Source organism: Lycium ferocissimum, chromosome 8 (genome assembly GCF_029784015.1).
Source record: "Lycium ferocissimum isolate CSIRO_LF1 chromosome 8, AGI_CSIRO_Lferr_CH_V1, whole genome shotgun sequence".
Classification (NCBI taxonomy): domain Eukaryota; kingdom Viridiplantae; phylum Streptophyta; class Magnoliopsida; order Solanales; family Solanaceae; genus Lycium; species Lycium ferocissimum.
The window spans coordinates 34,547,161-34,613,170 of NC_081349.1; the positions used below are offsets into that span (position 1 = coordinate 34,547,161).

Consider the following 66,010-nt stretch of genomic DNA (forward strand, 5'->3'; position numbering starts at 1 on the left):
AACTTGATCGAAATTGTACTTCCTAATATGTTTTTAATATATACAAATTAGATCAATATTTATTTCTTAGAATCTCCTTGAATGAATTTTTGCCTCTACCATTGATTAAGGGGTTAGGCTAGATGGATTGAAAAAAGTATTTTTTAAAAATAATAATCCGCCATATGAATTGAAACTAAATTCTATGTAACTATAGTGTATAAGTGATGGAAAAAAAAAGCACATATCAAGAATATGTTTAAGTTACCTTTGGTGGTGGCAATACGGCAGTGGCTCTCTTTTTATGATTCCCAATAGTATATACTGGAGTAAAATCAGGTCTAAATAATCCAAAATTCCTCTCAGAACCATTACCTTTTTAATATTCTCATTAAACAAACCAAAAATATATATATATCTCAATTTTCCTATTTGGCATTAATGGTGTCCCCACCCCAGCCACATATTTTCTAATTAATCCTCTATTATAAGATGCTGCATTTTCCACACTACATTGTGGTTCAACCTCTATATCTAGCTTGTTACCAAATTTATTTTGGCTGTAAGTTTAAATCAAATTATATGTACCGATTGTATAAGAATTATATTTACCCTATCAGGTTACTTATAAATGTAAATTCAAGCAAATATCTATGCTACATATCAACTGATAACTTGATTGAATTGTACTTCGTGATATGTTATCAATGTTTACAAGTTAAATCAACATATACTTATTAGAATCTCCTTGAATGAACTTGGCTACACCACTGATTAGGGAGGTAAGTTCTATGGATTGAAAAAATATTTTTCTTAAAAAAACAATCTGCCATATGAATTGCAACTAAATTCTATGTAACTATAGCGTATAAGTGATGAAAAAAAGCATATCAAGAATATGTTAAAGTTACCTTTTGTGGCGGCAATACTGGCAGTGGCTCTCCCTTCATGATTCCAATATTAAATATTGGAGTAAAATCAGGTCTAAATAATCCAAAATTCCTCTCAGAAGTCAGAACCATTACCTTTTTTAACATTCTCGTTAAACAAACTAAAAATATATATATCAATTTTCCTATTTGGCATTAATGGTGTCCCCACATTAGCCATATATTTCCTAATTAATCCTCTATTATAAGAAGCTGCATTTTCCACACTACATTGTGGTTCAAAATTATCCTCTATAGAAGACCATCCTGTTTCAGATGCCACAATTTCCACGTCATCGTATCCAAGTTTTTTCATTGATAAATATACAGCATCTAATATCATATCGAACATATTTGTATATAATTTCTTAGTAACATTATCAAAAATTCCCTTGTTTTGTCTAAATAAAAAAAAGTCCAACCGTTTTGAGTCGTAATCAAAATATGGATATGGATTTACCATAAAAGGTGCTTTTGTTTCACGTAAAAATTGTAACAGTGGTACTAAAATACTAACATCCCATTCTGGTCTAAATTTTGCCATACTTGGAAATCGCATTTTGAAAGTATTCCTAAAGCATTAGGTGTTGATACTTTAATAGTATTAATCCCAGATTGAATTAATGCTTGATAAAGAATCTTCATAGCTGGAACTAATTTCGTGTATATTTCTGGTCCTTGTAAAAGAAGAACTTCATTTCCAACCGCGATAATATCAATTTTGGTTTGTGGAAACAATGGCTTAATATTTCTCTCCACGTAATTTTTCGCGTAGCCTATGTCCAACAATTTGAGAATTTCACCATTTGGGATAGTGACAGTGACTGAGATTCCTGTGTTGGCAAAAGCACGTATAATATCTGGATTCATATCGAAAATTTTAATTTTATCGATTATTTTTTTTTTTTTTTTTTTGTTTAAGCAATAGCAGGACACTATATACATCTGTGGGAGTACCAAAAAGTAAGTAGTTAATTCAACTATCATCAATAGTGAATTGGTTTCTTTTGCTTCTGATTCTGAAATTTGGGAACCCATCAAGTTCTAGCTGCATTGAAGCTCTAACATTGGAAGGTAGGGAAGTAGCTTCAGTGTAGCTAGAAGAGATTTTTGAGTTTTCTCCCCAATTGGCAAGCATGTCAGCAGTTGAGTTCCCTTCTCTATAAATATGAATAAAGACAAATTCACCATGGCTAGTGTCTCTCATAATCTTACTCATGATCTCTCTGATTTGCCATGGAGGTTTTAATCTCCCATTGAGTATATTAATAATTAGTAGAGAGTCAGATTCCACCACTACTCTGGGCAGTCCAAACTCTTTGCAGATGTTAACTCCTTTCCAGATTGCATTTGCTTCCGCGACATTGTTGCTGCATTGGCCATAGAATTCTGCAAATGCCTTGATCATTTTGCCTGTGTGATTTCTGATGATTCCGCCTCCTCCTGCTGATCCTGGGTTGCCTTTGCTACAACCATCCACGTTGAGTTTAACCCAGTTAGGGCTCGGTTTGTGCCAGTATACTGCTAGAGAATGAGTGATAGGCCTGAGATTCTCCGTTTTGTTGCATTTGTCCAACCAAGAGCTGGGCATATGTACGTCTGGGAATTGAGCCTTTAGAACCAGCGATATGAGCTTATTTATTTGTTGTATGATGAACCAGGTTGACATCTTCTTATCTTCAAATCTGGCCCTACACCTATTTTTCCAAATCTCCCAACAAATAGCAACTGGTAAGCACTGTAAAATACAAGTATGAACTAAATTCTTACCTTTAGCCATCCACCATTTCATGGTGGACATTCTGAGTTGCCCATGTACACGATCTATACCACAGGTGTTGCAAAAATATTCCCAGACTTGTGTAGCAATTTTGCTTTCGCTGAGCAGGTGTTGAGAAGTTTCTATTTTATGATTAGGACAGCAATTGCAAATAGAGGGAAGGTAAATTCCAAATCTCTTTACAGCATCATCAGTTGGGATCTTGTTTTGAAGAGCTCTCCACATGAAAAAGCAAATCCTAAAAGGCATTTTCTTATGCCAAATTTTGGAACTAGTCAGAGTAGTGCCTTTTCTCCTTCGAACAATATGCCAAGCAGATTTGCTATTAAATTTCCCTGATGGATCAGAAGTCCAAATCGGAATATCTTTCCTAGCAAGGTTAAACTCAATAGAAATAATAGAATTAATGATATATCACAATAGAATAGAAATCTTTTACCATAGTATTTTTGGGGGTTCTCACGGTTACCGAACCGATCTAAAGGACCGAAGTTAAATTCAGTTATCCCACCAAAATGATGTTTCTCCATTGCCAATTTTCCAGAGGATAATAGGTTCAATCATTTTATTGCTATTCATAAGCCTCTTCCAAATATGAGATTGGCCATAAGCCCATTTTTTAGCAACTGGGTGAAATCTCTTGCAGTATTTAGCTTCTAAGAAAGATCTCAATAGAGAATTTTGAGTTCTGAATTTCCACCAAAGTTTAGCGGAGAAGGAGTTGCAGATGTCCTTCAAAGATCTGAATCCTGCTCCTCCCTCACTAACCGGATAGCTCATATCATTCCAAGAACACCAATGTTTCTTTTTCCTATCACCATTCATACCCCAGAAAAAATTAGCTATAATTATTTCAATTTGATCTAGGGGACGGGTCTTAGGGGTGAACGGCGGATAGAAAGGTGTAAGGCGACCACGTATTTGATGAGACTGACCTTACCACCATAGGATAGTAGTTTGCCCTGCCATCCCTATAGTCTTCTGGCTACTTTAGCCACCATGGTGTTGAAATAGACTATTTTTTTCCTCCCAACGTAAATAGGGCAACCAAGATAGATCATAGGGAATTGACAATGGTTGAAGCCAGTAATCCCTTTTATCAAGCTGATTCTAGGATCGTCCTCTTTAAAGGTTACATAAAAACCAGATTTGTTTCTATTGATAAGTTGTCCAGAGACACCTTCATATTCCCCCAATCTACTCATTAGGAGACCCAGGGAGTGAGGATCACATGAGGAGAAAAGAATAGTATCATCTGCATAGCACAAATGAGAGATATTAGGGCCATTTTTATCCATAGAAAATGGAATAAATTTAGACTGATTTAGTGTTTCCATCATTATAGTAAATAATTCAGCTCCTATGATAAAAAGAGAAGGGGAAAGAGGGTCTCCCTGTTTGATACCCCTGGAGGAGTTGAAGAAGCCATGTCTGGTCCCATTAATATTGACAGAGTACCAGACATTTGTAATTAGTCTCCAAACACTATCAATCCACCTTTCAGCAAAGCCAAACTGTCTAAGGACCTTGCAAAGGTATTCCCATGATACCCTGTCATAGGCTTTAGTCATGTCCAATTTTAAAACCACATTACCAGCTGGAGAGGTTCTGTTTATGTTATGGACAATTTCTTGAGTAAGCATGATATTATCAGTGGTTGATCTGATGAAGCTTTGTTTGGTTAGGGGATACCAGCTTGTGCATCAAGCAGCTAAGTCTTTGGTTAACAAGCTTAGAAATGATTTTTACTGAGAAGTTACTAAGACTAATTGGTCTTAGTTCAATAAAAGTTTGGGGGTTGTCTACTTTGGGAATGAGGATGAGACGGGTGTGAGTGATTGCTTTAGGAATCTGATTACCTACAAAAAAATCAAGAATCATCAGCAGAATATCATCTTCAATAATGTTCCAACAACTATGATAAAATTTTCCAGATATTATAAAGCCTTATGACATTTGAAAAGACAACATCTTTCAGCTCATCCATAGTTGGATTAGAAGTAAGCTGTTCGTTATCATCATCATTGATCACTTTAGGAATGCAATTAAGAATGGAAAAATCTTTAACAGAATCTTCTTTAGAGAATTGATTCTTAAAAATGGATATAGCCTCATTTGTAATGTCTTCATCCCCCTCTATCCAGCTTCCATCATCCTTCCTCATCTTCTTAAGGGATAGTCTTTTTTTCCCGCCTTTTACAAATGAGTGAAAGAATTTAGAATTTATTTCACCCTCTACAAACCATTGGATGCCCGCTTTTTGCTTCCAGTAAGCTTCTTCCTTCTTGTATGCTTTGATAAGAAGAGCATTGGCATGATTCAAATCGGCCCTATTAGATTCAAAATTATCATTGAGCATTTTATCCTCCATCTCGGCCACTTTCTTCTCCATATTAATAACTTGATCAAAGATATTACCCACCGAATTTTTGGACCATTCAGAAAGTTTTTTGCAAGTATTTTTCAGCTTAAGATGAAACCTCCACATAGGGGAGCCTTGTACCTCAATATTCCATGCTTGACTCCCTGTCTCTTTAAAGTCCTGCTCTTCAGTCCACGGGTCAAGAAATCTGAAGTATTTGACATGGTTTCTCTGATTATAAATAGCCATAGTGAGAAGGGGTGAATGATCTGACCCTGTCCTTATTAGATGATCGACATTAGTAGATTCAAATAGGTTTGACCATTCCTGATTGATCAACACTCTATCGAGTCTTTGCCATACTCTCTTATCAGGTGCCCACCCATTGCACCAAGTAAAATTAGATCCTGAATAACCAGGGTCAATCAAATCACAATCCATGATGCATTGTAGAAAGGGTAAACTCTTAGACATTCTGTGTGGAGTACCACCTTGTTTTTCGGCAGGATCAGTAATACAGTTAAAATCACCGGCAATTAACCAAGGTAAATTATAATTCACAGATATATCCCTCATGCTGTCCCATAAGGCTTCTCTGAGATTAGCATCACATTTAGCATAAACAGTAGTGATAAGAACATTATTACCCATCCAGTTGATCAAGCAAGTAGCCTGTTGGTCGGTTTCTTCCACCACTCTACAATCAATCAGATCATTCCAAAGTAGCCATATTTGGCTATTACAGTTGGCATAGGCATTAGTGTAGCCCAAAAGTCTTTTGTATTTTTCAATTTGATCGGCCTTGTGGAAAGGCTCACTGATAGCTATGAAAGGAGGATGTTGAAGTCTGATAATTTGTTGAAGTCTCTCAAAAGCACCATTAGAGCTAATGCTTCTGATATTCCAGAATAATGACTTAAACATCATAACTAATTGGATAAATTCATTTCCTGTGTATTATACATAGGCATTTGATAGGTGCCCCTGCCACCTCTTCCTCTTGTGCTTTGTCTACCACCTCTGTTGTTGCTTCTGCCTCTACCTCTACCTCTGGGAGATAGGTGAATTTTGTCAATCACGTTGTTAAATTCTGTAACATCCACCTCCACCAGTGTTTGGGAGCAAAAAGATTCCACTAAGTTATTGGCATGCTCATCACTGGATGAGTTTTCATTACCATGGAGACTTTCGCTGTCAACACTGGCATATTCATCACTGAATTCAGAGCTCATCTCCAATTCATAATCTCGATCATCAGAACTTTCATCTACATCACCTTCCTCATCCTCAAAGGATGATTGCAGTGTAAATCTTGTTTTAATAGACATCACTATTGTCTTGATCTTCCTCAAGACTAGTGCCACTAATGAGCTTGAGATAATTGTTTTGGGCTTCTCCTGGATCAATTGGGTGATTGTGGTTCATGACTTGATTTTGCTTGTCATCCTGATTGTTGGTTGGTTTCCTGTTGGTGTTTTGCTGGAAGCTATTTTGACTGTCCACTGTCATGTTTTGAATATTATTTTGTTGAACTTTGATGTTTGTATTGTTCTGTTGAATATTTTCATGGGCCTTGGTATTGGGATTGGTACTCTTCTTGTTACCACTCATTTGCTCATTTTCAAGTACAACAGACTGCTTGAATTTTTCTCCTTGTGCAAGATCAACCTTGTTTCCATTCTTCTTTTTTCTATACCTCTTTTTTATCCTTTTGTTGATAACAAATTCCTCTTTTTGAATATCGTTTTGAATATTGTAGTATTTATGAGTAACTTCTTCGTCTTTCTCCTTGCCTTTCCCCAAAACCTCAGGAAGTTTCCTAGATTTAGGATTGTCCACAGGTTCCTTTATACTGATGCCCTTCCTGTTTTGAGCTTTTTGTCTTGTATCATCTGCTTTGATAGGCTCCTGTTGTTTCTGCCCTTCTTGTGTTTCCTCATTTTGTTGTATCAATTCCTTGTCCTCCCCTTTATTTTCATCATCAAGGCAAGACTTGTTGTATTGAGTATTTCCTTGATCCATCTTGAATTTAGCACTCTTTTTTCTGGAAACAGTTTGAAAATTATCCTCATTTGGTTTATCTTTCTTTAGATCCATCTCCTTCTTAAATTGTGCTTCCCTTAGAGCTTTTAACCTTTCATCCCTAGCCTTGATCCTGCATTGGTTCTCCAAATGACCTTGCATTTTACAATAAACACAATAGCTTGGGACCTTTTCATATTCAATATCAAGCCACTTCCCATCATCCGAGCCATCAAGCCTTTTAAAGCCTAACCAGATTTGATCAAGTCTAGGCTTTAAAAGATCTATCTCAACTTTAACTTTTGCAACGTTACCTCCGGACTTAGAAAAGGTGGCTTGGTCAGGTGCCACTGCATACCCAACATCCTTAACAAGTCTCGAAATAATGTTCCATTTAAACAGGTGCCAGGGAAGTTGATGAATCAGTATCCAAACAGGAACAATAGAGGTTTCTTCCTCCGGTTTGAAATCAGCAGTCCACTTGAGAATTTTCATAGGGGCATTACCAATGTCTATATATTCCTTATTAAAGATGTGATTGTAATCAACTTCATTTGCAAAATCAAGGTAAACATGTTTAGGATCGAAGTAAGCTATAGTAACATTAGCAGATAGTTGGAATTGCCTAACAAAAGCATTCCTTATTTCATCCATGGTCGGCTTTCCACGATAAAACTTACCAATGATAGTAAATCTGCAATCCTTAGCCAATTTAACGAAGTAGTCCTCAGCGCTGAAGAATACAGCTGGTTTTCCAAGATGTGTACCGTGTTTAATCTCAACCATCCCATCATTATCGCTCCAGTGCGAAGTCGAGTTTGGAAAGAGTCGCAAAGGTCGGGCTTGGATACTAATTGCTTTCCATTCTCATCCCAACCTCTGTTACCAGCATAGTTGTTTCGACCCACTTGACCCGCAGGTTGTTTAGGAAGGTTGGAATTCGCTAAATGTTTACTATTTTGGGGTTGTAAGTGTTGTGGTTCAATTTGATTAGGGCAAGTGGTTTGAGGTTTTGAGAAATTATTGGAGATTCTGGGGAAAGAAGGTGGATTAAGGGATTGATTTTGCTTGTGGGTGTTGTAGTTAGAAGAACTGGGGTTTTGGATAGTATTAGTTGATGTTGGTTTGACTTTTCCGATTGGTGGGGTTGTTTTAGTTGTGGGACCGGCCAGAGATTAGGTGGTTTCAACAAAATAAGGTACTGGGAGGGGTTTAGAGGTGGAGTGAGCCGATACAAGTTGTTTCGGTGGCTTCGTCGGCGGGGTCCGGTCCGCGGGATCTCAAGTTTGAAGACATTAACCGAGAAGGAGGAGAGAATTTTTGACTTCAGCTATCAATTATTAGAATATGGAATTGATAATCTATCTAAGAATAGTGTGAGTAAATAGAGGATCTTATGTATACATGCATGGTTTTACTTAAAGTACGAAGTTGGATTAATCAGCGAAAGAGATGGACTTATGGTAGAAGGGAAAATTTGAATTATTTTTTGTAAATTAAGTTCTATGCACTTAGAGTAAAAAGAAACTCGTTAGGAGTGCCGCCCCTAGAATTTGATCTCGTAATTGCGTGTAGTCCGAATTTAATCGTGCTCCATTAATGCGGATATCGGATACCGGGTGAAAAACCAAAAAAAGATACACAATTATGTCATTTATTAATTAGTTACAATTAAGTTTTTATAATAAAAAAATTAATCAATAACTTGCTAAACATAATACTGGGATTTAATATACGGATATCTCATAGACTTAACCAAGAAAAGTCACTTACACGCTTTAATTGTTCCTTACCCATTATGTTTTTTTGGGGTGAAAATAATATGACCTTGAAAATACAAAATCGAGCTTGGTTTGTATACTACACGCTCCGCCTAGTGTTAAATTCTCTTGGTTTAAAATAAGTGTTCAATTAGTTTTTTTCACGCTCCTTAAGAAAATACTAACTCGTAGGAGAAAATAGGTAATTTGATTAAACTACCCTTAATTAATAAGACTCTTGCTTATTTATTGGCTTGAGTAAATAGGGACAAATTTAAAAAAATAAAGTTAATTCATTCTTGTTTATGTAAATGGACACTTATTTTGAAAAGAAAAAAAAAAGGCTAAATGGACACTTATTTTGAATCGGAGGGAGTATTTTTTAATATTTTCATATTTTACATTCATCCACCCTACTTTTCTTCCTTCCCACCCTTATGTTTCTTCCCTTCCCCAACACTAGCACCCTATTTTCCTTTTCCCAAAAAATTAAGACCTTACTTTTCTAAAGAGTTGGAATTTCTCAGCACAAAAAAACTTTTAACCCTATATAGTTAACATATAATACCAATGGTATGTTTCTCTCGTTTAATTACGAGTATTAAGAAGCTCAACCTTTTACTTTTTTACAAAGCGTATAAAACACATAGAGAAGATTGTCAAGAGGGTCTCATTAAAATGTGATGAAAGTTGATTTTTTTCAGAAGAAATTAAATTGAGCTCTGGTAATAACTTTCAAGCTCCAACTAATTCAGGGTAGGAGGAATTTTAAAAGAAGTAAACTTGCCCACCTTTTTTTTTTTTTTACTCATTTTAAGATTTATTAAACTTTTTATGTAATTGACTTGTAACAACTTAAACAAGACAATAATAATATCAACAATTTCTATTATAGGCTTGTGATTTTATTTCGGGTTTGCCTTTCTAGTATAAATTGATTTTATAATAGCTAATTGAAAGATGACATCTGGATAATTTGATCATTTTTAGTATGTTTCATGCATTTCACGGGAGTATTAAATAAATTGTAGTTAAAGAAAAAATGTTTAATTCATTCATTAGTAGTAGCATTGTTTAATGTAATCGAATATAGTAAGCTGATTTACCAAAAAAAAAAAAAAAATTGAAGGGAGAACAAATGAGTAAGTTGCATTTTTCATGTACAAACCATAAATACATACTACACATCAACATAATTAGATTAGTTTGTCAAATCAAAGTACATATTTAAAAAACAAAATTTTGATGTCAAAACTAATCCTTCAAATGTTGGAGTAGCTGCAAAATCTTCCATTCTTGGCCATAAAACTCAAGATAGGTACTTGCACGTACCATAACCTACAAAATCACAAACAAAAGGCAACCATCATTAAATCTTCAATAAAAAGTTTCAACAATGTTTTAAGGTAAAAATGTTGGATGTAAATTGTATAATATGTCGTGACACGTTACTTATCTTATTTTTCAGATTAATTACTACTTTTTCTTATTATGAACAACTACATATAATTAACATTTTAGTTTTTCTGTAAATGACAGTACAAATATAACTTCTACACCATTAATTAGATAATCTCAATGATAATTATATGTAATAGCCAATAATAACAAGTGGAATCAGTAATCTAGAAAATAAGACAACTCTCATACTATAACGGGTTGCTAAACACTTTATATTGTTAGTGATTACGGCTGGCCAGAGGGCCAAGCCACTAAAGCGGGGGCTTTAGGCCTCAAAATTTTGGGGGCCTCCATTTTTTTCATCCGGTGTTCGATACCTGTATTGAATTTTTCGATTAATTCGATTTCGAGACACGCAAGACTGGTTAAAGAGGGAAGCACTCCCTAGTAAAATTTTTTTGTTCTGAAACTCGAACCCAAGAACTCTAGTTAAGGGAGGATGAGGTCTAATTTTTACCTATAATAGATTTGTAGGTTTATTTTTTTTTTTTTTAAATATTGAGCAGAAAAAATAAGACCTCCCGTTAAAGTTGGCTTTAGATCCCCCATCTTATTGAGCGGCCCCTGTTAGTGTTAACTTATATATACTTATAGTTCGAAGAATTTTTACACTATCGATATAATTTAATTTGTTATAGCAAGTTGTTTGCCTATATTATAAGTCACAATCCCGTTTAGTATGGACAACTATTTTGTGATTATCTTTTCGACGACCTTACATTGTCAATTTATATGATGTTAAACTCTAAGTAAAGACAGTATAAATTTTTTAATAAATTAAACTAAAATATGTTCAAAATACTTACTTGGATCAGCAAAGACAATGACAGCAGAGCCAGAAAAATCACAGTTGATGTCATTTCTGCCCTTAATTTGATAGTAAGAATTCATAACAAAGGCTGCATGAGACCTAACAGTGTTTGGGTTAAAACATGGGCCTCCAGCTTGAACTGGGCCACAATCCACACCTTGATTAGTACAAGCCCAATCTAAACTGGCTTGCAATTGTGCATCTGTTGCCTGTGGTTTTGGCATGCAAAATTTCTTGCCCATTGGTGCTGCAGGCTTTGGAAGGGGTTGGGCTGGAAGTTTTGGGCCTGGTTGGGTTGGTAGCATTGGGCCTGGCTTTGCGCGGTTTCTCGGGGCTCTTGGTTGTTGTGGTTGTGGCAATGCTGGCTGTGGAAGAGGCTGTATACATCAAAGACACAAAACTTATTAATAAATATGTATGGAGTTTGAGTTTTATGCATTGAAGATGTAAAAATAATATTTCTACAAGCATGTTCTTATTTATTATAAGGTATATAAGAATCTCTATCATAAACTTTAATGGATAACCTGATAAAATGATTAATTAACGTGCTACAATATCCACACTCACGGCGCATTCAATTTTTTTTTTTTTTTTTTTTTTTTTTTTTGAGAGAGAAGGTTTCACGATCATGCTTATAAACTCTAATTTAGGAAAGAATATTAAACAAACTAAAGGGTATAACTCTATTGCTACCCTGATGAAATGATAATCATCTTTGCAACAATATCCACACTCATGGCGCGTTCATTTTTTTTTTTTTTTTGGGAGAAGGGTTTCACGATCATGCTTATAAACTCTAATTGTGGAAATCATATTAAAAAAACAAAAGGATATGACTCAATTGGTGTGATGCCTTCACTTCCAACCAAGAGGTTTGAAGTTCGAGTCATTAAAACAGGAAGGTGAAAAACCATTGTTATCCTTCTAACGTGGTGTGAGTTATTTTATGTGGGTTGAAAAAAAAAAAATTGAAAAGCATGCAGACATATGAATTGCATCTAATTGACTAATTCTATGTGACTTTAGTTTTAATGATTAGAAAGGTGGCAAAGCACTCTTGCTATCACGATCTACTGAGATTATGCCTTTCATCTCTCTAATTCGTCAAAGAAAAGTGATAGAGAAAAATATATATCAAGAATATGTTAAGTTACCTTTGGTTGCACTGGCATTGGCAGCAATGGTTGTCCTTTCATGATTCCAATATTATAAACTGGAGTAAAATCAGGCCTAAATAATCCAAAATTTCTCTCAGCATTAGAACCTGTTTTACTATTCTCATTAAACAAATCAAAAATATATGTCTCAATTTTCCTATGTGGCATCAATGGTGTTCCTGCCCCAGTAACATATTTCCTTAATAATCCACCATTATATGAAGCTGCATTTTCTACAGTACATTGTGGTTCAAAACTTTCCCCTAATGAAGGCCACCCTGTTTCAGCAGCAATTATTTCTACGTCATCATAACCAAGTCTCTTCATTGACATATATACAGCATCCAACAACATGTCAAACATGTTTGTGTACATTCTCTTACTAAACTTGTCAAAAACACCTGGATTTTGTCTGAACAAAAGGAAATCAACTTGCTGTGGGTTGTAACCAAAATATGGATATGGGTTCACCATAAAAGGTCCTTTTGTTTCACGTAAAAATTGTAACATTGGTTGTAAAATACCAACATCCCAACCTGGTCTAAATCTAGCCATACTTGGTGGATTTGAGCTTAGTAAAATTCCTAAAGAATGTGGTGTTGACACTTTAATTGTGTTAATACCAGATTGAGTTAGTGCTTGATAAAATGTCCTCATTGCTGGGACTAATTTATTTTGAACTTCTGGTGTTTCCCAATGAAGAATTTCATTTCCTATAGCAATAACATCAATTTTGGTTTGTGGATAAAATGGCTTGATATTTGCTTCCACGTAACTCTTAGCGTAACCAATGTCCAATAATTTGGGAATTTCGCCATTTGGGACAGTGACAGTAACTGAGATTCCTGTATTGGCAAAGGCACGTAGGATGTCTGGATTCACATCGAAAATTTTGATTTTGTCGATTAAGGTTTTGTCTTTGAGGAATTGAGCAACTTGGGATGGTGGGGGTAGGTTGTTGCCAAGGGTGCCATAGTTAACACCTATGGAGGAAACAAAAGTAAAACATTGAATAAAGATAGCTGAAATAAACAAGAAGGTAAATAATGGAGATGTTATTTTCTTATTAGACACCTCCATTTTATTTTTTTTAATTTTTTTGTGTTATTGACTAAGGAAGATGAGAAGTAAGATTATTTATAGGAGTGAATAGATCGAGGGTCAGATTTATTTGTATGGTTTTGCTTAAAGTACGATGTTGAACTAATGGATAGAAGAGAAAAGAGTTCTTGTTAGTAAGTGTGAGGCACATAAATATTTGTATGGCAACAAAGGTTAAAGGGCAACATAATTTGCGCAAAACTATTGAAAAATGTCCAAAAAATGTGGCTATGGAGTATAAGGATAAACACACAATGTCCAGTTTCTGTACTGTAAGAAAAGTCTCTTTTTTTTATTTGGTCTACTTTATAACTATTTTTTGGACTGGGGATTAGCCATGAATAAATGTAGGGGTGAAGATTAAGTGAAATACTTTTGATGAAATTAAAACCTTAAAGTTAAGTATACTCTATACAGTAAGAAAGTCGAGGAAAGGAATAGGGAGACGTGATCCGTTTTCTATTTTTACATGATAATACAACTACTATTATTATGCCTCAATCCCAAACAAGTTAAGGTTGACTATATGAATACTCATTGATTTATTTAAACTCACCTTATGTCATTTCATATACTTGTGTAAATCAACACTAGCCCATAAATCACCAAAACTCTTCTGTCATAATTTAGAGGCGTGTATACAAATTTTGTTTGGTATACATGAATTTGATTTGTATTCATGTATATGCAAATTAAAATTTTCAAAAATTAACAAACACCATATTTTTCGGTATGTATACAACATAGATACACCAAAAATATTAACAAAAAGTGGTATACAACATATGTACACCAAAAAAACGAAGACACTCAAAATATTGAATACAAAAAATAAAATTGATTGTATTCATTTGTATACTGCGTTAATTCACTTTTCATTTGTATACAAAAAGATCTTTTTTCGAAAAAATATTATATACGATGTATGTTCGACTAAAAAAAAAACATGAAAAAATGTAGGATTGCAAAAAAAATAGACAGCAAACAAATGAGCAGTTCAATTCAAACCAAAGATTTTTTTCTCCGGTTCGTTCTTTTGGTTGGTTATTCGGTTATTCGACTGGCATGAAGAGTTAGGGTATGCTTGGTATGAAAGAATATGTTGGCGGCGGAACAATGGGGGAGAGAGAGAGAGAGAGATATTGGGTCTCGGATAGTGTGATGGGTAAGTGTGTGTATATATATATATTTATTTTCATTAATAGACAAATGTTTGATAAGTAATTAAGTTAAACTATAGCTATTAAATCTCCATACACTATGTGTTTGCCTATTTAGTTGTCCCTTTATTTAAACTCGACTTATGTCAAAAATTGTGTATAAGCCAAAGCTATTTGCTATTGCTTAGTTTGATTCAGACATGATTTCCAGTTTTCATATATGCAAATGAGCAGTTCAATTCAACAACAACAGTATAAAAGTCTTAAATCCATCTTAATCATTTAACAGTTGGGATTCGATTAAAAAAAAATAACTGCAGAAGGCAACATACAACAAATGAGCAGTTCAATTGTGTAAAGATTTTTTTCCCCAGTTCGTTCTTTTGGTTGGTTATTTGACTGGCCTAAAGAGTTAGGGTATGCTTGGTATGAATGAATATGTTTTCACGGAAAATATTTCTCAGAAAGTAAGTGATTTTCTTATTTATTTTTTAGTGCTTGATACGTAAGCAAAAGAGCATTTCTCCATACACTGTTTGCCTTTTGCTCAGCCGACCAGCAAAAATTTTATAAGCCAAAGCTTTGCTATTGTTTAGTAGATTCAGACATGTTTTTTCCCTATTTGCATCCAACCAACAGAAAAGTCTTAAATCCATAATCATTTAACAGTTGGGATTCAAAAATAATTGCAGAAGGCAACATACAGCTACTTAATTGTGTAGGGATCTAGTGCTCAGTTGGTTAGCTGAACTTTTACCTTGTTGGTGAGGGATCGAATCCCCATGTCGTAATTCCCTTCCCCATTTCCCCTTCCCCTACCCCCTATGTAATTGGGAAAAAAAAAAAACAGCAATTTAATTATGCTAAGAAACCAGTCAGAAGTTGCAATTATGCATCACAGATCCCTGTGCACCCTTCTGATAACTGAATATCAAGACACAGAATCAGAATTAAATTTTACAGAAGGGAGATTTTTCAGTCATTCATCGCTGATAAAAAAGAGGATAAAAAGAACCAGTTACAAGTATGATACAAATACAAGACGGACTTGCATGATAATAGTACTTCCCTTGTTGGCAGGACGCTCAATTCATGTCTCTTTGGAGGGGTCAAGATGCGGCAATGAAGACAGAATAGTTTCATCGACCTTTCAGTACACGCTGGATGTCAAAAAAGGAAATATCGTTAAAACTGAATACGTAGTAAAGGATATGTTGTTACTAGCAAAATGATAAAACTCAATCACTGAGTATTACAAGTGTGAACGGCCTCATAAGGGAGAACATAGTTAAGTGGTATCAGTTATCCAATTCTCAATCATGATGAAAAGTACACAGACGAATATATGCGTACACATGCTTATTAGAGAAAGGTAGAAAAAGTCTTGAGAACTTACTTTATTCCTCGGATCCACTGCTTGACGCTGTCTGTTTGGAACACTACCAGATTCTGGTATTGCTTCTGAAGTATTTAACTTATGAAATGTCAGCAAAGCTTTGGTAACAAATGGACGTACTATATTTGCCTCCATTGCTGAGAGATTTTTAAGCTGTGAAGTTTCATGTTAATATATTAGATTTTACAAAGGTTTACAAGTTCTTCCTCAAGATAGAAAAAGCAATTGCACTAAAGAAAATCCTGTAAACACACCCCCGGCCCAAAGAAATTACTGTATGTCTGTCCCTCTCCACTCAATCACCAAATGTTGTCTCAAATGAAAAGGTTCACTTCGTTATCTTATGAAAGCTAGGACAAACAATACAGGTGTTTCTTTGCTCTAAGCATGGAGTTTGTTAGATCAACTTTAAAATCAATAGTCAGGCTTCTATTTCCTTTGGCCATTCTCGTTTTGGCCCAAGGTTGTCACAGGACAAGAACTGAGCTTTTTTTGTTCTTTTTTTAAAACAGCGGTGTGCGGGCCAGTTTGCATGCACCTCAACTAATTCCATCAGATACCTGCTTCTACCATTAATAGGTACCAGGTAATTATGTCCACCAAGGCTTAGACAAATGGGAAGAAATCACCTAACGTTTTTGTCTCTGCCGGAATTTGAACCTGAGACCTCATGGTTCTCCTCCCACTTCATTGACCACTAAGCCAACCCTTGGGTGCAAGAACTGAGCATTTTCTGAGAGGAAATATTTGTTCCTTTCCTCTAAATGCTACATAGCCCTAGATATGCAGGGGATAACAATTTTATAATACATAAACCAGGCTTAGTTCCTTCTTTGTACAATGTACTACATGTATTAGATCAAACAGAATTGATTTTCTCAATAAGTACACCTGATCATCCACTGAATTTTGAGCATCAGCTGAATTATTGAGTAAATCCTTTAGAATGGATGGCAATTGTGCGTCCATATTTAAAGAGATGCGAACTAATGTAACTAAAGCAGTATAACACCTCCCTTTCTTCTTTAACACACCCCCACAGACTCCCCTTATCACTGTTACTTTGGTTTTCATTTTTATAACATGACTAAGATATTGATCATCAAAATGACACATGCATCCGAATGGGGAAAAAAACATTTTTAAAAGAGGTGAATAAGTATACCCTCAACGCATATGTGACCTCCTTAGAAATTATCTCCAAACCAGTTCCAATTTTGTGAAACCGCACATCCTTAATATCTTCAATAAGAGACCTCACCTATTGAACATGTTTAATTCAGAGTTCTGGCTGAATTACTAAACATTTAACGCCAGTAGAATTGAGTAAATAACTGAGCTCACCATATAGATGTCAGGAATGTCCTCGCGGGCACTAAATCATTGAATATTCTCATCAGTAGGCCAACATGATAAAAGTTGAAAAAAAATAAGAAACTACTTACTGATCAAAAAGAAGCCTCGAGATTTCAACATAATGAAATGGTAATAGTTGGAACTTTTCAGTGTCTCTTTCAGCTTCCAGAACTTGGGTTAACTTTTCTAGTCAACAAAGCAGAGATTAGTAAGAAAACCAACAAGTACAATCTGCATGTATATATGACAGAGCAGCAAATATGAAATTTATATTGGATTGAGATGATTAGCAGAGGGCAGCCTTATTGTTTCTAGGCATTCTATTTCATAATAACAGTGAGTACTCAATTTGGCCCAGAAACTTTTCAATTGTTACGTTATTCTAATGTTAATGCTGCTTTTTTAAAACTGGTCTCCCAGCAACAGTCAATTTTGTGGATAAGTAGCGATTTTCTATATAAAGAGCAGATTTTTGCAAAGACATACTCGAGTATGGACAAATATTTATAGACACTACAATATAAAGGAGTTTTCTTAAATCTTCAAAATCCACCTTCCATTTCTATGTCTTGTGGCTTATGACGTGAAAAAAGAAAGAGAACTAAGATGAATTGCAGAGCATGATGATGAGATTGGACAGAATAAACATGAGAACAATGAAGTCAATAAGCAATTACGATACAAGGTGGATGTATATGTCTTATTCTCCAATACTAATGGCCACTTTTTTAATCAAGCACCAACTAAGTTCAAGCAATTTCTTGCTTATGTCCATGCTTGTGCTCAAAGTCCGGTATTAATAGGAACACTTCATATAACTGTTCTGGAGTTTTCAGATATAGGAGTAGTTTTCAGTTGAATATTCCAGCAAATTGCAGAAATGACAAACAAAGGTGAAATAGACCAAAATATCACTTTTCTAACATCAGATATTGTAAGGACTAGGGGGTAACATAGTTCCAGAGAGCTTATTCTTATATTTCGGAAAGAACTAAAGAATCGCCAAATAAATAAAGAAAGATTAATCAAAGTTACCTTTGCTCAAAAAAACAAAAAAAAAAAAAAAAAGAAATTGGAGACTACAAGTTATTCTTGGTTGAAGAGTGGCATCCTCAAACAATAGCAATAGTTGAAGAGTGGCATCCTCAAACAATAGCAATACTACAATCTTCTTTACAAACTCAATTAAAAAAAAAAAAATCAAACCACAAAAAGGTATGTATTAGACTTGAGAATTGCTGATGCTGGACAAGTACATGTTCTGCTTCAAATAAAGAGCTAATTTCTGGAAATGTAAGCAAACTGGAATCAGCCCAATGTCGAACTAGCAGCAAATATACAACAACTAGTAATATCCCTCACTAGTTAGGGTCGGCTATGTGAATCCTCTTTATCATTCCGCTCTATTTTGGCCCACCATCTATTCCAATACTGAACTTTGTCTTAGGGGTTCTCTAGATTTCACACTTATCCTTATACAGACATACAAATCGAGCAAGCAACAACTCTGAGAAATTTCAGCACCAAATTCTAAATTAGTAAAATAGAACCCTTAACAGTTTCTCCACAATAAACTAGTACTTTTTTTTTTTTTTGAGATCAAAACTTAAATATACTATTATTTGGGAGCATAGATTAGCAAAGCTACACAACAAAAAGCTTACCGACGGACATCCATTCAGGAGGTCTGATAGTGCATTTCCCTCTTTTCTTCAAAGCCACTGCTAACCAGAGAGGCACCTGTGCAGCTATTTGTGGACGGAAAGGTCCAAAATCTCCCTGCCAATTAGTATATTTAAACCAATATTCAAAATCAGCATAGATACCAGAGAGAATATATGAATGAATTTAGTTATTAAAGGAGTAGAATAATACAGATATAAGATTGAGAGGTTCCATTCTCATGTTTGGCACGATTTCAACCATTTCATCTTCCGCTAGAAACTCCAACTGCATAATTGAAAAACAATAAGTTAAATATCACCGATCCGAGATCATTTAAGAATGTGAAACAACACAACGGATGTGTTCAATATAGAGGATTTCCAATTTTCCCATGTTTAGTTGGTCAAAAATTTTGGAAAACATTTTCACTATGAAAAACAAGTTCATTAAAAATGAGGAAAATAACTTTTCTAATGGTAATAAGGAAAACAAGTTTCATAAATGTCATATCACAATAATTGTCTCGTCCCCACCCTCTAGCACACCCTACCTCCACCCCCCCCCCCCCGCCCTAATATCCCGCATCCACACCACCCCCACATTCCTACCCTCCACCCCACCCTTATAGTCTTTGCCTAGATTATATAAAATGTTTTTAGGATAATATTTTCTGCTTACTTACCAAACACCAGAAAAACAAGCAAAGAAAAAAAGAACCCATTTTTTTTTGTTTCCCATCCGCTGTCCGGTACCCGCATTAGGGCCAACTAATCTGAATTCCCGACACTTAAGGCACATTTAAGGAGAAAGCTCTTCCTAACAGGATTTTTTCCATACCCAAAACTATAACCCGAGAACTCTAGTTAACCGTGGAAGTACCCTATCCCTCCCACCACAACCCTTGTTCTAAAAATTAAAAAAAAAAAAATCCAAGAAAACATTTTCCGTGGAAACCAAACACACCCAAAATCAAATGAAAATTTCCAAGTTAATTTTCACTTGAAAGAAAGGTAGATCTACAAATTCAAACCAATGCATGAATTTAGCGTGTGTGTGTGTATGTATATATACATAATATACAAAATTCAAGTAAAACAAAATACATCAACTGCTTATATGTTGAATCTAGGCATATGAACATCACTTAAAAACATAAAAATCGAAATGACAAATTCAAGAACACGATTTGCACTAAAAGTGAAATTTATTTTCACAGTGGGTAAATTTAAAAGAAGATTAAGAATTAAACAAACCTCAGCTGCTGAAAATGCGATAGCATTATCAGATTGGCTCGTCATAGTTGTTACTTTTTGTAAAATTTTGGGGATTTGAATAGTGAAGTTGAAATTTTGATAAGCCCTAGTTTATTAATGGCGGGAAATGTGATAATGGTGGTAAAATAAAGGGTAAAGTGTCAAAAATACCCCTGAACTATTTCAAAAGGTCTAAATACATCCTTTCATTCGCCTATTTTGCTAAAAATACTCCTACGCTCTTATTTATACTGTATCAGTTCGTTTGGTTGGGGAACAAGTTATCTCACGGTTAATTATCCAGGGATTAATTATCTTGAGATTGTTATCTCATAAATTTATAAAAATAACATTATAGAATTAGTTATACTGCGATTTTATCTCAACTAAATATGGAATAAACTCATCTCACATTTAATTTTGGGATTAATTATCTCTTATCCCTCGTACGAAACAAGTATCTATTTGAGTTTGAATTTTGTTCTATCGTTGCATATTTGATTTACTATATTTGAAATTCATTCATTTTTTGTACTTGTTTAGTTGATTTTTTAACATAAAATAAAATATTTTAGCTAAAATTATCAATTTTAGATGAATCTATAGCTTTTACACTAATCGGCCCCTATAAAAAGTAAAATTTTATTTAAAGGTGTTAGATACATGTAAATTTTGAATGATAAGGTAAAGAATATTAATGCACATCAATACTCAGAAGTATGTACCTTTACAACTTACAATTTTTAACATGTCATGATATATTTATATCAAGAACGTGTACCAAGTTATTTTTTACTTTAAAATAAATTTAAACTATTCAAAATGTATGAAACTGATTTTGACGTTCTACTTAGTGGTAAAAAGTTAAAAATGACTAGGTTGTGAGAATTCGAAAACATATTATATTAACTTGGAACATTTCTTAAAACACTACATAAGTATTTATGGATGGTGGAGATGCATGCAAGATGTTCTAACACCGCCGTCACAAACAAACTCAAATAAAAACATAAAAAAATTATATTGTATAAATTCAAACCTCTTAATAAACAAATTCATTAATAAATTATAAAAACAAAGATAAAAAAATTATATTGTATAAATTCAAACCTCTTAATCAATTTTGGCTTCAAGCCATTCATTAATAAGCCATAAATTGGTCTAACCTAACTTAATGCTTTTGGGCTTAAAGGCACGGGAGATTTGACCAAGTAAATTACAATTTAACCCTTCTTTTCCTTCATCTCCGCATATTTCGTAGACCATTTCTTAATTGATTTCAAGTGGGTGCCTAATCCGATGAGAACATTTAATTTAAGGCCATGCCATTCCAGATAAAAAAAAAAAGTCCACTTAGTCATTTGCACACTCCTTAAGAAAATACTAACTCCTAGACAAAAATAGATAATTTGACTAAACTACTCCTAATTAAATAGGCATTGAGATTTGATCATATAACACTTAATAGGGGCAAATATGGAAAAATAATGTTAATTAATTTGCTAGTGGACTTTTTTTTATCCAAGAAAAAAACTACTTTTTTTGATCGGAGGGACTATCATATTAAATAGGCATTGAGATTTGATCTTTAAAATATAACACTCAATCAAATAATGTACATCTCAATCAAATAATGTATCTACTGTGCTTCATCAAGTGTAGGAAAAACAGGTTAATTCTTTATAGGAGCAAATATGGAAAAACATTTTAATTCTTTCTTGATTTGCTAAAAATGCAAATCGCTTCTTTTTTTAATTCAAGAAAAAAAAAGCTAATTGGACTACTTTTTTGATTCGGCAAGGGAATAGCCAAAAATATAGGGAAAAATAGTTCGAGGAAGAGTTTTTTCTCTAGTTAAATATGATCGAAAAAAAGCAGTATAAATTCCGATTGTAAATTTTCATCTAAAAATCTCATTTTAAGAAGATGGCTTCGACTTTCCAATAGACCAGTTTAGATACCAAAAAGGATGTAAAATAAATTAAAGTAATAAATAAATCAGCAAAAAGAGAGTGTGTTTAAGCAAAAAGATAGGAAACTAAAGATGCTTTCATTCCAATTTTCCATGCTTAAATTAGGATTTATCCATCCAAACACCTTTATTATTCCATATAGGTTTTATTTTACGGTATATAGGTTTTTTCTTTGACAATGAATACCGTAAATAATATACGAATATAGTTACGGTGAAGGATATTTATTTATTTATTTTTAATCTTTTTTTTGGTGTTAAAGATGATATATAATAACATAACAAAAAATCTACAAGAGAGCGAGTTATGGCTGAGCCACAATATTATAACAAAAAGTAAATTATTCGAACTCCTAGTGCTAGAAGTAGACAACGCAGTGGAGGTGGAAACTGCTCTTGTTGATATCATGCAGATGAACAAATCCCTAGTGTCGATAAAAATGGCAATTGCGTCTAGAGAGAAGCTAAGAAGAAAAAGAGTGAGAAAATGAAGAGACACAGTAAAATTTAGCTTTCTTTATAGTGTTACTATGTTGTCAAAGTAACAAAGCAAATGGTTAAACTACTATGATAGCAGGGTCTAGGACCAATTGAAAGAGAATGAAAGAAAACAAATTTTACATAGTTATTTATATTTTCTTGATAGATTGTATTTGAGTTTGTTACTACTATTGAAAAGTGAACGGACCGTAATAAATGAAAAAGATTGTTGAACGAAACAAACGACCTACATTAAGCTGGAGTGTCTTGAAATTTTTTAACAGTTAAGAGATATATTGAATGTCCATCATGTTTATTGAGTAGTTAAAGATATATTAAATTCTAGAATGGGTCCGAATAAACTCGCGTTTATAGAAAGTTTTTGGATCAAAAATCCCCAAGCACATTTAATGTGTCTTTTAAAAGAAAAAATTTAACCTAATAATTGATTCAAATTAGGAAGTATTGTAATTACCATTTGGTCTATTTATTTGACGGAAAAATAATTACGGTGTAATTACAAGAGTTTTCTGCACAAGTGTAATTACACAATTGGTTTAATTTAAAAATAAAATTTAATTATAAAAAATTTAAAATTAATATTTAAAAAATATGTGCCTTTATAAATGATATTAAATTAGTTATCTAATAATACATTCCTTCTTGTAAATATGTTAATTAGTAATCATACATTTGTAACTAATATTGTAAAAAATAATTGATTTATAATTTCAAATTAATAATATTTAAATTTTAATTGATTATAAAACTTAAAAGCATACCTTTTTTGCGAGAACATGGATTGGATCTTTGATAAAAAGAATATATAAATATAACATAACACTAAAAATGTTTGACAAGAGATTCTATCAAGTTAAATGAAAAATAAATGACGCAAATGAAATAACAAAAAAAAGTAAAGCAAATATTTTTAAAATCGAAAATATAACCTAAATTCAAAATCCAAAAGATTTTTTTTTTAACATAATACTCTTTTGTCAAATTCCAACATTACATAAGATGAACAACGTAACATAAGTAAATACTCCTATAAGAGAAAGGGAAAATATAAGTCTATAACCTCATTCACAACGAAATTATACTTTAATAACGTCACTTATTATATGCCAAGTTTGTTAATGACTCATTCTTTCTAATATTAAGAGATGTAATTTCAAAAATTAGAATATTAAACATGCTAAATGAATAAAATAAAAAACTAAAGGGTCTAGGACCAACCACAAGTGAGAGAGAATGAAAGAAAAACAAATATAAATTCTATAAAAGGAAAAATATATTTTTAAAAATACAAATAATTAAAAAGTAAAAATAAAAAAGAAATTAAATAATAGAAATAAAAAAAATTGAAAAGAAAAGAAATTAAAATAAAATTAAAAAGAAATTAAATATTAGAAATAAAAAATAAATTAAAAAAGATAAATTAAAATAAAATTAAAAATGTTTATTGAGTGTAATTACAAGATATAATAAATTCTAGTAATTACACCCTCCCAATAAACTCCTACCTATAGAAACTCGGTCAAAAAAACAAATAATTACAATACCCTTTAATATATAGGAAATGACTCGTAAATACCCTTCATCCACCTATTGATCTAAAAATACGCTAACCTATTTTTTCGGCTCAAAAATACCCCTCAAACTAACACCTTAAATTTTGATGACTTTTTTTCAATTTAAAAAAGCCACGTGGCTTATTATGAGTGGCCGGATATATTATTTTAATTTAAAAAGTATACCCACCCACTTTAAATCCGAACCTGCTGACCCGACCCATTACTACAAGGATATCTGATAAATACTAATATATAATCATTAATTATGTGCCTTCTTGTAGTAGGCAGGTTAGCTTTGAAAAATACAGCAATAATAATGAACACCTTCTCAAAATTTTAAAGGACACTTATTTGGATTAAGTTGGCGTTTGGACATAAAAATTACTATGAAATTTGAAAAAAGTAGTATTGGTTTTCAAGTTGAAATGATATTTGGATATTGGGTTTTTATTTGGATGAATATAAATTGGAGTTGTTTTTAAATTGCGACAAAACATATAGCTGGTACTAATCTTTCCATTTTTTCAAGTCGATCCGATCCATTCGTTCGAGTACATTGAATGTACATAAATGGCTATAACAGAGTTTCTTTTATTCATATTAACAACTATATATTCTAGGGGGAATGTTTTTATGCGATGCTAACGGTTTAATAGCTTTGTAGCCGCATAATGTTTTGTGAGTGATTTGGATGAAAATTATGAAAATAACTTCCAAAAAATAAAGTTGAATTTCAATAAATTTTTTAACAATTCTACGTCAAAACAGTTTTCAAGAATAAAATTCCGGGAAAAAGTGAAAACTATCCATGACCAAACTGGCAATAAACTTGTCAGCATATTTTAAGAAAATAACATTGTACATTAATAATTTTGAGACAAGCAAAATATATATGTACCGACCAACTTATATGCTGTGTCCACAGTACACTACATGATTAACAAATTCCTCATAAAACCAATTTCAATTTCTCAATTACCATTAAATTCAACTTAATTCCAATTCTTTTTATTGGGTTTTCAAGAAAATCTGCTCAGTAATTTTTATGCCAAATTGAAGCTATACTGGGAAATTTTTGATCAAGTCGAGAGGTTTCTTTTTTTGTTTCTGCTTGTTTTTTGTGTTTTCAAGATTTTAGTTGTAATTTAAGTGAGAATTACTGTTGATCTGTTCAATTTGAATCATTAATAATTTGATTGGTGTTTGGATTTATAATTAATGGTTAATTCTGTTTAATCTGAGGAAAGATAAGGAAATTGATAATTATTGATTAATTTGTGCTCAGTAAATTGAGGAAAGATAGAAAAATGAATAATTTTTGCTTCATTGTTCATATGAGTTCATTAAATTGAAGAGAGAAATGAATAATTTTTGCTTCATTGTGTTACATATGTGTTCAGTAAATTGAAGAAAGACAGGGAAATTGATAATTTTTGTTTCATATGTGTTCAGTAAATTGAGGAAAGACAGGGAAATGAATAATTTTTGCTTCATTGTGTTTGATCTCTCTTGCATAGTTAAAATGTAGCTTCCATATGCTCCATTTTTTTTCATGTTCTAGTCTTGTTAGAGATTTATATGCCAATAAAAAAATCTGCTGTGTAATGTTTTTGCCTGTTAAAGCTATACTGGGAAATTTTCGATCAAGTCGATGAAAAAAGAGGTTTCTTTTTTGTTTCTGCTTGTTTTCAAGATTTTAGTTGTAATTTATGTGAGAATTACTGTTGATCTGTCCAATTTGAGTTTTAAATAATTTGATTGGTGTTGGGGTTGTGTAATTTTAGTTTATTCGGAAAGATAGGGAAAATGGATTTTCAATTCTGTTTAATTTGAGGAAATACAGAGAAATTGATAGTTATTGCTTTATTGGGATTAATTTGTGTTAAGTAAATTGAGGAAAGATAGATAAATGAATAATTTTGCTTCATCGTGTTTCATCTTCTTGCATAGTTAAATGTGGCTTCCATATGCTTATGCTCCATTTTTTTTTATGTTCTAGTCTTGTTAGAGATTTTCTTGTTACTATCTGCTATCTCTGGTACTTCGATTATCGTATTAGTTTGCTGCATTTACTGTTACTTTTTTGCATAGTGCTTATCTATACTATTTTACCATGGCTTCTTTACTTTCTTCAATCCTTGTCTAACCTTTTTGTCATGCCTTATCTTGAGCCTTATCTTGAGCCGAGGGTCTTTTGGAAACAGCCTCCCTACCTCCCAATGTAGGAGTAAGGTCTTCGTACACTCTACCCTCTCCAGACCCCACCTGTGGGATTACACTGGGTATGTTGTTGTTGTAGTGTTGTTAGAGATTTATATGCCAGTAGAAAATATAGAGAACTTTCTCGGGGTCAGCTTGTGAGCACCTCAATTATTCCACAGGGTACCTACCAGTAGTGGGACCAGGATTTTCATTGAGGGGATTTAAAATATAAGGAAGTAAACACACAAAGAAGCCAAGGAAATTCTACATATACATAAATAAATATTTACCTTGTTTATATAGTGCAATTTTTCGCGATTTGAACCCCTTGCGCATCCAGCTCGGCCCAAATTTTAATAGTTTGATTGGTGTTGGGATTATGTCATCTGGTTTTTTGAGTGCTCAGTGAGCTGAGGAAAGATAGGGAAATGGATACTTGTTGCTCGTGTTTAATTCGTGCTCAGTAAATTGAAGAAAGACAGGGAAATTGATAATTTTTGCTTCATTGTGTTTCATATGTGTTCAGTAAATTGAAGAAAGACAGGGAAATGAATAATTTTTGTTTCATTGTGTTCCATATGTGTTCAGTTAATTGAAGAAAGACAGGGGAATTGATAATTATTGATTCATTGTGTTTCATCTGTGGTCAGTAAATTGAGGAAAGACAGGGAAATGAATAACTTTTTTTTCATTGTGTTCCATATGTGTTCAGTTAATTGAAGAAAGACAGGGGAATTGATAATTATTGATTCATTGTGTTTCATCTGTGGTCAGTAAATTGAGGAAAGACAGGGAAATGAATAATTTTTGCTTCATTGTGTTTGATGACTTTGATCTCTCTTGCATAGTTAAAATGTAGCTTCCATATGCTCCACTTTTTCATGTTATAGTCTGGTTAGAGATTTATATGTTAGTAGAAAATGTATAGAACGTTTCTTTTTATGAGGGTGGTCTTTGTGTTAGCTTGTGAGCACCTCGACTATTCCATTGGGTACCTGGAACCTCCCACTAGCACAGTTACCAGGTAACTATGCCCTCCATAGCTTAGGCATGTGTGAAGAAATCACTTGGAAAATGTAGAGAACTTCTAAGTATTATAGAACCTAAATTTTTAAATATTGGATTTGGACGAGGTTAAATGGAGCGACATGGATAATGAGGATTCATATAGTCGAGTCTAATTAGTTCGGGATTGAGGTGCCCTACGTTGTATTACGAGGCTATTGCCCAATTTAGCTAGTCTTATTTATTGTAGGAAATTGGTCCTTGAGCAACCCAAGTTCTGGCCAGTGATCCATCCAGAATCTGCCATTTCCAACACTTGATCTTGTAAATAATTGGAAATCCCTCCAATAATTACAAATATGCTTCCAGATCACTAAAGCCTACAGGAACCTGAGAGGAATTGTGAGTAATGTGCCTTGGAGGAACTTAACATGTCATAATGTGGCTGAACCCAAACATGCATTTATACTCTGGGTTGCATTGCATGGAAAACTTAGCACAAAGGATAGACTACTCCAATGGGGTTTGACAATGGATGAGAAATGTGTTTTCTGCCAGGTGGTGCCAGAGACTGCTGAACTTATCCTTTGAATGCAATGTTACAAGAAGAGTCTGGCAAAGGTTTCTGGGATGGATGAAATGGCATAGAACTGTGACTACATGGAAGGAGGAATGGGAATGGGTTGCAAAACAGTCCAAGGGTAAAATTGCAGAGAAATGCTTACTGAAGGCTGGCCTTGCAGCTGTGGTATATGCCCTTTGGATAGAAAGAAATGCAAGGGTGTTTCAACATAAGGGTAGGGGCATAGAGGAGCTGCTGCATGGTTTGAAAACTAGCCTATGTATTAGAGTCAGGGATAATAGAAGGTTGTTTGACTATATTTGTAGTTTCTAGTAGCTGTTAGGACTACTGTAACTTGTAAGGAGATAGAGGGATTGTTGGTTTTTCTTGAGAGGGGTTAGATCTGGTGGGATTCCCCTGGTTTTGTAATGTTCCACAGGTGATAAATAAAAAGTTTGTTAATTGCCAAAAAAAATATGCTTCCAGAGAGTGACTTTTTTGTTTTATACAAACCCTAATCAGATTTTAAGGATCGCACACTATCCTAACAGATGAGGTAAATGCAAAAGCTAAGCTTGGATACTTAGTCATACAAATATGAAATCCAAGGTCTCAAGAAATACAAAAGTAATTCTACTTCTATATATAGACAAAGCAGTCCACCCTCAGGGGGGATCCCAAATTATCTCCTTCTTCTTCTTTTTAATAGTACTAAAGTTAGCTATGCTCCATATATCCATGGTCATGAGCCCTTTAACCTCTGAAGGAAGATCAGCAAAAACTTCATATAGCTTGTTGCGAGGGTCTGCGAAACTCAAGAGTAGCCAGCTTATCAACTACTTTATTTGTCTCTCTATAGCAGTATTGTGAAATGCAGCCTGTAGTCACCATACGTTCTTTAAAGACATCCACTTCTTTTTGTATTCTCCAAGGTGTAAAGTTGTGACAATTCACACAGTTAACCAGCAATTTAGAATCACTTTCTGCTAGGATAAGGTCATGACCATTATTGATGCACCAGTTGACACCAAAAAGAAGTGCAACTGCTTCTGCCCAGTTGCTGGTGCCAGATCCCAGGCTCAAGGAATAAGCAAAAATTAGAAAGCGTTCATAGTCTCTAATCACCCCTCCTCCTCCACATTCACCATCTTTGCGACTGCCATCAGAATTGATTTTCACAAAGCTGATGGAGGGTTTGAGCCATCTCACCATAATGAACTTCTTGGTATTGATATTACTCTTCATCAGTAAAGCAACAGCATCCCAATTAGGCTTCAAATTAACTTTCACAAACCAGTTGCTCACTATCTAGCCAAAGTGGTAGATATATGGTTAATAGACTTCCTGATGTTGTGAGTCTATTTTCCATATTTGGCTCCACACCTGGCCTTCCATAGTTCCCACACAGTAACAACAGGTAACACTTCATTAGGAGATCAAGAATGGGATTCTTGGCCTTCCATGTCCACCAATTCTTAAGTAAAAGCCTCTGAGGAATATTACAGAATGGTATCCCAACTGGGCCACAAAGAATTTCCCAAATGTCCTTAGCAAAATTCCCACAGCATAGGAGATGATCAATGTCTTCTACCCGTGGGTTCCTGCAGCAACAACATCTTGATGGTATTGCTATTCGCATTTAGCAAGCCTGCTATCTGATGGAATTATGTCTCTTAGGGCCCTCAAAAAGGATGAAATTCATTTTAATGGGCACTTCATTATGCCAATTAATAGAATCAGGCCAGTTCCTTGGTCTCCTATGTCTTAGCAAATGCCAAGGAGATGAGACAGTAAACTTGCCATTCTGCTCTGGAGTCCATATGGGCTTATCCTCTATTTCAGGGTTAAGCCTAATCTGCATGCTATATATATGCTCTGGTACCGCACCCAAGGGTGTGGCATAGTGGACAATGAACTGGGTTGAGCACCATGAGGTCTTAGGTTCAATTCCCAGCAGAGACAAAACAGAGTTGTCAAAGGCGCGCTTAAGCCCCGAAGGGAGGCTCAAAACATGTTGAGTGCTTCGCCTCGCTTTATTTGCTCTTCAATGTCATCAACAAGGCTCTAAGACATACTTTTCCTTGACAATAAGCCTCTCTTGAAGAGGTGACACTAGATAATTGATATTTCACTTTATCATAATGTTTTTACAATTTCTTTGTCCATATATTTGTTGTTCATGCTTATTATTAGTAGTCTTGGACTAGACATATATATATATTTGTATTTTTTCACCATTGCGCCTTTTTTCATTAAAGCCCACGATTTATTTGCACTTTGCGCTTAAAGCCCCAGCTGACCTTAGAGCTTTTTTGCGCTTTTCGCTTTTAATAACACTGAGACAAAACACTAGGTGATTTCTTCCCATCTGTTCTAGCCTTGGTGGACAGAATTACCTGGTACCTGTTGCTGGTGGGAGGTGACAGGTATCCTTGGATTTAGTCGAGGTGCGCGCAAGCTGGCCGGGACACCACGGTTATCCAAAAAAAAAAAAAAAAAATATATATATATATATGTATGTATATATATATATATATGCTCTAGTACATGATTAGGAATATGAACATCCCAACCACCCCAAAGCCACTGCCCATTGCTAAAAATATCAGACAATTTCAAATCCCTTGGTCTTCTATCTTCACGAAGAAACTGCCACAAGGCCCCAAGGCCTGTCCAGTTATCAAACCACATGGACACATCTCCTTTACCAATCTCTCAAAGAATATATTGATCCATAGTAGTTTTGATTTTGCACATGTCATTCCAAGAATGAGAGTGCTCTGAATACCACCTTTTTTTGACTGGATGAATCCTTTGACTATAATTTTGCTTGAAGGAATTCACTCCATAAGGAATTGCTAGATCTTAAAATACACCACTGTTTCACTGTAAATGCTTTACAAGTATCCTGCAGCCTTCTGAAAGCTGCTTGTCCTTCATCATATGGATAGCATAAATTTCAGTCAGACTTGTTGCCTTTTGGGTTGAACTCACATTAACTTAAAGAATCTTTTATAAGGTATATTGTCAATAGTGCTGATTTTGACTGACAATTGATGAGCTATGCCTTTTGATCTCTAGGTGCCATTCTCATAAGTTCAAATATATCAAGAAGGATCTTTTAATGGAGCAATGTTCTAGAGAAAATGCTGATATAACTGAATCAGAGATTGATGACTATAAAGAAAGATCTTATGTAGAGCTGAAGTATGGCAATCAATCTTTTAAGATATCAGATGTGGCTTACACTTGTCCCTACTGTCCAGAGAAAAGCACGCGTCACCTTTTCTATGAAGATCTCTTTCAGCATGCAAGTGGAATAGGAAAGTCTAAGATACGAACTCCAAGAGATAGGGCCCTCCATCTTGGATTGGCCAAGTACTTGGAAAATGACGTAGCAGGTGCTGCTGGTCCATCGAAATCTAATAAAGAGTTGAAGAGTGGAACTCACTCTTCTAGGAAATCAGATGTAGCTTTTGCTTGCCCCTATTGTCCGGAGACAACAAAAAGGGATTTTTCTTATAAGGATCTCTTGCAGCATGCAAATGGAATAGGAAACTGTAACTCTATGAAGCGAACTGCAAGAGATAAGGCGAACCATCTCGCATTATTTAAGCGCTTGGAAAATGGTGCAGCAGGTTCTACAAGTTCAGCAAAATCTTATGAAGAGTCAACAATCAAAAAAAAACCTTATGAAGAGTCGATGAGTGGAAATCGACCTCCTAAGATAACAAATATGACTTTTGCTTGCCCCTATTGTCCGGAGACAAGAGAAAGAAAATTTTCTTATAAGGATCTCTTGCAGCATGCAAATGGAATAGGAAGCTCTAACTCTTTGAAGCGAAGTGCAAGACATAAGGCGAACCATCTTGCATTAGCCAAGCGCTTGGAAAATGATGTAGCAGGTTCTGCCAGTTCATCATATAACGGGTGGAGGAGTGGAAATCGCTCTCTTAATATATCAAATATGGCTTTTGCTTGTCCCTATTGTCCAGAGACAAGAAACAGAGATTTTTCGTACAAAGATCTCTTTCAGCATGTATATAGTGTAGCAACCTGTAGCTCTTTAACACGAACTGCAAGTGATAAGGCCAACCATCTTGCATTGGCTAAGTCCTTGGAAAATGATGAAGCCGGTGCAGCTGGTCCATCAAAATCTTATGAAGAGTTCAAGAGTGGAAATCACTCCTTGAAGATATCAGATATGGCTTTTTCTTGTGCCTATCCAGAGATGAGAAACAGAGATTCTTTGTATGAGGATCTATTGCAGCATGCAAGTGGAGTAGGAAGCGGTAACTCTAAGAAGCAAACTGCGAAAGATAAGGCCAACCATCTTGCCTGTGCCAAGTACTTGGAAAATGATGTAGCAGGTTCTTCTGGTGCATCAAAATCTTATGAAGAGTCAACAACAACAACATACCCCTGGTCCCACAAGTGGAGTCTGGGGATGGTGGGGTGTACGAAGACCTTACCCCTACCTTTGTCGGGTAGAGAGGATGTCTCCTGTAGACCCTCGGTTCAAGAAAATCGGTTTTTCAGAACAAAATCTTTTGAAGAGTCAACAAGTGGAGAACTCTCTTTTAACATATCGGAGAGGACTTTTGCTTGTGCCTATTGTGCAGAGACAAGAAACAGAGATTTTTCGTACAAAGATCTTTTGCAGCATGCATTTGGAGTAGGAAACTGTGATTCTAAGAAACGAACTGCAAGAGATAAGGCCAACCATCTTGCCTTGTTCAAGCACTTGCAAAATTTTGCTAAGTACTTGGAAGATGATCTATCCAATGCTGCCAGTACATCAATGCCTTATGAAAGATTGAAGAGTGGTATTAATAATCACTCTTTTAACAATTCAGATGTGGCTTTTTTTTGCCCCTATTGTCCGGAGACTAGAAACAAAGATTTTTCATATAAGGATCTCTTGCAGCATGCTGCTGGAGTAGGAAGCTGTAACTCTAAGAAGCGAACTGCAAGAGATAAAGTCAATCATCTTGCATTGGCCAAGTACTTGTCAAGTGATGTAGCCGGTGGTCCTAGTTCATCAATAAATTATGAAGGTTTGAAGAGCAGAAATAACTCTTTCAACATACCATATTGGGCTTATACTTTTGCCTATTGTCCAAAGAAAAGAAAGCGAGATTTCAGTGAAGTAGGAAGCTGTAGCTCCAACAAGCGAACTGCAGAAGATAAGGCAAACCATCTTGCATTTGCCAAGTATTTCGAAAATGATGTCGCAGATGCTGCCAGTCCATCTAAACCTGATAATCTGTGTGATCCTCAGGATGATTTTCTTACAGATCATGACCTTTCAGAGATGTTTGTGTGGCCGTGGATTGGGGTGGTTGTGAACCTTCGCACTGAATCTGAGGATGGACGCTATGTAGGAGAAAGTGGTTCTAATCTGAAGTATCAGTTGATAAGGAGAGGTTTCAATCCAACACGAGTGCGCACTCTTTGGAATGACCTAGGCCATTCTGGAATTGCTCTTGTTGAATTCAAGAAAGATTGGCTTGGGTTCAGTAATGCCATATCATTTGAGAAGGCCTTTGAGGCCGATGATCATGGCAAGAAGGATTGGGAAGCCAATAATGGGGAAAAATCTGATCTTTATGCTTGGTTAGCTCGAGCTGATGATTATCAGGCCACTAATGTTGTTGGTGAAAAGCTCCGCAAAGTTGGAGACCTTAGAACTATTTCTAATATCATTGAAGAAGAATCTCGCAAGAATCATATACTTGTTTCTAGTTTGACCAATTCCATTGAAGTCAAGAAGTTGCACATAAAGATGATAGAGGACAAATTGCAGGAGACTACCCAATCTGTTGAACAGTTGATTGTAGTGAATGCTAAACTTCGTCAAGAAAATAACGAAGGTTAGTTATTCCATATGTGCGCTATTAGGAACTCTGGATGTTTTATATTTGATGCCTTAACATGCTTGTTTTGTATGATTAGAAATAAAAAAGATCCAGTCAAGTGCACGTGATCATTTCCAGCAGACATTTATTAATCATGAGAAGTTGAAGCTGCAATTGGAAACTCAAAAAAAGGAGCTTGAACACCAACATGAAGAACTGCAGAAACGTCAGGCCCAAAATGAAAGTGATAGGAAAAAACTGTCCCAAGATCATGAACAGGTATACTGCTACTTTCTTAACTGTTTCTATGCTGAATCTGGTTTTGATTTGATTTATCATTTGCAAAAACTAAATGATTAAATTTTTCACAAAGGCTGAAAACTTAGGTAATGGTTTAATATCATACGTGGATGTGCTAGTTGAAACATTCTCGAATATTCTAATTGCTTGAACGTTCAAATTTAAAATACATGCTATATCCATTTCTCTCTACTCTTTTTCTTTATTTTCTTCTTTCCACTTCCTTATACTTAAAGAGTAATAGGCGGGCACTGTTTGATTTGTACATGCTTTTCTTAGTTTCATTTGCATGTCAATTGAAAAAAAAAATGCCTCTTAAAGAAGCAATTTTCATGGAATTATTTGGAGTGGTCACCTAAGGAACCCAGGACTCTTACGTGCCGATCTTTAGTCGAATTGAAGATAGTTATCATGAAGTCTTCTTGTTGTTCCTCCAGAATGCTATCCTAAAAACATCCCTTAGTGCTGCGGTTGAAGAGCAAAAGAGCGTTGATGAAAAAGTACTGAAATTGGCAGAAGAACTGAAGGTCTGTCCTTCAGGCTCCTCTTTTTCTCGTTATTGACATTATCTTGATTCTTATGTTCACATGATATATAACATATCACTAAGGTGCCATTGTGCTGTCTGCAGAAACAAAAGGAGGAACTCCATAAGAGAATTATTAAGCTTGAGAAACAACTCGATGCAAAAGAAGCAGGAGAAACAGAAGTTGAGCGATTGCGAATGGTTATAAAGCACATTGAAGAAGAGGGTGATCAGGAAGTTCTGGAAAATGTTGACACACTGCTTAAAAATTTAAGAGAAAAGGAAGAAAAATATGAAGATTTAGTGGCATTGAATCAAACCTTGATTGTAAAGGAGAGAAAAGGCAATGATGAGCTGCAGGAAGCACTTAAAGAATTGGTTAATGTATGTCAAATTTCTGGATTCATTATTCATTGTTGATAGTGCCTATCTATAGTAAATTATAGTCATATTAAAAAAAAAAAAAAAAAAAAAAAAAGAGGATTTGTTGCAGTATTCCTACTTGAATAAGGAGGCCTACAATGGCTTGTTGTTTCACAGGATATTTGAATGTATCTGATTAAAACTGTTAATAGCACGATTCATTAAAAATTTAAAGACTGTTCATGACATATTGTAGTGTGTTTTTGAGGGTTTGGGTGGGTTTTTTTTTTTTTTGGTGTGTGTGTGGGGTTTTGGGGGGGGGGGGGGGGGGGGGGGGGAACAGTACAATAGCTCATGTCCTTCATTATGAGCTCATTCCGTCTACTTGAAGATACATGCACATTATACCACTAGCCCGAAATGGTTTAAAGAATTACTCATAATTTTTTTGACAGGGTACTCAATATTTCTTTCCTTTTTCTTCAGTTTGTTTTTCTTTCTTGATGGAAATTTCTTTTTCGGGGTTGAGGAGTTAGGGTGGCTTCAGCATTTAATGATCAAGATTTGGGGAACTGACAATTAAGTTTCTGTATAGGGCTTGAAGGAATTACCTAGAAATGGTCCTATTGGTGTTAAGAGGATGGGAGAGCTCGACATCAGACCATTCCTTGAAGCAGTGAAGAGGAGATATAATGAGGGAGAAGCTGAGCAGATAGCTTCTGAGTTGTGCTCGTTGTGGGAGGAGTACCTTAGAGACCCTGAGTGGCATCCCATTAAAGTCATTGCCGTAAATGGGAAACATCAGGTATGGTTTTCTTATACTGGTTCATGGCGTCGAGTCTGTTTAAAACTCATTTTACATTTTTACTAAATAAGAAGACAAGAAATAGTTTGGCTTCCATTTCTTTTAGTTTCTACCACGGATATGTGGTGATGTATACTTAGGAATGCAAGATTATTTTGTGAGAATTTATTCGATATACTTGATCAATTTAATGTGACATTTGTGGTGGACACCTCAGAGCTGTATCATGCTGTGTGTCTTCTCTTGTTTTTGTTGCAGTCTGTTTGGAACTTGATTCATATCTACTTATTCTCCTCATCATTGGCATAAACATATAGGCTACTATTGAATATTGTAGCAAGTCAAAATATGCATATCAATCTGTCACAAATCTGTGATTAAATCTTGATAAAAGTATGAAGTATATTGCACCATTGATGTGACAAAGTTAATCAGTCATCGGTACTGATTTAGGGAGATTGGTGTTATTAATATTAGGATCCAAATTTCTATGAATAAACATTCTAAACAGCTTGGTCGCAGAACTGTCTAATTTTATCTCTACCTAGTGTTTTCAGTTTTATGTGGTCAACTGGGGTTATCCGGTTCAATTACTAACAGGAGTCGCATGGTTATCCAACCAGTGGCTGTTAGACTTCAGTTTGTAGTTTTGTCCCTAGGTTAGTTGTGCAAAACAGGTTCATGCCCGCGGGGGGGGGGGGGGTGGTCCAGGATTTGAAGTTTATGGGTTCCTACGATAAACATTTATAGATACAATAATAACTTGGTTCATAGTTAAATATTTATAGATACTCCCTGTCTCAAAATATTTGTCGTTCTAGAAGTTCTAGGCAAAATTAATTATCTGTTTCTCATTTTACCCTTAGTAGTAATTGTTCTTGAAGACTACAAACACCTCACTTATGTGGTGATGTTATGATTGTTCAAATACAAATGAAGAGAATAGTTAAAACCTCCTCCTAATTAATGTTTCTTAAGGGGCGTGTAAAAGAGAATCACGACAGATAATTTGAGACGGAGGGAGTAGTGTTTCTTAATACATATACAGGGTCTAGACAAAAGCTATTGGTTTCCCGTGAACTCATATGGGACACTCTAGATTCGCCCCTGGTTCATACTAGTTGATCTAAAAATAAAAAAATATATGTTATATGTATCATACATGTTCGTAGGTTAGAATACTCAAGAACGTAGATTGTATGCATTTGTTACCTTCTGAATAGAATCAATTTAAAAAATAAAGAAAACACGCTTCAATTTCTTACTTGCTCTACTTTTCGCCAGTTTTTGACTTTTCCTATACTGAAAGTTCTATATTAAATACTCTTAGCGCTGTTTCAGGCTGTAATAGACGATGAAGATGAAAAACTGAAAGACTTGAAGAGAACTTACGGTGAGGAAGTGTATAAAGCTGTTACAACCGCTTTGACTGAGATTAATGTATATAACCCAAGTGGAGGATATATCATTTCGGAGCTGTGGAATTATAAAGCTGGTGAGAAAGCGACTCTGGAGGAGGGAGTTACTGTGTTACTAAACCTCTGGAAAAAGAAAATGACACTCGACTGAACGTTCTTTAGGTACCACCTTTCTCTTGCCACGATATCTTCATCGGTAACAACTTCACAATATTTCAAGGATATGAGTTTGAACACCAAAAAAGAGCGCACAGAAAAATCAAGGATAGACAAAAAGAAAATGACTATAACGGAATACCTGATTTAGAGATATTAAAATATCATTTTCATAGGCATTTGTCTCCCAACTGAAACTCTGCTTTTCTCTGGATTTTTCCTATATATATATGCTCTTCTATGTTAATAGTTTCCAAGATACTCGAATGCTTCGCTTAAGACTATGTCACATCACATTCCATTCTAGCAGAGGCGGATCCAGGATTTGAACTTTATGGGGTTGTGAATTGTAGGACAGTGACCTTAAGTACTAATAACTGAGTTCTAAATTTAAGTTTTGTACATATTTAGTGGATTTTTTAATACACAATGAATGAAATCCTTTACTGTGTTTTGGTTCTCCAGGTTTAAGAGAAGTGTTTTCTCAGATAAATGCATAACACACTCTCGAATAGGCTGGTTTTCTGATCAGTTCAGTCTTGTTTTTTCTTTTAGTAAAGGTTAGAGGAGCTTCATGCTTGCATTTTTCATGTAAAATTGCATGTCATTGATATAGCCAGGTACAGACGATAAAAGCGGAGAATTGAAAAATAGGCATAAGCTGGGAGGAGGATGAGTTCGAGCCGCTTAAAGCAGGTTCGTTGTTTTCTAAATTTCAGTATGTTATGATCGATTTATAGATTAATTAGATGAATTTGAATAGAGATGCAGCAGCATTATGGTTCTTGTTGCAGAAAAAAGTAGAGGTTGAGCACCCAGACAAAAAGTTAATTGAGAATGATCAAAATTCAACAACATCAGTTGAAGTCAAAACACTCAATAATTGCCATTGGAATATGGATCTTTATCTTATCTTCTTAGAATCAAGTTTGTTCAATAGCATAGAGTATTGTTATGAAGTCAAAACATATGCAAACTACTTCATCAATAAAAGGAGAGTATCATTTTTCTTCTTATAATTGTGGTATCATTTTGTCTTGTTAAAGATTTATGTCAGTAGAATATGTAGATAACCTCTTGGGCTAGATGACCTTTTTTTCTATATTTGAGTGAGACGGGTTCAAATGGGGCGACATGAATATTAAGGATTCATAAGGCTGACCCGAACAAGATTGGGATTGAGGCGTGGTGGTTGTTGTTACTGTAATTTTTTATTGAAAAGCAAGAATAGCTAAGGGAAGGCTTTGGTAGAAAACTTGGAAGAAAGACTAATTCTATAGTCAACCATGGAAGGTGTACCAAATGATTGACCACATCCTCTATGGTTAGTCTTAGAAAAGTTCTACATTTCTCTCTCCATTTTTGCCTATCAAAGAGGAAAATGTGTTACTATGATATTTCAATAGTTTGCTTATCATATGTCTAAGCCTGGTTGGATAGATTTACTACGTACCTGTACTGGTAGGAAGTAGCAACTACTTCATGGAATGTCGAGGTGCGTGCAACATGGCCTGGAACCTCACGGTTATCAAAAATAAAAAAGCAGCTACTTACCATCAGTGACATTGCTACATGTCGGCTATTAAGTAATTGAATGGGCTCACCTGTTTGTGAACCCCTTAATTAAAATGTAAGAATTGTTTTTTAGCGACTAAGAAAAACTGAAATAATACATAAAGATCACCTATTTCTATCTCTCTATTGTTAATACATGTATTTTTGTTTCACATTTATCTTGTATAAAATAATATATAGATTCATGTGTAATTTAACGTGAACATTTTTTGACACACCCAACTGGACGTTAATTAATTATGTGAGGATTCTTTTACGCAACCAAATATTGCATTTATTATGCGAGGATTATTTTTCTTAATCTCCACCTAACATTGTAATTTTTGAGGATTTTATGTCCTTTTTTTTTTTTTTAGTAACAGAGGGGCAGTGGCGGAGCCAGGATTTTCGTCCAAGGGGTTCAAAATATAAAAAAGTAAACATACGAAGAAGCCTAAGGGAATTCAACATCTACTATATGTACATAAAAAATAATTTTAACCTTGTAAAAACAGTATTTTTTTTTCCAGCGAGGGGGTTCGGATGAACACCCTCGGCTCTATGTCCCGCCACTGCAGAGGGGGCTAGTCACTTTTCAGCTCTGTTATCAAGAAATAGCTCCTATCATGGAATCACAAATTTTATAGGTTAAATTTCATGATAATATTTTGGAGTTTCATTCGTGAAATTTATAACTCCATGATAAAGGCTATTTTTCATTACAGGAGCTAAAATTGTGAATTCCGTTGTTTTTCCTAAGCTTTCCAACCTACCGATGAGATTCGTCCGCTAGATCTGTAGTATAAGTTAAAATTGTTAAGAGTTCCACATCGGTGGGTGTTAAGAGTCGCACATCGAGGGTTAAAGGGTACATAATCTTCTTATATGGACTTCGACAATTTTGGAGTTGAAAAATCACAAGTATTAAACTACAAAGCTACTCAACAAAATACTTACATATTGAGAGGGAAGTATTTTAAGAAATAGAGCAACCATTGAAGAAACTGAATGTCGTTGGTGGGTAGGTGAATGATTCTTTGTTTTTCCCAGTAGGTGAGTGATCCAAGACTTGCATTTAATCTTATTTTACACGTTCTTTGGTTTCAAGTAATTTTTATTAAATTATTTTATGCAGCTCTTTACATGTGCTACAATTAAGTTTGGAAAAAAAATCATATTAAGTTGACTTACAAGTAAATTCAATATGGTAACATGAAAAGTAAAATATTGTTAATCTGTTTTATTTGACTAAATTATACTAATATTATAATTATTTTTATAGATAATTTAAATTCAATTCAACAAGATGAAAGAAATAAAAAGGAAGGTGGTGGAATGGTTGACCTTTATATTCCTCGAATTTGAGTTTTGGGAATGAAAAACATCTTCCTAGCGGTTTTTATTCTGTAGAAACTAACGGCGCGAATTCAGATTAATCGAGCCAATAAATTTCGGATAACTATTGGTGCACCTTTTTATATATTTTTTTTAAAGGAAATAACGAGAAGAGATGGTCAAGCAAGCTAACTAATAGCCACTTTTGTCCACTCATTTCTTTTACTAGTGGCTTCTAGGCTTGTGGGCGGATATAACTTTTCAATAATTGAAAACTTATTATAAAATATAGAGTACATTTTTTGCAATTTTTTAATGTATGATCTTATTTGATTGAATACAAATTTATAATATAATTTAGTTTATGCGTACAATGAAGAAATAGAATATTAAGTTAATAGTTGAAAGTTAAAATATTACATGAAAGTTTAAGTTTTATACAGTTAATTAAATGGATCGAAATTCTTGACAATTAAGAAATTTGTGTAGAACAAATTTTGTTAATATAGTGGAACGTATCAGACTAAAATTATCTCATATCAATTGAAGTCCAGTCAACATTTTAGTGTATACATTAATATAAAGTTAACACTAAAAGATTAGTAAATGCATAAGGTACGACTGCATTTAGAGTCTTTTTTCTTCATATTTTTCTGCTATTTTATGAACTCTAATTACTGAATTGTCAAATATTCTTTTATGATTTTCCAAATGGACCCAATCCCATTTTTTCGGGGACTGAACAAAACTCTTATCAACATTAGAGTTTCTTTTTCCTTTTTCTTTCATTGGTATTCCAAGCTCCACCTGTCCCATTTTGCCTCTAAAATATTGAGTCATAAGTTCTCAAAATAGGAAAAAACAAAAGAAGAGAATATCCCAAAGTTCAAAATTATATGCCACTAAAACTTTTTTTTGGTTGGATGGGGTAGACCATGACTTCATTGGTCTTGTTATTGATATATCAGCTCAATAAATGTGTTATATATGCCTTTAAATAAGTCATAGTTGATTAATAGTATATATTTTATCAGTCAAGATAAATTAGTATGATTTGATAAGGGACAGTTTATTCTCCAAAGTGAGATTTCTCATGAGAATCCAAAAGACCTCAAGATAAAAAATAATAAAAATAAAAAATAAAAAAAAGGGACACCATATAGAAAAACGAAAATAAAAATTGGCCTTCTTGTTAGGTTGAAGGTTGAAAGATGAAGCACTACCAGATCACATGAATTTTATTGTAATTAAAACATAAATTAAATTAAAAAATAAATATCAATCAGTAAAACAAAACATATATATAGAAGACAATTATGTAACTACAACAACATATCAAGTATAATTCCACAAGTAGGATCTGGAGAGGCTAGAGTGTCTAGACTTTATCCCTACCTTGGGAGGTGGAGATCTTTGTTTTCGATAGACCCTCAGCTCAAAATAAAGTAATAATAAAGCAGGTCAAACATTTTATAGTATGCAATACAATTATGTATCTACAATATAACTAGTAATTTTTTTAATTATTCACCTAGGATTTGATATTAACTTTGAGATTCGATTAGTTTGAACTGACGCTCATTTTTTTTCGTATTTATTATAGTAGTTTAGTTTAAATTTCAAATGTAAGTATATCCGTGCTCCTTAAAGGTGTGCCGTCAATTGAATGTTAAACTAAACTAGGAAAAAAAAAAATTGATAGTTCTTTCAACTTATATGAAAGACAAAAAAAAAAAACAATAAAGAACACAGAAAAGGAAGATAGAAGTCAATTCAATATGAATAAGATGATGGTAAAAGATGCACGGCAGGAGACTGCGTGTGCCTATTAAATTCATTGTCGTGCCCTTTTTGCCTTGCTTTTTCTATTTTTGTGTTTAACTTTAAACATTCTTTATGTAAGAGTTCGAGTCGAAGATTTAGAACTAATAAATACGAGTTATTATGATCCTGTTAATAAAAAAATGACATATATTAATAGTATGGAAGAATTTTAATTTTTTACTATATTGTTTTTTACTTTGTGTTTGTCCTATTACTCCCTCCGTCCCATATTACTAGGTCACATTATTAAATATGTCACAAATTACTTGTTCATTTACAAAACAAGATAAAATTAATTAAAACTTTTTCATCTTACCTTTAGTATTAAATGTTCTTGAAAAATAGTCAATATTAATTAGAATGTATTTATTGGAGAGAGATAGGGATAATGCAGTAAATAGGGATAATGCAGTAAAATAAATCTTTTATTTATGATTTCTCAAAGGACGTGCAAAAGAAAAAAAGGTCAAGTAATATGGAACGGAGGGAGTACTTTTAATCATGAAGTTAAGAATTTGTGTCATCACAGAAGTACGATGAATATATATTTGAACTATTTCTATACATGCACATTAAGTTCGAGCCAAAAAAAGAAAAAGTTTCAGCTTTGAACTCACAAAATCGTTCTAGAGCCCATACACCAATTAATTGAAGTGACTTATTATACTTAAATAAAATAGAAAAAATTTCATAAATTACTCTAATTTAGAGCGTAGTTATGATATGTAGTTATAATTTGCGTATTTAAGAAATGTATCTATAATTGCGCATACAGTAACTATAGTTTAGAGCAGTGACAACATATAATCGCGAGTTTCAGCTGTATCACTGCATACTGCATCAGCGTATACAGTTACGCGCGTGTATTGTGTTTTGCTACAAAACAAAAAATGTAGGTCCATTTCGTAATTTTTTGAAACTATAACTATGCATCATAAATACAATCTAAATATTTACCCATCGCATAATTTTTGTTAATAAAATATCTTAATAGCGTAGAAAAAAATCATACTATCAGAATATAAATAACTTTTTTTTAAAAGATTATCCGAATACTTTCGATCATAAGGAATTTGTGGCATCATAGAAGTAGTACGATGAATAACGACTAATGATAAACTAATGTCAATTTTTAAGGCAAAGTGTTGAGTAAAATTATAAAAGTGGGATGCTATAAAATAATAGTGACGTATCCAATGCCATCTTGTTTGCCGCTCATCTTCTTCTCGAGAAATTGATCGACGGCTGTCATCGAGACAGATCTATCATGACGGTGTTCAACTTTTAAAATGTTTAAAAATTCATTAATACATTTTTATATTATATAGGTTCAGATTTGTTATTTATTAACTTTTCTTAATTTTCATAAACATATTTAAATTTTATGTTAAAAATGTTGGATACAAAATGTCTGTACCTTTTACCAAGTGGGTTCTTCTTTTACTAGATATTTCCTTTATATTAATGGTGTCTGGATTAGAATATTGCATGCATCTCGACTAATTTTATGAGGTACATAATACTCCACCAACACATGTATTATATAACTCTGTCCATTAAGACTTGAATATGCAGGGGCGGACCCATGTGCTAATTTGTGGTGCTCGAAAGACCCATTAACCAAATGTGGATCTACATGTACATATTGAAATTTGGTATAAAATAATAAATAGCGCCCAAGAAATAATACAATATCTTGGTGTTTTGGTTAAAACGTGGTAGGCTAAAGGCTAAGAGTCACGGAGGAGCAGGGTTCGAATCCTACTTAAAGCAACATATTTTTTGTTAATTTTAAGATGAGCACCCAAGACCATTAAATCATGGGTCCCACACTGTGAAGATGGGAAGAAATACATAATATTGTCGCCTTCGCCTAAAATTTAAACCTGAGACTCATTATTCTGAAAGTTTTATTGACCACTAGGCCACATTTTATATATATAAGAAAAAAACTAAACCTTATATATTGACAATATAATTTTTTGGTGAAAGAGATTGAAATGAATCGCTTTCGTCCCTCTAAGGCTCTAACATCGATCTTGCATGGCAAATAACTGGAATTCATTATCCTATAAGAGGTTTCGATTTTGGATTCCTAAAATAAAAATTTCTTGATAAGAAGCTTTTTATTATGTAATGAGTCCACTTGTCATATAAACTGATACTTTCTCTGTCATAATTTATGTGACACATTTTTTTTTTAGTTGAAACTAATTTAACTCCGTGAAGTGATTTACAATCACATAAAAAATCTAAAGTTTGTTTAGGATCACAAATTTTAAAAGTCTTCATTTTTTTCTTAAATTCGTATCTAGTCAAATAGTGTCATATAAATTGGGACGGAAGAATATTAGTTAATTCGAAAATTTTCCTCAAAACATAGAAGATAAATTGACACCGTCACTCATCTCCACCCTTTTATTGTAAGAAAAGAAATTGTTTGCTTTCGCTTTCATATTGATAAATATGAAAATTGCTAAAAGAGTGCGTCAAAAATTCGAAAAGATTCCCATTAATTTGGTTAGTGTGGTCCACCCCTAAGTTATCTCATTTCTATCCTTTTCTTTCTTTTGTGGGGTCATAACAAACTCTTTGTTATTTCCAACTGGACTTGTCAAATTCATCTTTATGTAAATTTCCATTCATAAATTTATGATCCTTTATTTCTTTCCTTTCTAAGTTTAACTTTGACTTCTAAAATTTTCAACAATGTTCATTATGGATGTGATCTCCATGTCTTTTAAATTCCAATTGGTAATTAGCTGGTCATACCCCATGTAAATGTATCTGTTTAATGGTCACACATTTATGAACTATAGTTATTTTTCATTTATCCCTTGTTAAAATGAGCTAATAAGGGATAATAACTAATGATGTAGAGCCATTAATGTTTGCATTAGGATAGGCTGTCTACATCACATCCCTTGACGTAGGGTCCTTCCCCGACCCTGTTAACGCGGAATGCTTGTGCTAAGCTACCCTCTTCATTACTTATTCAAAAACTATACAAAGGAATTAGAAATGTTTGTCATTACTTCACTTGCAATACGAAGTCATTATTTGCAAATTGATGTTTGATTATCACTATTTGAAAGTACTAAACTTTAGCATTTTTCTTGAGCGGGAATCTATCAGAGACAACTTCGTTCTCTATCTTTCACGGTAGGGATAAGGTCTGCGCACACACTATTCTTCTCAAACTCGACTTGTGTACATTGGGTATGTCGTTGTAAGCTTTAGCATTTGTAATAGCGATAAAATATTTAAAAACTTGTTTGAAGAACATTTCAAGTGAAATACATAATATTTGCTCATTTAATTTTAATTTTTACTTTCTAAATATTCCCTTTTAACGTCAACTTCAATATTAATTCTTATTTTCTTCTTCTACCAAAAATAATGTCTAAAGTGCTATGAAAAGTATACACGTGGTGGAAGCAAGAACCTATACTATGTAATAAGAAGATGGGGATGATGAGAGAATAGCGGTGGTGAGCGAAGGAGAAGGGGTTAAGATATAGTTGGTCTACACTTCTTACCACACCCATGACCCACCCTTTTAACTCAATGGACACTCTTGTCCTTTTAGGGAAGTGGTCCGAATTTTGTGGCCAATATAAGACAACTTTTTATTTTAATTTTATATAATTAGTGTAATTTCATATGTTTTAATATATTATTTATTAAATGGATTTATATATAATTATCTTTAAGTAATCTGATTGTGTAAATAGATTTTTTTTAGAGAAAATGATTAAAAGCACGCCTGAACTATTATTTTCCTGCGAGTTCTACACCTCAACTACTCGTTATTTTCTTTTCCAATCTGAACTATCACCATCTATCTATATTAAAACACACCTAGGTGACAGTTTAGGTTGGACAAGTGAGCAATTGATAGTTGACCTAATCAATTTTAAGGTGTGTTTTAATACATAGATGGTGATAGTCAGTGGCGGAGCCGCGATTCATATTAAGGGGTGTCAAAAAATATAGATATGTCAGGTTCAAACACGGGGCCTTAGGGAATTTTCGCAATCCCTTAATCACTGAGCTAAACATTGCTTGTGTCAAGGGGTGTCAACACTTCTATATATACCTATAAAATCAAAATTTCACCTATCTATACAATGTATTTTTCCGGCGAAAGGGTATCGCTTGACACCCCTCGGGCAAGGGTAGCTCTGCTCCTGGTGATAGTTCAGGTAGGAAAAGGGAATAACGGATAGTTGGGGGTGTGGAACTCGCGAAAAAAAAAATATTTTAATTGTTTTCGACCATTAACTCTATTTTTTTTTTTTACTGTCATTATTGGTGCATAGAACACATAACATATTAGCCAAGCTTTCATAATTTGCTTATTTTGAAAAATATTTGTTCGTTAGAAGTATTTTTTGAAACAGTATTTATGGAGGATAGTAATATATATATATTTGGCTAATCAATATGAAAACTATTTTTTTCAATATTAAAGCAGTAATTTATATTTTGTCAAACTTGCTAGAAATACTTCTGGAGAAAACTATGTTTCATCTTCTACTCCTACTTAAAAACACCTATCTCCTTCTTAAAACTTATCTAATACCTTAACTCTCTGAAATAAACATCTTTAACTTCGAGAAGCTTGCTCAAGCAACTTATTAATTAAGGAAGAGCATCATGAGGAATTCGAACTTTCCCCTTAGTGAGCTCTACCAGGACAAAATCTACGGACCCGTGTGTCCATGAGAATTATTCACTTCTTTTGGGAAAAAATTTCACTTGATTTGAAAGTAGTATTTGCCTGTGATTTTTTTAAAAAAATTAATTTTTTTTTATTACATAAAGGGTAGGGAAAAGGGAAATGGAGGAAGGGATTACAACGTGGAATTTGAACTCTGTGAAGATGAAAGTTGTAGCCAACTAGCAGACTCTTAATCCTTACTTGGTTATGAAATTTTCAAACACAACTTGAAGTTGATTTGGAACTTGAAAAATACCTAAAATCATGTTTTCACTTTCAGTACATTCGAACAATTAAATTTTTGCAAAAACTATAACCAACCAGAATTTCATCTTCAAAAATTTCAAATAACATGATTTTAAACTTCTATGGCCAAACAACCACTAAGTCAGTCGAGACAATTGGTCCATATACAATATAGTTTAACAAAAAAACTATTCTCATCGTCTCAATTTATGTGATAACATTAATTTGCGATGGCGTTAATAAACCAAGATGAATTTTTAAAATTTATGATTTAAAATAAAATTTATATATTTATGTGATTATAAATCATCTCATTTAAATATAAAAATCTAATTTTTAAAGTTAAATTAAATATAAAAGAATATAATTTTCATTAGGACACGTTAAAAGGTTGGGAGTAGTATAAAATAGAGAGAAGAGAGAAGGGGTTTTAGCATATGTTTCTTTTCTTACCAAACCAAACCCACAGAGGTTTTTCATTTCTGTCCACAATTTCACTTACCCCCCGAAAGTAAATAAAATTAACAAACAAGTACACAATTACATATATTAGATTTCTACTCAGGTAATTCATTTTTCTTTTGGTTTTATCTATGAAAAAAAGTTCTTGGGGTTGGTGATTTGAGAAGTTTGTTATTTTTGTACAAGAATATGATGTGTGATTTGAATTTTTTATGGTGAAAATTGAGGTTGATCACGTTGAGATCTGATTAGATTTGTTGAATTTTGTTTGATTATGTAAAATTTGATGTTTACAAGAGAGTTTTAAGATTATATTGTTGAAATTATGAAACTTTGATGATAATTGGAAATGGGTTTGATTTTATTGTAATTAATTTGGATTTAAATGAAGGGAAATGAATATTGTAGATTGTTATAATCGAATTGTTAGTTGTTTATTTTGATCCTATGAGTTTTAAAAAAGTCAATTATGGATATGAACTTATGAAAATTGGAAAAGAATTTGTTTTTGTTCTGAATTATTGCTGATCGGTAGTTGGGGTTATAGAACTGGATCTCTTTTATGAAATGGAATTTTGTTGATTTTTTTTTTTTTTTTTTTTTTTTTTTTTTGTGTTGTGAAATGGAATTGCTTTTTGTTTTTTTGGATAATTGTGGTGTATGGGCCCGCTTGCGTGCATCTCGACTAATTCTTGGTACAGATATCGGGAAATTTTGTTCACTAAAGCTTGGACTTTTTCACTTTTTGAGTTGTATAATAAGCATTTTAGCATATACTATATACTTGTGGTTTATGGAAAGATCTCAGATTTTGTATGTATGTATTTTCATGATGTTTGTTTAGAGTTATGATTTCCTTGTATTTGTGGATCAGCTAAGTGCATTGGAAAAATATGTTTGTTTTGTGTAGCAATATTACATTATTGCTGTTCCTTTGTATTTTTAGTCAACTGAATGTTCTTAAATTTATTAAATAGTGATTGTCTTTTTCCCTTTAGCTCTATAATAATAAGCATTTTAGTATTTACTTGTGGTTTGTGGAAAGATCTCAGGTTCGGCATATATATTTCCTTGTATTTGTGGATCAGCTAAGTGCATTGGAAAAATATGTTTGCTTTATGTAACAAAATTACATTTTTGCTACGCCTTTGTATTTTTAGTCACTTTAATGTTCTTAATTTTCTAAATTTGGAATGATTTGCATCTACTTTTGGCCAATGCTTTTTAGTTTATGGCATGATAATAATAACATTTTTTTTTTGTGTAGATTGGTGAAGTTAGTGGCGTTGGCTCATTGTATCTGATCATCACTTATTGGCATGCTTCCTGAGATATGGTGTATAAGAAGAAGCTAGATTTTGGTTTCAATGGCTTTCAAGTTCCATTTATACCTAAAGCTCCTAGATCAGTTAGAGTAAGGATGCTGAAATTGTTAAATTGTCTGATCTTTTAGAAATCTTGTATTTGTATATGCTTTTCTAAATATCGTCTGCGATTCTGAATCATTTCAGAGGAGACGTTCCTGTAAAAAATTGGACGATGGTCAAATTTGTGCATTCGAATTATTGGCGGCTGTTGCTGGCAAACTTTTACTGGAGAGCGAAAGCTCCGCTTCCAGTAACGCTGCGGAAGGGAAAAATGAAATTGCTGATCACAGGGACGGTATTAAAAACGAACAAGTGGAAGACGGTAAAGCTGTGAAATCAGAGTCCCTCGACCAGGGGAGTTGTGTAGAAAGCGCTTATGCAGAAAAAACTTCCTTTTTGGAGCATACTTCTACTATTATAGGTTCTGACACTGACATGAAGTTGGAAAACTGCAAGGAGGTTAATATAGCTGATGGAAAATTCCACTCCAAAGTTGAAGGTGGATCGTCTAATCTCGAGGATCCATGCGATAATAAAATTAGGACTGAAGACTTAACTGTGACTAACACGTGCAGTGTAAAGAATCCGATTAAACAACATGTTAATAACGGTGGCTTGTTTAACTCGGAGAGTAGTGTACAGTTACCCTTGTACAGGGATTCAGTTCCGATTCCTAGTGCTTCTTTTGTAAAGCAAAGGAACAGTGTAAAGTTAGGTAATAGAGATGATGACGAAAATTCTTTTGACTGCTATAGATATAGCACCAAGTTAAGAACCTTTAGGACGACATCACGACTTGGATACAGGAGAATAAGGAATATGCTGAAATCTCGACACTGGAGAGTAGCTCCTAAGTTGAAGGAATATGAGCGTTCTTACACAAGTAAGTGGAGATATACCTCTGATATTTTTCCTCTATAGTTTTTTCATGCCATTTTCTAACTACGTGGATTTGGTGGTTTAGATGGTGGAGTGGAGTCCTTTTACCTCAGTAGGAAAAACACACGTGCACGGAAGAGATGCCAACCTGAAGTTCCTCCCAAGAGAAGGAAATTAAGTGACCATGGTTTTGCTGTTGCATATTACCAGGAGGCCAGTAGTGAAAGTGTTTCAAATTCACCTGAAAAGGAAATCAAACGAGACATTAAAGGTCAATACTTTACTATCGACCTAGCAATTGAAGGTCCTGGTAGTTTATGTAGTAATACTAAGTAATATTCCGTGTTTCCTTACAGGAACTGCTGATCCATCTCCAGTTAAAAATCATCACAAGAAGGATAATGGTAGGAGATTTTGGATTCCATTTGTATTTTCGATTTTCCCATTTTTATACCATGCATTTCCTTCTTATTGGATTTAACATATTTACCTTTTAAAAGTATTGACATGATTCCAATTTTATCCTTTCAGTAAAATTTAGCATCAAGTCTTTCAAGGTGCCAGAGCTTTACGTAGAGGTTCCTGAAACTGCAACAGTTGGCTCGCTGAAGGTATTCATGGTCTCCTCATTTCCTTCATCTTCTCTGTTGTATACAATAGTCCCCCTGCCTCTCTAGTCTGACAAAGAAACTTCAATTGATGATTTATGCACGTGCAGAATGTTGAAAATTATTGTTTAGGACTTCAGTTGATGATTTATGCATGTGCAGCACGTTGAAAACTATTGTTCTTTCTGCATTTGTCAATAAATACAGTTATTCATTTAATCTTTCTCGCAATTTAATGTCTCTCGGTGCTTAATTAAGAATTCTCTGGTATGCAGAAAGCTTGCATTAAATTTCAAGGAATGATAATGTTAGCAGTCGTAATTATATTGGATTGTGCTTTGTGGTGATTAAAAAAGTTATCTTTGTTGTAAAATTTGAAGTTCTCAAAGCTAAATGGTAATTATATTCTATGCAGAGAACAGTGATGGAGGCAGTTACAGCTATACTGGAAAGTGGATTACGGGTTGGGGTGGTTCTCCAGGGAAAGAAGGTCAGAGATGACAATAGAACTCTAGAGCAGGCTGGCATTTCCCAGAATGGCAACCTCGATAATTTGGGTTTCACTTTGGAGCCTCAATTTGCCCAAGTTTCTCCATCGTCATCTCCTAATAAACTTCCGGTTTCATCAACATTTGTTGCAGATCAGGAACTAACTAGGTATGATAGAAGAGTTTAGCACCTTTATGTTTTTGCGTAGTGTTAATTTGGATAGTTATCAAAGAAAAGAGCATTAGTTGCTATAAATTTTGGTTACCATATAAGAAACTGATTGGGTTTAGAGGGTCTTTGGCTAAGCTTATAAGCCAGTCAAACTGGCTTATGAAAACTTTTTAGCTTATCTACTCATTTGGTAAACACCAAAGTGTTCATAAGCCAAGTGCTTATAAGTCAAAATCAGCCAAAAGCCATAAGCAGGTCATCCCCAACTTATGGTTTTTCAGCTTATAAGCACTTTTGGTTTGACCAAGTATTTTCCTATTTTATCCTTAATATTTTTTCTAATTTTCAAAATATCTTTCCCAAAACAAAATCCTAACTTCCTCTGACTCTGTATCCGTTGTTTCTCTTTTACTTTACACATATACTTTTAAATTTATAATTTTTTTGCAAAAAAATAAGGGTATTTTTGTCATTTTAACAAAGGAACAGCGTATCAGCACTTTTTACAAAACACATAACTAATTAGTTATCTTTATGCTCAGGCGGCGACCTAGTCCTATCTTGGAATTGGGGATTCACAATGCTTCGTCAGATCCTCCAGAGACCGAGATGGACAAGCAGAACGAGAATCAGCATCTGTCAGAGCTATCTCCTACAAAATCTATTGATCCATCAACTGATGTGTCCGTTCCAGATTCTAGAGCCTTGGTCATTGTTCCTCCAGCTAACGCAGAGGCACTTGCTATGGTTCCTCTGAACCAGAAAAGTAAACGTTCTGAACTTTCACAACGTAGAATACGGAGACCATTCTCAGTTGCAGAAGTAGAAGCGCTAGTTGAAGCTGTGGAGCATCTTGGTACTGGAAGGTACGGGCACTTTAAACCTCTTTGCAAGGAAAACAGTTGAGAGTTTGTTGTCCACTAGGGAACTGCATATTTAATGATCTCTGATAATGCAGGTGGCGTGATGTTAAAATGCGTGCTTTTGATACTGCTGATCACCGAACTTACGTCGACTTGAAGGTTAGATATCTTATTGGTGCCATTATTGTTTCTGAAATTTTAAGTTTTGCATGCTATGGCAGTTCTCGAGAAAATGAGGGTTTTTACATCCTTGATGTTATCACATATTGTTCTTAGCAAATAAAGGTCATGGTCTCATTATTGTGTGGACTTTGCAACCCACCCCTTAATACTCCCTCTGTTTTCTATGGGACTCTTCTCTTTTTAGTTTGTCCAAAAAGAATGTTACTTTTCTATATTTTGACACTCTTGGACTTTAAAATTCCCTTTTTACCCTTAAAGACATGCTCTTATAGCCATATAAATGTAATGACATGTTTAAGACCGACCACAAGTTCTAAGGGTACTTTTGGTATACACCAAAAGTCTTTTTTCTTTCAACTCCATGTCCAGTCAAACACGCTATATAAAATGGGGGGTATATATTAGCATGAGAATAGGTCTCGTCATATGACAAGATGCTTCACATATTTTGATGATCCCATAACTTTACTATATTGTAAACTGTTATTATAATTGCTTGGTGAATCTTATGACAGCTTTGAATGATTGCCTAGAAAGCAAAAGGGAAACATATGAGTTGTTCTAAATTAAGCATACATCTCACCAATTTTTAATCTTTATTTAGCAAAGCTAATGATTGTTCCCATCATCCATGTGATGTGTGGTTATTTGTTTATATTAGGATAAATGGAAGACATTAGTACATACAGCAAGCATTGCCCCGCAACAACGAAGAGGGGAGCAGGTCCCACAGGAACTTCTGGACCGGGTCTTAGCTGCCCATGCCTACTGGTCTCAGCAACAGGGGAAACATCATGTTGAACCACTGAAAACTCCGGATGCGAAAGCGCAAAAAGTTGGCGCTTGAAGGAATTCGTCGAATTGTCAAGATGTAAAGAAAATATTATATTAGGAACACGACGAGAAAATTGTAAAAAGGATTCGTTCTGTTTCTCGTTAACTCGGTTAGACTCACTGATTCATTGCTAAGTCCCTTACAGTTGGTGACTTGTAAATTGTTCAGGAATAAAGCAGTGTAGCAGATGCCTTAGGGTTTATGTTGTTTCTGTTGGTTCTTTCATTCAGATGGTATTATTAGGTTGGTGGAAAGAATCAAATGTATTAAATATGTACATTAGTAGTAGTTCCATTGATTTCTAATGTAATTTCACTACTGTATGCAACTATCTTAAAGTCTATCCTGATATTTAGTTGAATCTGATCCTTCAGTGTTTCATTCTTAAATATGTACATTCTATTGTATGCAAGATGAGACATTGACTGAATATTCTTCTCTCATCCTTCGAGCTAATTTTAGTGCATGGGGTTGCCTTATATGTTTTTCAATACATTCGACAGTTCAAAAAATGAACTAGTCGAAAAATAACTTAAAATGACTAATTTAAGATGAAAACGAAAATGAGATGAATGATGCACTGTAACAATGGCTTAGAAAATCATCATATTTGAGCATTTTTTGTACCAAAGTGTAGCTTCATTTCTCTTCCTCCCAAACTGAAGAACCTTCCATTCCGTGGCGGACGCCGAATTTTCACCAATCTATTGTATATACATGAAAGATATTTTCGACTTAATACATACAATGTGATTTTTCAGTGAAAAATCCCCTTCCGCTCCTCTAACTCCGCCACGGGGGGCTTCATGTATTGTTTTTCCTTACAAGAAGGATTAATACAAAATGAGAGGTCAGAAAAAAGAAAGAGGAAGAAATATGAGAAACTAGAAAGTTAATATAAAATGAATAAATAAAAGAGGATAATGAAAAGGGATAGGGTTCAATTTCCACACATGATTTTGAGGAATATAGTTGTCGGTGATATTCATCTTTTTTTCTTTAATACATCCTCGGGGAAAGAAAAACTACACGTTACGCCATGTGAGATTATTACTCTAATAAATTGCTTCAAAAGTTAGGCAACTTATATTGGTAGGCTCTGACATATGGGTCTTCCTTTTTTTATTTTTCTTCTTAATTTCTTTTGTTTCGTCATGCTTCTCTGTCTACCTCGGGTTTATTAGAAACATTTTTACCTTTTCCTAAAAAAATCGGATGTCCGGTTCAGTTTATGCATACATCGACTAATCTCCGGAAGTGAACAAATTTACCATTTTAACTTAGCAGAGATGCAGAGGAACACTACTACAATTTGCAGTAGCGGCTCCAGAAATTTGAGTAATTAAGGAGATTTAAAAATGTAAATATATCACACCTAAAATATGAACCTAAGTTCAAACTTCTATCATATCGGGAAGCAAAAGCTTGGGTATAGACACCTATATTAAGAGGATTCAATAGTTTATATATATAAAAAAATTCTTTTACTCTTTTTACAGAGTATAATTTCTCAGCAAAGAGTAATTAAGTTGAAGCCCATTTATCAAAGTAACTAGTTATAACTGTCAATATATAGATTTTAATTAACTTGTATTATGTTTTTCTTTTTCTAATTTAACCATTCAATGTTTGAAGTCCACTAATATGTCCAATTGATCCAAGATTTCCTCTATAAGCACAGAGGCGAGTTAAAGCGCTTTGCAATAAATAATTTTCATCACTCAAAGATTGAATCCGAGACATCTGATTAAAAGTACGTCAATCCAAACTATCTCACCACACCGCTCGGTATCATTAGTTCGGTCCCAATTTCCCAAATAGGTTACACTAATTTTTGTCTTATAATAATTAACATCCAAACATACAGACTGGATGTTAGCAGCTTTTAGTTACGTAGGTTTATTTATTAAGATTTTTAGTTACAGAGAACAACAACTCCATGCACATGCAAAGTGCACCCTACTGAAAGGTGAAGTCATTTAAATAAATAGACTTTATCCTATAATCTGATCATTGATAGCTTGGCAAGTGATCTGTCGGTGTTATTCATATTTTCCTTTAAATTTAATAAATATCAGATCTGATTTTCGTTACAAACTCTCTTGCTTCACAACTTTAGGTTTATTTATTTATATATATACTTAATGAAGGTTTTAATTTAAACAGTTTACATCTCAAATTATTAATTCTACTTGTAATTTTAAGATTCGATTTTTAAATGAGTTTGAGCAAATCTGAACAATTCAGATTTTGAATAGAGTTTAATATTATTAAGAGATTATTATTTAGTAATGATTTTTTCGAATCAAAATTCTATACATAGATATAGATTCATGATCTAACATGTTTATTTCCCAGGCATTGTGCGGCACTCAATTTATGTACATAGTTTCAAAAACTTTAAGGGATTATTCAGTGTAAATATGTACGCGTAACCACTTTTCGGGTCGACTTTTTAAAAATAATCAATGTTGGAAAATTCGTTGAAAAGCAATTACCATGGCAGTGTCATGAATTTCGAATTTAAAACAAATAAGAAATTCAGAATATTATCCTAATTTTAAAATCCATGACACTGTCATGTATTTCAAAATTTGAGTATTTTTCTTTAACTTTTGAATTTGTGGATACTTACGATGAGTAATTTAAGTTAAGGGAAAAGGACACTGTGTGTCCACTCAGCCAAACTAATTCCACATTTAATCACTGTTTGGGCTTAATCCCACAAGGTGTCCGGTCGGCCCAAAATAATGCCAAGGCTGGCCGGCCCAACAGCCTAGCGCTTTTTTTAAAAAAAAAGGACTTTTTGTGGCGACTAAGTCGCCACAAAAACGTCGCCACTAAAGGGCTGTTACAGCATATATACATATGTTGGAATTATATATACACTTTATATACAAGAATTGTACATTTTATATACATATGCTATAATTAATCTTACATTTATTATACATAAATTATACGTTAATTATACATTTATTATACACATATTATACAATAATGATATGATATTTATTTTTAACATATACAATAGTGATACATATTATATACCACAATGATATGGTTTCTATGATACATTTTTTATACGTATGATACACTTTCTATACAAGACTAATATAGTTTATATACACATCTTTGGAATTATATATACACTTTCTATACAAAAATGATACATATTATATACAAAAATGATATAATTTTCTATTCTATAATACACATTATATACGCAAATGATACATATTATATACAAAAATGATACATACCTTAATGATTCATATTTTATACAGTTTCTATACATTATAGATAGCTACTGATACATATTTTTTATACACAAACGATACATATTATATACAAAAATAGCCTCAGAGTTTTTTGGAATATTTCTTATGAAATATACACATATTATACATATTTTGAGATATTTAACATTTAGTGGCGACATTTTTAATTGCCACTAAAAAGCCTGATTTTTCTGTAGCATCCCTTTAGTGGCGACTTTTAGTCGCCACAAAAAGTCTGACTTTTTTTTTCAAAAAAGAAAAAAGAAAAAGCGATGGGGCTGTTGGACCACCCAGCCTTTAGTGGCGACTAAAAGTCGCCACAAAAGGCTTGCTACAGATTTTCGCCAGATGGGAATAGTTTATGGGCTAATTTTGGATTTGGGAATAGATGGGCCAGCGCATGGGATTATTTATGGCTCAGCGGCCATTTGTGTCATTTTCCCTTAAGTTAATTACACCCTATGTTAATTAGGGTAGTGTTACACCTCGAAAATTTCCTGTTAACGTACAGTGACTAGACAAACGAAGGGCACGACATATACAATGCTTTGACAAGTAAGAAATAACATTTGATGATTCTAAATGAGATTTCAAAAACATCTGAAGTAGGAGACGAAAGTTGTGAAGGAAAGGTAAGGTATATGTTGTGTGTCGGGCAAGATTTACGAGTATCGAATTAATGATGACTTACTGATGTTTTGGAGAAGAGTCATAACTTCCCTTAGATTGTTAATGAAGTGTTAAACAAGTGTCAAGAAGGTTCCATAAGGATTGGAGATCAAACGAACGACGGAGATCATTTCAGGGGAAAAGGGTTATACGACCGACTTATACGGTCCGTATAACATTATACGGTTCGTATAAGGGTCCGTATAACGCCCAGCAGAGATGATGATTGCTTAGTGGTGAACCACGACCACTTATACGGGCCGTGCAATGTTCTACGGACCGTATAATTGTCCGTGGAAGTCCCGACGGGCTGAGTAAGTTCAATTATATAAATGTGTTCCCACTTCACTAATTTCATTTTCCCACACTTCTTCATCTCTCTCAAGACCTCTAGAAGGTTCCACATACTTCATCTACAAGAAAACAAAGGAAATCAAAGATCAATATCAAGAATTCAAGTGAATCAAGTGTAAGAAGCTCACTAGAGTTCATCCAAGCTAAGAAATCTCAATGAAAGTGAATTAGGGTTTTGGTGCAAGAAGAGTATTGCCACTCAAGGCTTGTTCCTACAATATCTAAGGTAAGTTTTATGGTATTTCCATGTTGTTTGAGGTGTTGGAAAGTTGAAACACTTGGATTGTAGAAGAATATATAAAATGGGTCATAAATGTGGGAATAATGTCATTGTTAAGCAATAGCTTGGAGTGAATCATGAATATGGATATGTTGTGATTGTAAGTAGGTTATGAATGACATTTAGAACATGGAATAAGTATTATATGTGAAAGAACGCGATAGTGAACTATGACCATGATTATGGAAGAATTGAAGTGAAATTGTGAAATGTGGATAATGTAGATAAATGATGATTGTTGTTTACAATATTGTGAATGATGTTATGGATGTTTGGGAGTTGATATGGAATATGAGGAAAGTTGTATAAACAAAGGAAATGCTGCCCAATTTTCCCTAGCTTTAGTACATATGTTCCCATAATCGTTTAGCTAATGTTAATGCGAATTCTCTTGAAGGTAGAAACACGAGTATCAAGGGAGGACAATCAAGCGATAGAATTGTTAAACGAAAAAGGTATGTGAGGCTAGTCCTTTCTTTCTAAGCCGTGAATCTTATGGCATGATTTTCCTCCTTCTTCAAGAATTTCCTACATTCCGGAAAACTAAGAGTCTATGTTTATGAATAGCCATGTGAGATAAGAGATACATTATGAACACGATAATGATGATGATGAGCTTAAGTCCAAAGATTCTAGAGTCCATGATATGATGTTCTATAAAGCTAATGATGCTATCTATAATCCATTGATGTTGTTTATTATATACACTCACCTTATATGCTAATTCCTTCAAGGTGAGGCAGAATGTTTATGAATGCTCCATAATGGAATCGGGGGTTTACGACCTTATGTTACCCCGATAAAGTACAGTTTTCTTTGAGTTTCTATGCATGCATTATGATGAGTACATGATGATGATATTACACCGCGCCTATATGGTCGGGCAGACACCGCTAAGGCGGGCGGCGTATACACCATGGCCAGATGGCATGAGCAGACACCACAAGTGGGCGGCATGAGATGGTATCCCGGACGCGGGAGGCCTGGACGCAGGCTAATGCTAATGATTATCACACTGTACCTATATGGTCGGGCAGCTTATACATATATGTATACATGATGTGATGATGATTATGAAGTAAGCCAGCATGCATTATTTCTTTTATAAGTGACAGTCATTTACAAATTGTTCCTCATTTGATGCTTCCTCATTTCATTGATGTATTATTATGGTTGATGCCTTATATACTCAGTACAATGTTCGTACTGACGTCCGTTTCCTTTGGATGCTGTGTTCATGCCCATAGGTAGACAGGGAGGTGATCCAGACTCGTAGGAGCTATTAGCTGACTGAGAGCACCCCATTATTCCGGAGGTGCCATTGACTTATTCTTTTGATGTATATATTCATGTTTTGGGCATGACGGGGTCCTGTCCCGTCTATATGTCTAGTACTATAGTAGAGGCTCGTAGATGGGTAGTTGTGGGTAGTATGGTCTCGCAGTTTCTCATGGTATATATATATATATATATATATATATATATATATATATATATATATATATATATATATATATATATATATATATATATATATATATTATTTTGAAGGAAAGGGCTTATGTATATAAAGTGAATATGTTTTAAATGAAAACGGTTTTCTATGATTATGAGCATAAGAAATATGAATGAACGCGGGATGAGTAATAGAATGAGTGGTGCTTGGTGGTTAGCCTCGGGTACCTGTCATGGCCCTAGTCGGGTCGTGACAGGTAGTATTGCTACCAAAATTAACCCACCTTTTTAAATCTTACAAAAATGACCCACTCCCTCCTCCTCTTCCTTCTCTATCTGCACTCTCTCCCACCATCATCGTCGTCCTTTGCTCCACCATGATCCCTCCCTCACTGCTTCGCTCCTCTTCTCTCTTCCCCATTTTCCCGGTAACGTTTCTTCTGTACTCTTTGTGTTTCAGGTCTAACTCCGGCCAAACAACGCCCAATGATCTGACCGGATTCGCGGTCTATTGTTACAAATCTGACTGGATTCTCTTTTTAACACCGTCACCGGTGACTTTTTATTTTTGTTTAAATGTTAATTGTATTGTTATAGATCTGACCAGATTCACGTTTTTCTGGCGAACTCCATGAACGTCAGCGAGTGCCCTTTTGTTTTTATATATTTATACATGTTTGTTGGTTTTGCCCCATCTCCGATAAATATTTATGGCGGTGGTGGAGCGCAGGTGACGGCTATAGGAGTCGTGGTTGAGGTTGGCGATAGAGAAATCGAGGGGGGGGGGGGGGGAGCGAGAGGTAGTGGGTGTATAATAGTGTATATGGATGTATATGGTGTTTATGTATGTAGGCATATAAATATGGTGGTTGGTGTTGCTCCGGCAATGACTGGTCGCAGGTGTATATCGGTGTATATGGAGCTTGGTGGCGTATATGGGAGTTGGTGGCGTTAAAGTTATTTTTTCGTATAATAGTTTATAATATTGTAAAATGGTGTATAGATGGTATATGGGTGTTTATGTATATAGGTGTATAAATATGTACACAACTTCAACTAACTCTTTGAAAAAATGTACTTGATTTTTGTATATAAGTGTATAATACTGTATAAAATTGTTTTTGGGCCAGAGCTTTGCAATGTATATTTTGAACTATTTTTTTACAATGTAAGTGAACAAATTTTATATTTTTGAAATTTCCCCTATAACTTATAAGTCCCAAAAATAGGTGTTTTTGAATTTTTACAGTTATTCCGTGTGAAGTGCGAAATATAACAGTTTGAGTTGGGTTGCTTAGAGATAATAGTCAAAATACCCCCCAACGTTTGACCAAAATGCCAACTACACACCTAACCTTTGCGTTGGACCTATTACCCCCCTGGATAATTTTTTTCAGTATTAAAATGCCCTTTTTTTGCTGATGTGGACAAGAGCGTGACTACACCGCTCAGTGGCGCGTTATAGCCTTTAAAAAAGCATCCGATGTGTTTTAAAATGCCAAAGGACTGCCACATAGATGCCACATAGATAAATTTAAATTCCCTCCATTTTTAGGCTACTTCATCTTCTTCTTCACCCTATTTAACACCCATCTCCATTTTTTGGTCAAAATAATACCCATTATAAATTTAGAGCTAGGATAGTGATTATTCTTATAATCAACATTGTTTTCCAAAATCAAATTCACAAAAAAAAAAAAAAATGCAAGAAAAAAAAAACGAAAATGCGGAAAAAAAAAAAAAAGGTTGAAAATCTAATCTTGTTAAAGAAAATCGATTGAAAGTTGCTTGTTTGGAGTTGCTACTTGTTGCTTGGTGGAGTTGTTTAAGCACTAATTCTTTGATTTGGGAGAAAACTAAACTCCATTGTTAGGAATTTGGAGAAAGCTATGAAGAACACCAAGTGGGTTTCTTTAAAGGACAATTCGCGAATTGCCCTTCGTTGGGGTGGTCTTTAAATTTTGCCCCTCATATTTGAAATCTTTAAATTTTGCCCTTCGGCTAAAACCCATAGGTTCCGGGTTCGAACCCACGCGGTCAAAAATTTGAAAAAAAAATTCGCAAGGCGAGTTAAATTTCGCTATGCCCCCCGGCATACACTTGTGAAGGAATTACCAAAGTTATGCGGACCGGCATACTTATGCCTTATGGGCGGACTTGGCATAAGTATGCGGGTCCGGCATAACTTTGATAATTCCTTCACAAAGTTATGTCGGTAAACATAAAAGTTTACCCATTAAATTTTGCCTTATAAGGCAAACTTTTGTTATGCCTTAAGGAAAACTTACGCCTTATGGGGCATACTTTTAGTTATGTTTTATGGGACACACTTTTAGCTAAGGCATTACTAAAAGTTTCCCTTGAAAAGTTAAAAAAAAATATATATATGCTTTCATCGAGGAAAGTGGTTGTGTTCAACTAAAAGTACGCGGAGACTTTAGTTGTGTTTAAGTAAAAGTACGGAGGGGGCGGACTTTTAGTTGTGTTTAAGTAAAAGTACGGAGGGCAGACTTTTAGTTGTGTTTAAGTAAAAGTCTGCCGAAGGGGGCAGACTTTGCCTTATATATATATATATATATTTACTTTTCAAGGTAAACTTTTAGTTATGCCTTAACTAAAAAGTATGCCCCAAAGACATAACTAAAAGTATGCCCATAATGCGAAAGTTTTTCTTAAGGCATAACTTAAACTTTGCCTTATAAGGCAAAGTCTATGCATTAAGGAAAAGTTCTTGCCTTATGGGGCATAATTTTGTTATGCCTTAACTAAAATTACTCCCCATAAGGCATAACTAAACTATGTCTTAGGAAAAATTCTGCCTTATGGGGCGGACTTTTAGTTATGCGGATCGGCATAACTTTAGCTTTTCCTTAAAGATTGTATGCGGATCCGGCATACTCTCCCCGATCCTTGCGAAATTATTTTTTTATTTTATGCTTGAGCGGGGGTTGAACCTTAACTTTATGTATTCTTGATTGTTTGATCAAATTAATGGATGAAATTTGTTCTACTTGGTGTTAGGAAGCTTCCTTTCACATTTGAATTTTTTCCCAAATCAAATTCAAAAAAAAAAATCGAAAAAAAAAAAACAGAAAATCCGGAAAAAAAAAAAAAAGGTTGAAAATCTAATCACGTTAAAGAAAATCTCGATTGAAAGTTGCTTGTTTGGAGTTACTACTTGTTGCTTGGTTGGAGTTGTTTAAGCTAAGCACTAATTCTTTGAGTTGATTTGGGAGAAAATTAAACTCCATTGTTAGGAATTTGGAGAAAACTATGAAGAACACCAAGTGGGTTTCTTTAAATTCTTAATTGTTTGATCAAATTAATGGATGAACTTTGTTCTACTTGGTATTAGGAAGCTTTCTTTCACATTTGGGTTTTTTTGGATCAAATTTGAGGAAGTTGGTGTGATTTTTTTTTTCAACTCCTAATGAAGATGATGATGATGATGATGTTGATGAAGATGAAGAAGAATTGGGTATGGGTTTTTGGATCCTCATACTGAAAATGGAGTGTGGAAAATTGAGAGATTTTTTTTTTTTTTTTTTGAAGAAGAGTAAATGGATGGAGGAAGGGGGGAAATTAATAAAAAATGAGGGGAAATTAAAGATGTGGCACGTGGGTCGGGCGCGTGGACAAGCTTTGTAAATAATTTGAGGTTGTCATATTGACTGCCACATCAGCAAAAAAGGGGCATTTTAATATTGAAAAAAATTGTCCAAGGGGGTAATAGGACCAAAGCAAAGGTTCGGTGTGTAGTTGGCATTTTGGTCAAACGTTGGGGAGTATTTTGACTATTATCTCGGTTGCTTACACTAGGCCCAAGATGTGGATCATTCGGGCAATTCGCCGTTCTTTTGGGGTGGTCTTTAAATTTTGCCCCTCATATTTGAAATCTTTAAATTTTGCCCTTCGGCTAAAACCCATGGGTTCCAGGTTCGAACCCCCACTCAGTCAAAAATTTTTAAAAAAATTCGCAAGATAGAGTTTAAATTTCGCTATGCCCCTACCGGCATACACTTGTTAAGGAATTATCAAAGTTATGCCGGATCCGGCTTACTTATGCCTTATGGGCGACTTGGCATAAGTATGTCGGGTCCGGCATAACTTTGGTAATTCCTTCACAAGTTTATGCCGGGTCCAGCATACTTATGGGCAAACTTTTAGTTAAGCCTTAGTTAAAAGTCTTTTCCTAGTTATGCCTTATGGGGCAGACTTTTAGTTAAGGCATAACTAAAAGTATGCCCCATAAGGCATAACTTTTCCTTAAGACATAGACTTTGTCTTATAAGGCAAATTTTTAGTTATGCCTTTAAGGAAAAGTTCCGCCTTATGGGACATACTTTTAGTTGTGCCTTATGGGGCATACTTTTAGTTGTGCCTTAACTAAAAGTCTGGCCCATAAGGCATAACTAGGAAAAGACTTTTAGTTAAGGCTTAACTAAAAGTTTGCCCATAAGTATGCCCCCGCTGACCAAAGATAAAACTTGTTAAGGAATGACCAAAGTTATGTCGGACTAGGCATGCTTATGCCAAGTCCGCCCATAAGGCATGGTATGCGAGTATCTCTTAGGGTGCGCATAACTGGTAATTCACTTAACAAGTGTGTCGGTCGGCATACACGCGACAAACCTTGCCTTGCATTTTTTTTTTTTAATTTATGCTTGAGCGGGAGTTCGAACCCGTAACCTCACGATTTGCGTGAACGCTCGGGGTTGTAATGCGAAGGACAAAAATTAAAGACCACAATATGAGGGGCATAATTTGTTAAAGGCAGCAAATATGAGGAAATTTAAAGAATACTTCTAAAAGAAGGGGCAATCCGCGCAAAAAAATGATTAAATGTTAGCCAAAATCCACTTTTTTTACCCGGCCCACTTCCCCTTTTAGTGTAATGACCACCTTATCAAACGGGACCGCTCTAACCCTCTATCCCTGTACAACTGTACTAATGTGTAGTTAATGTAAGCCCGTGCAAGCACTGGCCCAACTCGAAAAATGAGTCAGTTTACTAATTAAATTATGAAAATATTATTACATAGACACACTTATAATTCAATCAATTCGAATAATATTTGCTATAGTCTATTTTTAGGTACGAATTAATGGGTTGAGCGCTAGCTTTAGTGAGCTCCCTGCCTTCCACGATTAAAGTGAAGGGTTCAAATCGCATTAGTAGCGTATAATTTCTTTTCCTTATTTTCTTCCCTCTTTCCAAATATAATATAAAGAAAATAGTACAAACCAACTATATCTTAATCGTTTTTAAAGAAATATGTGTATACACATCTTAGTGTTTTTTGGGTTCAAACTAAATCCTCCTTTTCGTTTATTTTAATTTCTTCTGTTAATTTTCACTAAGTTTAACTTTTCCATTTTATGAACTTATTATGACTCAATTTCAGATTCACCCTTTATATTGTAAAATCAAACACTTATATTTTGAAACTTATTAATAGGGTATATTTGTAACTAAGTATATAATATAATTATTAAAAAGTAAATTAAAATTATAAATAAAAAGCTTTTGTGTATTTATTTTTTTGAACAAAAAAGCTATTTTTTTGAATATCTTCATTCACGCATTTGATTAAAATAGAAAATAAACTTTTTGAAGCACATATGTTTTGAACTTATTAATAAGAAATGAACACAGTACTTAATAGAATATAGTGACTTATAAGTATTAATTTCCTAGATTTTAAACATTTAATTTATTTGTATTTTATTAGTAGATATAAAATCTTTTAAATATTTAGTAACACATTTTTTATTGAAGAAAATAATGAAAAGAAGATCTAGAAGAGTTTAGAACCATGTAGAAAGAAAAGGTGAAAAGTAATGTTATTTTCAAGGTAAATGTTGTCAAAAGTTAATAATGCTCACAATTTGAAAATTATTGGCTAGAAGCAGCCATCTCGATCCAGTGGATTGACGGGCTCTTCTAATATAATACTAGATATCAGAGCCCATGCAATATATATTTATAATTTTATTTTTATGCAATTATAAAAAAAAATTAATATATTTTACAACATTTCTTGAAAGTCACGTATGTAAAGATAGAAATTTTGAGAGCACGGGTTCAATAATTTGTGCCATGATGTTATTTCTTTGTTTCAGTTTGTGTGACTTTATTTAAGAAAAAATGGAAGAAAAAGGTTAATAGACACTTTTTAAACCACGCGTTAATCAAATTTGAACCAACATTTCAAAACTTGTTGAATTTTTAACTACTTGTAAATTCGGAAACGTCATTTGAGCTATCATTCCCCTAGGCTAAAACGTGAAACTTTTTATACATATGGTGATTATATATATTGTGTCATATAACATGGGCATAGATGTGATATAATGTAACACCTCGTATCTTTGACCTAAGCTTTGACCATGATCTTAGACTTAGAAAATCAGATAAAGGATGTGAGAATTGAAATTTCCGTGTTCAGTTGTAATATGGGGGTTTACGCCCGAGAACGATGGCAAATATTTCGGTATACGGTTCGTAAAGCAAGTGTGCTTGGTACCAAGGTTTGAACATTCACGGAATTTGACACTTGGATGTTATATTATTAAATACGGGACGTATTTTTATTTTACGACCCGTATTTCAAAACGTATTTGGAATTTGGGAAAACTTCCTTGACGAAAGTTGTAGAGGCATTGAAATACCTTTCCAACGGTATATTATGGGGGTCAAACGGACATCTGTGCAAAGAGTTATGGCCATTTTTGCGAAGAGACGCGATGCGGTCCATATGTCAAAATACAGATAGTATTTCAAAATACGACGTATTTAACGCCCAGACGAAAATCTAATTTTCCGAACAGTATATATTCGTCCCTATCAGTTCAAATCATTATTTTTCATTCCTTCAAGCCCCTAGAACGACCTCCTGCCCTCCCCGTCATCGAGAACACCCCAGGTAAGCCTACTCACAATTATTCCAACTCAATTCTAATATACTCTAATGATCTAAACAAGAAATTATCATTCCAAAACTAGGGTTTTC

General features: G+C 34.2%; 6 protein-coding genes across 16 annotated transcripts in view; 2 read left to right on the forward strand and 4 right to left on the reverse strand.

Annotated features, from left to right (window-relative positions):
- LOC132068206 (major pollen allergen Ole e 10-like) overlaps positions 1 to 1,118 on the reverse strand; it is a 2,656-nt gene extending 1,538 nt beyond the window's left edge. The window contains exon 1 of the mRNA XM_059461719.1: positions 891 to 1,118. Coding sequence (XP_059317702.1) covers positions 891 to 1,016 — 126 coding nt within the window. The 5' untranslated portion in view covers positions 1,017 to 1,118. The remainder of the gene's footprint in view (positions 1 to 890) is intronic.
- A 2,541-nt stretch (positions 1,119 to 3,659) lies between these two features.
- Positions 3,660 to 6,282, reverse strand: LOC132066278 (uncharacterized). Its single transcript, XM_059459622.1, has 4 exons — positions 6,014 to 6,282; positions 4,658 to 5,945; positions 4,495 to 4,547; positions 3,660 to 4,383 (listed from the first exon to the last, which is right to left on the reverse strand). Exons 1-4 carry the CDS (start codon positions 6,280 to 6,282, stop codon positions 3,660 to 3,662), a joined length of 2,334 nt encoding a protein of 777 aa, XP_059315605.1.
- A 3,689-nt stretch (positions 6,283 to 9,971) lies between these two features.
- On the reverse strand, positions 9,972 to 13,380 carry LOC132068205 (glucan endo-1,3-beta-glucosidase-like). Its single transcript, XM_059461718.1, has 3 exons — positions 12,262 to 13,380; positions 11,100 to 11,481; positions 9,972 to 10,170 (listed from the first exon to the last, which is right to left on the reverse strand). The coding sequence occupies exons 1-3, from the start codon at positions 13,342 to 13,344 to the stop codon at positions 10,142 to 10,144; spliced, it is 1,494 nt and encodes a 497-aa protein (XP_059317701.1). The 5' UTR covers positions 13,345 to 13,380; the 3' UTR covers positions 9,972 to 10,141.
- Positions 13,381 to 15,362: 1,982 nt separating this feature from the next.
- LOC132068207 (DNA replication complex GINS protein PSF2) lies at positions 15,363 to 20,354 on the reverse strand. The gene is made up of 8 exons (XM_059461720.1): positions 20,196 to 20,354; positions 19,153 to 19,227; positions 18,942 to 19,056; positions 17,367 to 17,463; positions 17,266 to 17,296; positions 17,087 to 17,182; positions 15,922 to 16,074; positions 15,363 to 15,685 (listed from the first exon to the last, which is right to left on the reverse strand). Exons 1-8 carry the CDS (start codon positions 20,238 to 20,240, stop codon positions 15,665 to 15,667), a joined length of 633 nt encoding a protein of 210 aa, XP_059317703.1. The 5' UTR covers positions 20,241 to 20,354; the 3' UTR covers positions 15,363 to 15,664.
- Positions 20,355 to 25,692: 5,338 nt separating this feature from the next.
- Positions 25,693 to 38,115, forward strand: LOC132068208 (factor of DNA methylation 4-like). Of its 11 annotated transcripts, none has more exons than XR_009417352.1 (9): positions 25,697 to 25,887; positions 31,075 to 33,866; positions 33,949 to 34,130; positions 34,589 to 34,678; positions 34,783 to 35,061; positions 35,636 to 35,845; positions 37,187 to 37,425; positions 37,885 to 37,950; positions 38,036 to 38,115. XR_009417352.1 is itself a non-coding variant. In XM_059461725.1 (8 exons), the coding sequence occupies exons 2-7, from the start codon at positions 31,118 to 31,120 to the stop codon at positions 37,412 to 37,414; spliced, it is 3,738 nt and encodes a 1,245-aa protein (XP_059317708.1). In that variant the 5' UTR covers positions 25,697 to 25,887; positions 31,075 to 31,117; the 3' UTR covers positions 37,415 to 37,425; positions 37,975 to 38,115. The 11 variants fall into 11 exon arrangements, 7 of the variants coding, with proteins under 7 accessions (XP_059317711.1, XP_059317708.1, XP_059317709.1 ...); XR_009417353.1 differs by having other exon boundaries at positions 38,040 to 38,115; XM_059461725.1 differs by lacking the exon at positions 37,885 to 37,950 and having other exon boundaries at positions 37,975 to 38,115.
- A 9,393-nt stretch (positions 38,116 to 47,508) lies between these two features.
- On the forward strand, positions 47,509 to 53,324 carry LOC132068210 (telomere repeat-binding protein 4). Its single transcript, XM_059461729.1, has 10 exons — positions 47,509 to 47,666; positions 48,831 to 48,977; positions 49,075 to 49,813; positions 49,895 to 50,080; positions 50,166 to 50,213; positions 50,341 to 50,420; positions 50,833 to 51,074; positions 51,620 to 51,943; positions 52,036 to 52,099; positions 52,785 to 53,324. The coding sequence occupies exons 2-10, from the start codon at positions 48,897 to 48,899 to the stop codon at positions 52,968 to 52,970; spliced, it is 1,950 nt and encodes a 649-aa protein (XP_059317712.1). The 5' UTR covers positions 47,509 to 47,666; positions 48,831 to 48,896; the 3' UTR covers positions 52,971 to 53,324.
- The last annotated feature ends 12,686 nt before the right edge of the window (positions 53,325 to 66,010 follow it).

Excerpts from the sequence above, each read along its gene's own strand:
- LOC132068205 (XM_059461718.1), bottom strand. The coding sequence starts at position 13,344 with ATGGAGGTGTCTAATAAGAAAATAACATCTCCATTATTTACCTTCTTG. Across the intron at positions 11,482-12,261 it reads CAATGCCAGTGCAACCAAAG|CCTCTTCCACAGCCAGCATT; the intron begins GTAACTTAACAT and ends TGATGTATACAG. Across the intron at positions 10,171-11,099 it reads CATTGTCTTTGCTGATCCAA|GTTATGGTACGTGCAAGTAC; the intron begins GTAAGTATTTTG and ends GTGATTTTGTAG.
- LOC132066278 (XM_059459622.1), bottom strand. The coding sequence starts at position 6,282 with ATGAGCTCTGAATTCAGTGATGAATATGCCAGTGTTGACAGCGAAAGT. Across the intron at positions 5,946-6,013 it reads GGCACCTATCAAATGCCTAT|AAGCATTAGCTCTAATGGTG; the intron begins GTATAATACACA and ends CTGGAATATCAG. Across the intron at positions 4,384-4,494 it reads GTCTCATCCTCATTCCCAAA|CTGGTATCCCCTAACCAAAC; the intron begins GTAGACAACCCC and ends TTGATGCACAAG.
- LOC132068207 (XM_059461720.1), bottom strand. The coding sequence starts at position 20,240 with ATGACGAGCCAATCTGATAATGCTATCGCATTTTCAGCAGCTGAG. Across the intron at positions 19,057-19,152 it reads AACCTCTCAATCTTATATCT|GGAGATTTTGGACCTTTCCG; the intron begins GTATTATTCTAC and ends ACTAATTGGCAG. Across the intron at positions 17,464-18,941 it reads TCCTGAATGGATGTCCGTCG|AAAAGTTAACCCAAGTTCTG; the intron begins GTAAGCTTTTTG and ends TTTGTTGACTAG.
- LOC132068208 (XM_059461725.1), top strand. The coding sequence starts at position 31,118 with ATGGAGCAATGTTCTAGAGAAAATGCTGATATAACTGAATCAGAGATT. Across the intron at positions 33,867-33,948 it reads TCGTCAAGAAAATAACGAAG|AAATAAAAAAGATCCAGTCA; the intron begins GTTAGTTATTCC and ends TTGTATGATTAG. Across the intron at positions 35,062-35,635 it reads CACTTAAAGAATTGGTTAAT|GGCTTGAAGGAATTACCTAG; the intron begins GTATGTCAAATT and ends GTTTCTGTATAG.
- LOC132068210 (XM_059461729.1), top strand. The coding sequence starts at position 48,897 with ATGGTGTATAAGAAGAAGCTAGATTTTGGTTTCAATGGCTTTCAAGTT. Across the intron at positions 51,944-52,035 it reads GAGCATCTTGGTACTGGAAG|GTGGCGTGATGTTAAAATGC; the intron begins GTACGGGCACTT and ends CTGATAATGCAG. Across the intron at positions 52,100-52,784 it reads GAACTTACGTCGACTTGAAG|GATAAATGGAAGACATTAGT; the intron begins GTTAGATATCTT and ends TGTTTATATTAG.